This window comes from Hemibagrus wyckioides, linkage group LG11, assembly GCF_019097595.1.
Source record: "Hemibagrus wyckioides isolate EC202008001 linkage group LG11, SWU_Hwy_1.0, whole genome shotgun sequence".
Classification (NCBI taxonomy): domain Eukaryota; kingdom Metazoa; phylum Chordata; class Actinopteri; order Siluriformes; family Bagridae; genus Hemibagrus; species Hemibagrus wyckioides.
In genome coordinates this window covers 32,253,567-32,325,655 of record NC_080720.1, presented here as the reverse complement: position 1 = coordinate 32,325,655, position 72,089 = coordinate 32,253,567, and the positions used below count along the sequence as shown (strand labels likewise).

The 72,089-nt window shown below is 42.0% G+C and overlaps 2 protein-coding genes across 10 annotated transcripts in view; both read left to right on the top strand.

The window, feature by feature from the left end:
- Positions 1-10,927, top strand: part of bmpr2a (bone morphogenetic protein receptor, type II a (serine/threonine kinase)) — a 15,954-nt gene extending 5,027 nt beyond the window's left edge. For 2 of the 5 annotated variants that reach the window (XM_058403050.1, XM_058403047.1), the window contains 12 exons: positions 808-987; positions 1,550-1,735; positions 1,970-2,077; positions 2,171-2,262; positions 2,781-3,008; positions 4,052-4,166; positions 5,068-5,228; positions 6,241-6,388; positions 6,480-6,616; positions 6,745-6,914; positions 7,230-8,386; positions 8,563-10,927. In XM_058403050.1, coding sequence (XP_058259033.1) covers positions 808-987; positions 1,550-1,735; positions 1,970-2,077; positions 2,171-2,262; positions 2,781-3,008; positions 4,052-4,166; positions 5,068-5,228; positions 6,241-6,388; positions 6,480-6,616; positions 6,745-6,914; positions 7,230-8,386; positions 8,563-8,828 — 2,948 coding nt within the window. In that variant the 3' untranslated portion in view covers positions 8,829-10,927. The remainder of the gene's footprint in view (positions 1-807; positions 988-1,549; positions 1,736-1,969; positions 2,078-2,170; positions 2,263-2,780; positions 3,009-4,051; positions 4,167-5,067; positions 5,229-6,240; positions 6,389-6,479; positions 6,617-6,744; positions 6,915-7,229; positions 8,387-8,562) is intronic. The other 3 variants (XM_058403051.1, XM_058403049.1, XM_058403048.1) reach the window with 3 other exon arrangements.
- A 15,159-nt stretch (positions 10,928-26,086) lies between these two features.
- On the top strand, positions 26,087-70,804 carry dock9b (dedicator of cytokinesis 9b). Of its 5 annotated transcripts, none has more exons than XM_058402130.1 (53): positions 26,094-26,417; positions 32,354-32,470; positions 32,799-32,888; positions 35,098-35,180; positions 35,451-35,520; positions 36,098-36,193; positions 37,689-37,823; positions 38,301-38,475; positions 39,307-39,362; positions 39,469-39,543; positions 39,621-39,761; positions 39,968-40,171; positions 40,682-40,804; positions 41,614-41,696; positions 41,775-41,897; positions 41,994-42,073; positions 42,620-42,804; positions 44,431-44,496; positions 44,600-44,692; positions 44,955-45,066; positions 46,248-46,366; positions 46,458-46,544; positions 47,174-47,266; positions 47,382-47,497; positions 47,643-47,712; positions 47,797-47,922; positions 48,701-48,772; positions 48,865-49,011; positions 49,115-49,198; positions 49,455-49,566; positions 50,387-50,565; positions 50,645-50,743; positions 51,261-51,360; positions 51,520-51,650; positions 52,246-52,354; positions 52,440-52,506; positions 52,627-52,674; positions 54,617-54,753; positions 55,877-55,983; positions 56,147-56,284; positions 56,371-56,553; positions 57,387-57,500; positions 57,766-57,981; positions 58,131-58,188; positions 59,564-59,670; positions 62,197-62,319; positions 63,013-63,126; positions 65,496-65,642; positions 66,933-67,143; positions 69,030-69,220; positions 69,292-69,392; positions 69,541-69,679; positions 70,189-70,804. In XM_058402130.1, the coding sequence occupies exons 1-53, from the start codon at positions 26,250-26,252 to the stop codon at positions 70,312-70,314; spliced, it is 6,246 nt and encodes a 2,081-aa protein (XP_058258113.1). In that variant the 5' UTR covers positions 26,094-26,249; the 3' UTR covers positions 70,315-70,804. The 5 variants fall into 5 exon arrangements, with proteins under 5 accessions (XP_058258115.1, XP_058258116.1, XP_058258113.1 ...); XM_058402129.1 differs by having other exon boundaries at positions 46,455-46,544; XM_058402131.1 differs by lacking the exon at positions 26,094-26,417 and adding an exon at positions 29,780-30,139 and having other exon boundaries at positions 46,455-46,544.
- Positions 70,805-72,089: the final 1,285 nt, after the last annotated feature.

Genomic DNA, 72,089 nt, shown 5'->3' with positions numbered 1-72,089 from the left:
AAGAGAGAGAGAGAGAGAGATGGGGGGAATAGAGTAAGAGGGAGGGAGGGAGAGAGAGAAACAGAGAGAGACAGAAGGGGGGTGAGAGAGACAGACAGAGAGAGAGAGAAACAGAGAGAGAGACAAAGGGGGGTGGGACAGACAGAGAGAGGCGGGGGGCAGAGAGAGAGAGAGAGAGACAGGGGTGGGAGAGACAGAGAGAGACAGGGACAGAGACGGAGAGAGAGAGAGAGAGACAGAGAGACGGGGGTGGGAGAGACAGAGAGAGACAGGGACAGAGAGAGAGAGAGAGAGAGAGAGAGAGACAGGGGTGGGAGAGACAGAGAGAGACAGGGACAGAGACGGAGAGAGAGAGAGACAGAGAGACGGGGGTGGGAGAGACAGAGAGAGACAGGGACAGAGAGAGAGAGAGAGAGAGAGAATGATAACAGGGTAGATGATGATGATATTCCTGCCTCACACAGGCAAGACAAGGCTGTACTTATAGATTAATCTACAACACAGCTGTTGGAGCCTTCCACAGTAATAGATGTAACTAGAAATTGATAAAATATCAATTCTGATTGGTCATTCACATAAGATAAATATTCACTTCACTTCCTGAGCTGTTCTTCAGGATGGAACGAGTGACTCCTCTTGGTCACAGCCATCCTGTCATTATTATTTTCCCATAACTCTTTTATGTTTGACATTTTCTCATTCGGTTACGCTGACCGTAAACGAGTCTGTGTGTCGGTCAGGGGAAACGAAAATGAAAGCAACCCGTCTGTGAGAAAGGTGAATCCGTATCCGTCTGTTCCTCGGCAGCCGCTCAGAGCGAGGAGAGGGAGTGCGCGTACGCCGAACAGCAGGATCTGTCCAAGCGCATCGATGGAGGAGGAGAGGGGCGTGTCTTCCTGGAAAACAACACCATTCGCTGCAGCCAGGGTGGGCGGTGCTACGGCTTGTGGGAGAAGAAGCACAACGGCGTGCATCTGGTCAAACAAGGTCCGAGTGTAAACATGCCTCATGTCATAAACATTCATTTGGAACGTTTTTGAACTGGACAATTCTGAGCTTACAACTAAAACCTACTGTTACCATAGCAACCAGAATGGTTGAGAGTCCTAAATCTGCACAATTCTATATAAATTAAAAAATATATTTTTCAAAACATTATTTCATGCACATACTATTACCGATTTTTTTACTGTATTACTGTATCGATCAATTAATTATAATATAAATATAACCTTTTTAATTTAATTATTTTCAATTCTAATAAAATTGCTTTTTATTTCTATGATCAATTTGATCTTTAAACTTAATTATTAGATTTATTTTTAAATAAATGTTAACAATTTAAATAAATTAAAAAAAATAAATTCATGAAATATATTTCAAAATAAAAATGTATTTTTCAATTCTAAAATAATTTGATATGCATTGCATGAGGTAACATTTTTTATGAAGTTTTTATCTGGAAAGGAATTTTAAAAAAAAAGTTTTAAGACCTCAGTGCTTTTTTGTTTTGTTGATTTTTTTTATTTTTTATTTTTTTTTGTCGCAGGTTGCTGGGGGTCCCAGGGTGACCAGCGGATGTGCCATGACGACCGCTGCCAGGTGACGGAGCCCCCCTCCCAGATCCAAAATGGCACCTACCGCTTCTGCTGTTGTAGCAAAGACATGTGCAACCTGAACTTCACCGAGGACTTTCCTCCACCCAGATCCACCCCCACACCGCCAGTTCGTGAGTGTGCGTATGCATGTGTGTGTGTGTGTGTGTGAGGGGGACTGAATAATGTTTCAGCAACCTGAGAAATAAATAGAAACTGTTAGTCAGAGATTTCATGCTGGTGTGGGATGATTATAAATAACCTAGTGTCCTACAAGAAAGGGTGACGAATAAGTCTTTACATTAACACACACACACACACACGTGTCCAGACATGAAGGTCAACCCTCACTTCCTCCATCTCTCTTTGTCCAGCAGCTCACCATCTCGACAGAGAGGTGGCCATCTTGATTGCCTTGGCAACTGTCTCCATGGTAGCTGTCCTGGTTGTGCTGGTCTTTTTTTGCCTCCGTGTACTGAGAGGTGAGTGGCCATAGTGATATGAGCGCTCAGCATCACCGAGAAACATGTAGTGTACACTCTGTAATTGTGTGTGTGTGTGTGTTGATGATACAGGACGTGGTAAACAGAGTCTCCATAACCTGAACATGCTGGAGGCGGCTTTCTCTCCGCCGTCGCTGGACCTGGACAGTCTGAAGCTCCTGGAGGTGAGCCTTTCCTTCCATCTTCCATCTTCGATGGATTTCAGGAATAATTGAATCAACGCATTTATCTGCACTTAAGTAACGTGATCTTCGGAAAACTCCCAGTTTACATGGAGGCAGTCAATAATCCCGTGTCTTTCTTTATACATGATGTCACACTTCAACACGCTTCCACTTCACAACTCCAAGAAGAAGAAGAATAAGAAGTGTGTAAATTCACATCATTTAAAATCCTAATTCAATCAATAATCACAGTTTTCTTTAATACGGTTAAAGCAAAATTCTGGATCCCGATTGGTCAGAAGGCGTTGATGACCACCAACCGTTGATCTGGCAAAGAGACACTTATTTAACATTTAAGGAAGGAGTCTCCAGTTTCAGCTAACATCTTCAGGAGCTTTTTACAGTCAGGATAATAAGCTGCGTTTTGTTTATCTTTAAATGAGAAAAAAAAGTTTAAATGTACGGAAGTATAAAGAGATAAACATGTCCGATTTTAATAACCTGTGTTTTTCTGGCAGCTGATTGGGCGTGGCCGGTACGGCTCGGTATACCGCGGCTCCCTGGACGAGCGTTCCGTGGCGGTTAAAGTGTTCAGCAGCGCCAACCGGCAGCAATTTGTTAACGAGCGCTCCGTCTACCGCCTCCTGCTGGACCACGACAACATCACACACTTCCTCGAGACAGAGGAACGAGTTGGAAGCGACGGAGAGCCAGAGTACCTGCTCATCATGGACTTCTACCCACACGTGAGCATCTCTGACATCACATTTTGTGGGCGTGGCTAATTGTATACTAGCTGCACTGTGAATGCTGTTAGAGAGACAGAGAGATACAGAAAGAGAGAGAGACAGAAAGAGAGAGAGAGAGAGTGAAAAAGAGAGAGACAGAGAGAGAGAGAGTGTGAAAGAGAAAGAGAAAGAGTGACAGAGAGAGAGTGTTATGATCTGAACGTCAGCAGTGTTGAAGGTACTCTGGTGATGCTGCTCTCCGTCTCTCTCATCTTGGCTTGCTTTATAAGAGTGAGTCACTAAATGAGATTAAATTGGTGCTGGTTATATTTGGAAGAATCTATGTGAGGGATCTGGTGTCATGTCGGATTTTTCCACAGAGCCACTTCCTGAGGAGGAAGAGTTCAGATTGCTGCTCTTGCATTTATATATTTATATATTTATCCCTGTGATTGAACATCTGAAAGCCTCTCTGTTTTCTCCACTCATCTCTCTCTCTTTCTCTCCCGGTCTCTTATATCTCTCTGCCTCTCTTTCTGTGTCTCTTATATCTCTCTGCCGTTTTCTCCAATTTTCTCTCTCTGTCTATATCTGTCTCTCACTTTCTCTGTATCTCTCTCTCACCCGGTCTCTTATATCTCTCTGCCTCTCTCTCTCATATCTTCTCTCTTTTCCATTCTCGCTTTCCTAGCTTCCTCTTCCTGGTGAGATAATGTCTGCTCTAACAAATTTGTGTGCAGTCTCAGTCTCCTCAGTCTCTACACACACACACACACAAATATGGAGGACATACACACACACACAAATATGGAGGAAGTGGTATGATGCTGTATGAGCTGCAAAGTTTTTAATTATTCACTGCTTTGGGCTCCTCGCTCCATCGGCCTATGTTTACCGCAGCTTGGCGGCAACTGTGTTGCCATAGCGATGAGATCCCATCATCAGGGTGGTTCCTAAAGGGCTTTTCAGGCCACCATGAGAAAGTGTCTGTCTGTCTCTCTCTCTATGTCCTTCGTGTTGTATTGAGCTCCATCTTCCTTCTCCGTCTCTGTGTTCCTCAGGGTTCTCTCTGCACGTACCTGAGCACCAGGACGGTGGACTGGTTGAGCTGCTGCCGTCTGGTCGTCTCCATCACCAGAGGACTGGCTTACCTTCACACAGAACTGGTGAGAGGAGGTGAGCTACAGGAGGAATAATGCTTAACATGATGCTACCACCATCATGCTACACTATGAGGAATGGTTTGGTGTTCTCAGGGTGATGCATGCATTTTAGATTTAATTTCAGAAAAATGAACAAATGGGTATTTATTCAGAGCTGTTTAGAAAAAAAAAACAGTTTAAGAAATATGTGTTGTGTTTCACTCATAAAGCTTTAAATAATGGTTGCTGGGAGTCTGAAACTCTTGGTCTTTGGTTCCTGGAAAGGTTTTTAAGAAGTCTCCTAGTCATTTAAAAGGTTCCTGAAATGCTTATGTTTCCTGACCAATTCACAGGCTTTCTGGAGAAGTTTCTTGGTTCATGAAGAGGTTTCTTGAAAAGGTTCCTGGAAAGGTTTCTTGGTTCCTGTGAATGTTTCATATTTTTTATGAATGTTTCTCTCCTGGTAAGGGAAATGTGTTCTTGAGGTCTGATTGGTGAAATTAGTTCCAGGTTCTGTACGTTTCTGTTTACATCAGGGATCTTCTTTGGATCTCTGAGGTCATGTTAGCTTGCAGTGGAGGATGCGGTGGTAGAGACGTGGTGAGATTCTCTCTTTTCCCTCTCCTCCGTTAGGGAGCCTCAGTGAGCAATAAAGATTTTCCTTTCCGTCAGTGCGGTCTTCCTGCAGCAGCAGAGTCCCATGGGCCCTGATCCGGCATATCCTTCCTCCCTCCCTCCTTCACACACACACACACACAATGTCAGATCCTGCAGTGTTCTTTAGCTGAAACACTGATATTCATCTCTCTGTCTCTCTCCCCGGTCTTTTATATCACTTTGTCTCTGTCTCTCTTTCTCTCTCTCTCTCCCGGTGTTCTCTCTCTCTCTCTCTCTCCTGGTCTTTTATCTCTCTCTCTCTGTGTTTTCTCTTATAGACGTGTACAAGCCTGCCGTCTCCCACAGGGACCTGAACAGCAGGAACGTGTTGGTGAAACCAGACGGCTGCTGTGTCATCAGTGATTTCGGCCTGTCCATGGCTCTGACGGGAAAGAGACAGTCGGGTCAGGTGGAGGAGGACAACACAGCCCTCAGTGAGGTCAGTGCTACCTGCATTTCCTGGATGAGTTACTGAAAATGATCCTGGGTTCCTGAAAAGGTTCCTGGGTTCCTGAAAAGGTTCCTGGGTTGATAAAAAACAATGTGTGAAAAGTTTGCTGTGATAAAAGTCATCTCCCAAATTATTCTTTATTATTATTATAATAATAATAATTATTATTATTATTACATAACATTCGAATAATGCTTTCCTTTATTTTATGTCCTAGAGGTTTTAGTTAACGACTTGATTCAGTAACACAGGTTGATTCAGTAATTTAGATTGACTGAATCATTCAGGAGCACAATTTGATTCATTTCATCTGATTCAGTTTTAGTGGCTCAGTTTGATACAGCCTGAATCGCTGATTCTTTTTGAGTAATTCCGTACGATTCATTGATTCAGACTGATTGATTCATTCATTAATACAGCTTGATTCAGTGGTTTGGTTTGATCGTATCATTTCGGTAGTTCAGTTTGATTCATGTAATCAGATTGTTTTAACGGTCCAACTTGATTCAGTGATTTACTTCGACCAAGCAATTCAGACAGAAATAACTTGATTCAGTGATACAGCATAGTTCAGTTCATTTGTCTTGTCCGAGTGATTCAGCTGGTTAAGTGATTCAGTATGATTCACTGATTCAGACTGATTCAGTCATTCATGAATACAGCTTGATTCAGTGGTTTGGTTTGATCGTGTCATTCGGTAGTTCAGTTTGATTCATTAATTCTGCTTGATACAGTGATTCAACATGATTCAGTGAGCCAGCTTGATTCAGTGATTCAGTTCGACTGAGCAGTTCAGACTGAAATAGCTTGGCTCAGTGATACAGCATACTTCAGTTCCTTTGTCTGGGTCGAGTGATTCAGTATGATTCATTTGTTCAGTGAATCAATATGATTCAGTGATTCTGCAGGATTCTGTGTTCTATATTGAGAAGATATACTGTATAAGGAGATATAAAAGACTGATTGATTTTATGAATACAGTGTGTGTGTGTGTTGGTAGGTGGGCACTGTGCGGTACATGGCTCCGGAGGTGCTGGAGGGAGCTGTGAATCTGCGAGACTGTGAGGCTGCACTAAAGCAAGTGGATGTTTATGCTCTCGGTCTGCTGTACTGGGAATGCTTCATGCGCTGCACTGATCTCTTCCCAGGTGCTGTTCTTATAAAAGCGGCTAATGATATTTGATAAAATTCCCCGTCTTAAACATTCCAGCATCCATAAATCTGCTCCTACTGTTTTAGGTGAATCTGTGCCCACGTTCCAGCTGGCCTTCCAGGCTGAAGCAGGGAATCGTCCAACCACAGAGGAAATGCAGACACTGGTTTCTCGCCATAAACAGAGACCTAAATTTCCTGAAGCCTGGAAGGAGAACAGTCTGGTAAAACACTCACACACACACACATTAATTTCATATTTTAATATACAAGCACACTCATAACATAACTTCTGTTGTTAAATTAGATTGCGCTAGATAGATATTTTGTGTGTGTGTGTGTGTGTGTGTAGGCAGTACGCTCTCTGAAGGAGACGATGGAGGACTGCTGGGATCAGGACGCAGAGGCTCGGCTCACAGCTCAGTGTGTGGAGGAGCGTCTGGCTGAACTGCTCGTCCTCTGGGAACGAGAAAAATCCACGAGTCCTGCTGTGAACGTCAGCACAGCCCTGCACAATCACAGGTATAACTGACCAGGACCTTGTAGGAACACGACCACTTGACTGCAGCGTGTCTAGAACACTCCACTGAGTGGGCGTGGCCTTTCTCCTAGCAAAAAATCTAAAATTCAGCACTAAAGTTTTTAATAAGGAAAAATATCTGGAAGCAGCAAAATATTGTCAATAAATCGATAAAATATTCAATAATTTAAAAATAAATGGTCCTACAAGCAAAAACAAAAATTTAGAAGCGATATAGTTTCAGGAATCAATAAAATATTCTATAAGCAAAAACTTGGGACTCCATATGTATCATTATAAATATGTTTTGACCTCAGGAATTTATCACATGGACATCAAGCACCAAAGACTGGCACCTACCCAGAAACCTCGTCTTCAGCTACTGTTGAGGAGAGAGAGGGCGGAGCTAAACCTCCTCACAGTGATGCGTCTTCAGAACCCGTGCTGATGGGAGGAGCTGCAGAAAAGAACAGGAACTGCATCAACTATGAGCGTCAACAGGCCCAATCTGGCGTGTCAGGGGCTGACGGTGCCACGCCCACCCCGCTCTCTAAACCCATGGCGGTGAAGGGCGGTGGTCGTCCCCTTCATGCTCAGCTCACCCAGGAGGACCTGGAGACCCCTAAACTGGACCTGAACGAGGTGCAGCGGAACCTGCGTGAGAGCTCCGACGAGAGCCTAATGGAGCACTCGCAAAAACAGTTCAGCTCTGGTGAAACGGCGAGCTCACAAAGTCCATTCTACCCGCTCGCGGATGCGGCCGCCAACATCACAGGGTCACAAGTTTCCACGCCTACGTCCGTCCTGCCCAAGCAGCAAAACGTCCCGAAGAGACCCAGCAGTCTGAGCCTGCACACTAAACCTGCTGCGGCTTCGTCTCTCAGGATGAAGTTCGGCAAGTTGAGCAAAAGCAATCTGAAGAAAGCCGATGTGGGCGTGGCCAGAACTAAACCTGCTCCTGAGCCACGCCCAGTTAAGGTAATCTCCAACAGCGCAGTCTCCTCAATAATGGCGAATTTAAGCACGCAGGTGCCACCAGGGAGTGCTGCGAGCGCCGCTGAATCTCAGGGCAAAGACGGTGCGAGCTCAGAGGAGATGAGCTTCGGAATTCTGACCGCCAGTCCGGACGAGCAGGAGCCCCTGCTGAGGAGAGACACACAACTGGAAAACAACACCAACAACAACAACAGCAATAACAATGGTGGTGACGGCGAGGGTGATGGAGAGGGTGAGAGCGGAGACGGAGGAGGAGAGACCGGAGAGAGTGCCGCTCCAGTCGGAGAGACTTCCTCCTCATCTGTAACAGAGCCTCCTGTACCGCCTCCTCCATGCCCACCTGAACCGCCCATGACCACGCCCCAGCCGACACCGGCGGCGCTGACGCAGGGGGAGGCGCTGCTCAGGCAGAACCGTGGAAGAAGACCCGAGAGACCGAACTCACTGGACCTGTCCATCACTACGCTGCCCTTACTGGGTGAGATAAACTTACAGAGAATTATTAACAGTTATAATAATTGAATGAATGAATGAATAATAATTTATTCATCATTATTCAGGGGAAAAAATAACAATTCCATAAGCACACTAATTTATGTTTCTCTCTCTCTCTTTCTCTATCTCTCTCGCACTCTTTCTTTCTCCTTCTCACAGGAGGCCACTCAGACTGTGACGGGAAAGAGGGATCAGGAGACAAGATTAAAAAACGAGTGAAGACCCCCTATGCTCTGAAAAAGTGGCGTCCGGCAACTTGGGTCATCACTACAGACACTCTGGACGCTGAAGTGAACAACAACAAGTGTCCCGGAGGTCAGAACGCTGGACCTAGCAGAGCCAAATCGACCTCTGCGGTTTACCTGAGGGGACGAGGGGGCGTGGCCTCTGGCTTCACGTCCGACCCCAGCGACTGCACCTTTTAAAAAGCTCAGAAACCTGCTTAGACACTTTTGAGAGATCCGTGCTGGATCCAGGGGCATTCCAAAACATGAAGCTTGTATCCGGTGGACAATTATCTGATGCACTGGGAGGAAATCTCTGAATAAGCACAGCCAGTTATACCTGTACCAGTTCAGCGTTACTCTGACGTCATAGGTCATATCTCTGAAGTTTTTGTTTTGTTCTGTTGTTTTTGGTTGTTGTTTCTGTGTGTCTGTGTATCGCACTGAACGCGAGGGCTGATTTATGCTTCTGCATCTGAAATCATATTTACGTGTAATGCAGACGTGTACACTAGGGGGCAGTGTTGCGTTGTAGAAACTCAGAACGTGGTGCAGTGGAGAGAACAGAGCTGAGAGAAATCGAGAGAATCACACGAAGAGGTGCCAATATTTACGGTTCAGAAATCATAGATATTGAACTAATAATTCTTTAAACAGAGAGAGAGAGAGAGAGAGAGAGAGAGCTGTGGAAAATAAGTGGGTATCTTTGTTGTATTAGAATCTGTGAACCAATCAAAAACAAGTGGACGGGGCTTGTAGCTCTATTTCGTCTCTACAAAATGGAGGAGCTGCTTATTATTATTATTATTAGCATGTAACAATGAACTAGACTTTTCTTAACATTTTCTTCTTGGAACAAAACAATTCATGCTCATGTTTTATGGCCAAATTCTGTTCTATTTTTCCCCCTCTTTGGCTTCTTGTTGCTGATATTAGCAGTTTCTCACCTAGCGAAGATCCTCCACTTTGTTGTAGCGCCTCCATGTTGTTGTAGCATACAGTAACCTGGTTTTTTGCATTTATTGTTACAAGAACCACTCCGGAAAAAACCTTCTGCTTATGTTCCATAATCCACTTTATGTGCTTTAGATACTTGCAGAAGTATAAATCAGCCCCTGACGCTCGTTACCTCTGGATTCTGTTTTGACTATAATCTAATGACTTTCCCTAAACGCAAAGGAACGGCGGACAGACGAGAGCTTGCTGTAAGTTTTCTAAATATTGTAACCCGAAATATTATAAAGAGCACATCGTGGTATATAAAAGCGTGCACACGATTTCTGTAAGATGGTATATTCAGGAGCAGCTGGTGTAGATGTGTTAGCAGTGTGAAGCCCCGCCCCCTTTTTTGAACCGTCTCGTTTTCAGCACCCCCGTCAGATTATTTGCTCTTAACAAAACCCTTAAATTTGTGCACTCGATGCTGCGGCTGATTTCTTTCCATCTCAGACTGTAGACTCCCGCAAGCCAATCAGTGACAGCCGTGTCAAGCGTTTATACAGACTGACACGCCCCCTATTATCTTTCGTTTAATCGCAGCATCATATTCCTCCATGTTAAACGCGCAAACATCCATAAAGCTTGTTAGCATATCAGCTGGCACATATGTTTGTTTTTTTGTTTGCATGCATTTTAATTTTAATACACACCATTTTTAGCATTAAAAAAGGGGGAGACATTTACCCATCTGCTGCATTCATTTGCTTTGTATGGATGGAAAGTTGCAATTGAATAACATGATGATGTACCTGCTGAAGTGTGTGTGTGTGTGTGTGTGTGTGAGAGTCAGATTATATGTCCATCTGTCTTACTGTAAGTGTGCGTGTGAATCATTTTCGTCCTGCATGTCTATATCTATGTGTTTTGTGTACACGTGAACGTCCGCGTCGAAGGACAAAAAGTGTCCGAGGTCAGAGGTCAAATCAATCTCTATGCACAAATACACACCCTGAAGCCGCTCTGATCTCCCACCGGTCGCTGACGCAGCTCATGGACACTCCTCTCTTCTTTTCTGACTGCTGCATGGACGAAGTGCATTTTTTTTCAGGAGCACAAAATTACCATCGACTTCGAGAAGGCCGTGTGTGTGTGTGGGTGTGTGTGTGTAGGTTTTTCTCTGTATGTTCTGTCGTCACGTGTGCGTCGTTTTCAGTGTCGTTTCAGACTGTCGTTCGATCGGTCAGCTCCTCACGCCTGTGATGCCGGTGCCACCTCGGTGTACACTTTGGAATTTGTGATTTCTATTGGATTGCAAAACTGTATCGTTGCTGCATTTTAATAAATAATGCTTTGCAGTCGCACTTCTTTGGTGTCTGGAAACGTTGAATATATACGGACAGGAAATTAGCCGACGCTGACGTGGACACCGTATCCAGAGGTGACTGTAAGACAATACAATAGACATGTATGGTGTGATGAAGTTACACATCTGTAACTGTAACACACTTTAAGAGCCACTGAGGATTGTGGGTTCAGACATCATAGAATTCCACAGGAAGTCATTACATTTTGCAAAATTAAGCTTAAGCACAAATTCCAACTTTTAGTAAATCAGGGCCACTGATTGGACTGATATCAGATTACTGAAGTAAGTACACACACACACACTTGGTAAATATTACCAAAATCTGATTTCTTACCCTTACAAGGAATACAGTTAACAACAATTCACAGACTGCACCTTTAATGCAGACTTTTTGACGCCAATCATACTACAACATAAGTCACAACGTGCGTCAAACTACACTAGCCAAACGTTTTGGGACGTCTGCCTTTACATGCACATGAATGTAATATGGAGTTGTCCCGCCCTTTGCAGCTATAACAGCTTCAACTCTTCTGGGAAGGCTTTCCGCAAGGTTTAGGAGTGTGTTTATAGGAATTTTTGACCGTTCCACTAGAAGCACATTTGTGAGGTCAGGGACTGATGTTGGATGAGAAGGCCTGGCTCACAGTCTCTGTTGTAATTCACCCCAAAGGTGTTCTATGGTGTTGAGGTCAGGACTCTGTGAAGTTCCTCCACACCAAACTCACTCATCCATGTCTTTACGGACCTTGCTTTGGTCACTGGTGTGCAGTCATGTTGGAACAGGAAGGGATCATCCCCAAACTGTTCCCACAAAGTTGGGAGCATGAAATTGTCCAAAATGTCTTGGTATGAAGCTGAAGCATTAAGAGTTCCTTTCACTGGAACTAAGGGGCCGAGCCCAACCCCTGAAAAACAACACCTGAATTCAATGATTTGGAGGGGTGTCCCAATACTTTTGGCAGTATAGTGTATCTCTGCACCGTGCAGACATTCGTGTGTGATGAAGTGAAGATGCATGATCACACGGGCTGAGGCAGAAGTGTGTCACAAATTCTCCGGAGAGAAGCGACAGTAACGGCGCACCGGGAGCGCAGATCTCCGGCAGCCAAAACAAACACTAACGCGCGCACCCGAACACACCTAGGCGTCCTATAGTGGAAAGGAGGAGCAGTGATGAAATCGCCTCACGTGCGGTGATGCCGTCGTGTTGAAGGACAGCTGAGTACAGCGCGGTGAGCTGAGGTGGAAACGCTCGCGCATGGCGTCGCCGCTCCAGCACGAGACACGGAAGTTCACGCGCGGGCTGAGTAAACCGGGCACCGCCGCCGAGCTCCGCCAGAGCGTCTCCGAGGTCGTCAGGACCTCAGTGCTCGTGGTAAGGACGTCATTATTATTAATAATACTATTATTTTGACACGGATGGATATTTACGCAAGGTTTTAACCCCTTGCGTGCGCATGTGATGCGTCACCGGTACTGATTCTGTTCAAATGTCACTTTATATCACTATTATAAAGTAAAGGGAGTGTACATGAGTAAAAATCTTTCAGTGTTTAAGCATCAGGTCTTAATTATGTCACGTTGAAGAGCAAAAATAGAAAGAACACAGTTTAGAATACCAAGTAACTAGTAACTCTTAATAACTAGTATCTCACTAAAGCATGTGTATATATATATATATATATATATATATATATATATATATATATATATATATATATATCATGTCTGTTTGACTGCTTTATTATATTTTTATCATATTATCCCTGATCCTCTATTAAAATCTAAATGTAGGTGGAGCTAATTCCCTGTGTACTAGTCTGCGTCAGTATTTCTACATCCATCATAAACTCTACATCAGTGCCATCGTGATTAATCTGTGTAGAAACAAAGACGTTTTTATTGTATTTAGAACTAAAACCTAAAGACATCGCTGCACATTTACCGTCATTAAAAATGCCACTCGTATGAATATGCATGATTATACCGGGGGGCTTGTGTAAATTGGTGGAAATGGGGCGGGGTTAGTGAGTGAAAAATATTCATTCGAATCACGGTATCAGATGTGTCTTTATCTTAGGTTTTCATTTATGAGCTGAAGACAGTTTAAGTTAGCTAGTTAGGTTAGTTTAGCATGCAGTTTTCAGGAGCTTGGACAGAATCAGGTTTTTTTACAGGTAGGAAATCTAAATAATCCACTGAAATCTAAATGATCAGAACTAATGTATAAAAAGGAGGTAAGCCTTTTAAACATCACTAGAAATTTTTCATATTCAAAGATAACATCCACCAAACAGAGTAATTCACACAATGCTCGTTATCACACGTTTTCAGTAACGATGCCGTCTGCTCACTGATCACTTTCCCCTTAATTAGACGTTTTCGCCTTGTGACTTGTATTTTCTCCCTTTATAATCGACCCAGTCACAATCCAGAGAGTTCCTTTAGAATGGATTTGATCACAGATCCAAAATTTGTAACTGAGACCAAGACGACTGTGTGTGTGTGTGTGTGTGTGTGCTGGAATCAGTTAAAAATGGAAACTGGAGCATTTCGCTACCCTCTGGTGAAGTAATCGTACGAATCCCTGCGCTTCATCTCTGAGATCCGAGGAAATGGAGATGTGGAATCTCTGATGTCTCTTCATCACTGCTGTTATTTCACCTGACAGACTGCCAGATAAACAGTGGGAAAGTTTCATCCTGAAGGAAATTGTTTATCGTTAAACACTCAGAAGCGGTCTGAGAATCAGGATAGAACTTTGCTTTGCTCCTCATGAAGAAGAAGTTTCTGTTGAATTGATCTTGTCTTCAGAATGCACCATTATCTGTTAGTTTCCTCTGGCCGTGAGCCGTGTTCCAGCGACCCTGTGCATGCCGATCGGTCCAGTGTTCATTCAAAAAGCTCTAGCTGTCTAATTAAGGATACTACGATTTAATGAAGGATTTCATTTTGACATAATTAGGCATGTCCTTCTGCCCCAGATTTGTCCCTCCACATATCCACACTCCCTGATTTCCAGCTCTCAGTCTTTGAATAGAAAAATCCACACACTAGCTTTATTTTTTTAAGAGTGTTTAATGTAAAACCAAGCCCTACAGCTCTGCATAATAAAATATATCAGGACTAATGAATATGCATAAATATGCAAATGAAAACACTTGTCCATATTTCCTATAATTTGAAGTGTTGCTTTCCTTTACACTAGCCAGATCTTTTGAAATAGTCCACAACTTCTTCCTTCTGTTATTATTTTATCCTAATTAACCCAAGGCTACTGAAATGCACTGAAGTAAGCTACTGAAATTTACATTTCAAGAAAAATAACTTCCATAACTTTATTTCTGAGATTTTCCAAAAGCTGAAGAATATTTACCTAATCCCAAGTGGAGTAAATAACTTGAAAATGAATGAAATTAACAAAATTCTACACTATATTGCCAAAAGTATTGGGACACCCCTCCAAATCATTGAATTCAGGTGTTGTTTTTTAGGGGTTGGACTCGGCCCCTTAGTTCCAGTGAAAGGAACTCTTAATGCTTCAGCTTCATACCAAGACATTTTGGACAATTTCATGCTCTTTGTGGGAACAGTTTGGGGATGACCGCTTCCTCTTCCAACATGACTGCACACCAGTGACCAAAGCAAGGTCCATAAAGACATGGATGAGTGAGTTTGGTGTGGAGGAACTTGACTGTCCTGCACAGAGTCCTGACCTCAACCCCATAGAACACCTTTGGGATGAATTAGAGCGGAGACTGTGAGCCAGACCTTCTCATCCAACATCAGTGCCTGACCTCACAAATACACTTCTTCTAGAGGAATGGTCAAAAATTCCCATAAACACACTCCTAAACCTTGTGGAAAGCCTTCCCAGAAGAGCTGAAGCTGTTATAGCTGTAAAGGGTGGGACAACTCCATATTACATTCATGTGCATGTAAAGGCAGATGTCCCAAAACTTTTGGCAATATAGTGTATATAATACCATAATAACTGCTACGGTGCTTGGACCCCTGTGGTCACTGCTTATAGCTAAATTTTTGATATAAATGTATGAGTGATTATAAAGACCTGTAGATGTTTAGATACATGGATTTGATCGTATGCTGGAGTCAGTGTGGTTGTTTGCAGGTCACTGAGTTTATACAGTGTGTGTGTGTGTGTTATCTGTCTGTCTGTTTGTCTGTCTCAGTTCCTTCACTGTAACACATATTAAAAAACCTTTGCATGAGTTTCAGTTACGTTCCCAGATGGAGAGTTCGATCCAGGACTGATACGTTCACCATCCTGCACTTTAACTAATAGCTTATACACACAGACACACACACACACACACACGCTGTCCGACACGTGATCCCTCTGCAGCCTCTTCCACCCGGTAACGGAAATTTAAGAGCACTTTCGAAAACCCCGGACCTTAAAAAGGGAAAGTCGGAGAAAACAAGATCAGATCAGTAAACATTAGTGAAGTAAAAATCATTAAATATTAGTAATTAGCTATTAAAAAGTCACACACATTTTAAAAAAATAAAAAAAAGCCCTACATGCAGCTGAGTGCAAAAGTTTGCACGCCTCATAGTTTCTGGGTTTCTTGGAAAAGTCGTAATTTCTTAGGGAAACGTATTCTCCCTTGTCTCAGATTCTATTTTTTGCCGCAGCTTTAAAACCTTTCTAATTTTTTCTTTTTCTTTTTGTCATACAGTTTAATAACCTTTGTAAGAAAGTCAGGAATTTAAAAAAAAAAAATTGAAGTCTTTGGAGAGGTTTGTATTTTTAACAAGCAATTTTTCCTCCTTAGGACAAAATTAAGAAGATAGAAATGCATAAAATACTAAAAAAACATATAATTATGTAATTAGTAAGTACAATAATGGTTAAAAAATTGCTGAAAGGTGGACATCTTGGATTTTGTCTTTGTAATTTTGTCTCTCTGAACATCTTTCGAATCCTTTGAGCAGCTTTAACAATCCTTTTAATTCTTTCTCTCTTTCTTTTTCCTGACATATTTGTGCTAAATCTCAGCTAGATTTGCAGTGATATCTGTTTTGGTATTTCTCACATTTTTTATCCGTAGCTAAATGTTGTTGTTGTCATTCTTTTGGCTGCTTCCCGTTTGGGGTGACCACAGCGGATTATATGGTCCGGTCAAGTCAGGTCAGGAAGCTTTTATTGTCTGTTGAACCACATATAGCTGACGCAGTACACAGTGAAATGAGACAACGTTTCTCCAGGACCCTGGTGCTACATAAACAGCCAAGGTCCTGGAGAAACCTTCATTTGGTTAGAATCATTTTATCTGGGCTTGGGACCGGCACTGAGAGTTCTGAACTCTTCAGAGGCTAGGTTTAGTGCCCTGCCCGGGAATCAGACCCAGACCACAGCCGCTGGACCACCAGGAGGCAACTAAATTACAAATAAACATGTAAAAATCTGTTTGTCTGAAATAAAAATGGCACTCGTCTCTGTAAAGATCTGTACAGGATAAATTCCACGATGTGGAGGTTTCTACAGATCAGATCTTTATCCTTTGTTGTTGCTGATGACTTTAGCACTTGAGCGGTGTGGATACAGGAGCTTCAGGTTTAGAGCTCAGGAGACGCCTGCTGATTAGGTTTCTGTATCCATTCATTATAGATGAGCGTGGATCATCATGTGTCGGCTCTATTTTTAAACCCAGCTTTGTCCTGTGGGAGGGATGAAGGCCCTGGGACAAAGGTGCAAAGGCAAACCCTTAGAGGATGACTCTGTATTAGGATGGAGCTAGTGGATTTTTTTTTTTATAATTTCTTCAGAGTGATCTGATTGGCTGGATTCTTTCAGAGAGCCACTGGAAGTGATATCAATACTATTCAGATGGGATTAGGTTTTCTGGAAATATCTGTTAAGTAGAAGGTAGAGTAGAAATATCTGTTAAGTAGAAGGTTTAGAATATGCGATTTCTGAATAAATCACAGAGATGAAGATCACGACTAAATGTGTGTGTGTGTGTATGTGTGTGTGTGTATGTACGGTTCTGCTTAGTGTCTAACATCATTACAGTGAAGCCAGGCAGGGATAGTAAGCTGCATCAGTCTTCGTTAGCTCTCTTCTTCCTGCTCCTGTTCTCAATTAGACGTTAGATCGGACGGCGCTGATGATGTTCGCGATGCCGCACGGATGAGACGAGCCTGAGATCTAGCGGGACGTTCACCGAAGCGCCTCAGGCAGATCGTGCTAAATTAAGGCTTAAAGAGGACAGCTAGAAAGGAAGTAAGTCACTGACTGCTTGGGGAAAAAGGTGCACAGGTTTGAAAATAAAAAACAGAAAGACACTGAGCTATCCAAGATTAGATAATTCATTCATTCATTAAACAGTAATGGCTTTCTTCAGTTTTATACATTTTACATGAAATAGAAATATTAATTAGATCTAAAGACTACGGAGTGAAAAAAAAGCATGTTGCTGTATTCCCCATTTAGCTCCACAGAGTTATTATTATTATTATTATTATTATTATCCTTCTTCTTTTTCTTATTATTATTAATGCCTCTAATGGTTAAAAACAGGAAGTGCAGTAAGTTCTACTATTGATTCACTCTGCCTCATGCTCATGGAAGGAGCAGCAGACAGGACGGTTAATGACAGGGTTGCCAGCGTAGTGTTTTTTACGCATAATTCGACATCAAGATATTTCCTACTTATTTCCTCACTTCTCATAAAAAACTCCTACAAACCCCTCACCATAGTAACAATCTGGGCCAAGCTCATTAATCCTGAAGTACAAGATCTCTTCTCTGATCAAGACTGAGAGACATCTGCATTATCCTTAAAAAACTCCCAAACCATCAGGATTTATCTCACCTTCCTAAAACAGATTTATTCACGTTCATCACACTGCACTCATCCTCTTCTAGTCCCATTCTGCTCAGGACTTATCATCATACATGAGCTTCTCTCCTAAACTTCACAGCAAAGACCTTTTTGCAAAGATAGGATAGTCTCTGGAAATCTCCGTACACACGGAGCAGTCTTGTATGGATCTTATCTCTACTGGATATCATTTCCATCAACAGCTGGTGTACATGGGGCAAGATCACAGATGTTAGAGGCTTCGAGTGTTGCATTATAGAGGTTATATATCACATTGTATGTTCTCTTTGTACTGTACTGAGTATTTAATTTAGAAAAGAACACAATTGTTTGTTAACACAGCTGGAAATTGTGTTAAACCTGGCAACTGGATATTAATGATGTTTATCATCCAGAAACACACCTTCTACAGTAGGTCAAACACATTCAACAAAAATACAACTAAAAGAGATGAAAATACGATGCTACAACACGTGATGTGATAACTGCTAACAAGGTGTAGCGCTTTAACCTCCTTAACATTTTACGTGATAGTTCATACACCTGTTATAACCATAATACATGTGCTGTAAGACTAACAACACTCACTTATTCCACTTGACTTAAATAAAAGCTGTAGATTGTCCGAACATTTTCATCACCAGTGGCAGATCTCTTTGCCAGTGTGTGTGTGTGTGTGTGTGTGTGTGTGGCGTAGGATGATGTGCTTTATTAAAGGACTCCTTCAACCAGAAATGCTAACAGCTTTAATAATGAATGAAAGCTAGTAGGAGTATCGTGTAACACCATGTGAATGAGATCATGCTAAACGCACATCCTGTTATTCCACTGTAAGCCTCGTTTGCATTTTTTGTATAATAACAACAACGACAACAACAACAAAAAACAGGGACTTGTCTCTTTTTTAACTTCAGATATCTTGCATGAGCCAGTGACACTTCAGTGTGTGGAGGTTTGGCGTTAGATCAGTCGAGATGAATCGACATCACTGGTCCTTTTCTCTGTCCGGTTCTTCTTTTTAATCTAAAGTAGTTTTATTTGGGTTTAAGACAATGAGATATTTATGAGGATGAAGCCCGTCACATCCTTCCCTTTGACAAGCGAATCAGCTCCTAATGGATAAAGTGTGATATAAACAGTGATGTTTTACTTTGAAATACGTCACACACTGCTGGACCAGAACGTGCTCAGATATCCGTTTCACCATCTCTACTATAAATCTCTGGCACAAAGCCAGGAATGTTTATCTACAAAGCCCAATACACCATTAAATATACGAGTTTTCATGCATTATAAAGCAATTAATCGATTACCCGAGGACTTCAGAGTCCAAATATGAGCTGAGTTCCAACCTGTAATGATGTGACCTTTAATGTAAATCAGTGTATACTGTACCTGTGTGTGTGTGTGTGTGTGTGTGAGAGAGAGAGAGAGAGAGAGAGAGAGACATATATATATATATATATATATATATATACACACACACTATATTGCCAAAAGTATTCGCTCACCCATCCAAATAATCAGAATCAGGTGTTCCAATCACTTCCATGGCCACAGATGTATAAAATCAAGCACCTAGGCATGCAGACTGTTTTTACAAACATTTGTGAAAGAATGGGTCGCTCTCAGGAGCTCAGTGAATTCCAGCGTGGAACTGTGATAGGATGCCACCTGTGCAACAAATCCAGTCGTGAAATTTCCTCGCTCCTAAATGTTCCACAGTCAACTGTCAGCTGTATTATAAGAACGTGGAAGTGTTTGGGAACGACAGCAACTCAGCCACGAAGTGGTAGGCCACGTAAACTGACGGAGCGGGGTCAGCGGATGCTGAGGCGCATAGTGTGAAGAGGTCGCCAGCTTTCTGCAGAGTGAATCGCTACAGACCTCCAAACTTCATGTGGCCTTCAGATTAGCTCAAGAACAGTGCGCAGAGAGCTTCATGGAATGGGTTTCCATGGCCGAGCAGCTGCATCCAAGCCATACATCACCAAGTGCAATGCAAAGCGTCGGATGCAGTGGTGTAAAGAACGCAGCCACTGGACTCTAGAGCAGTGAATCTCTCTGGAGTGACGAATCGCGCTTCTCCATCTGGCAATCTGATGGACGAGTCTGGGTTTGGCGGTTGCCAGGAGAACGGTACTTGTCTGACTGCATTGTGCCAAGTGTAAAGTTTGGTGGAGGGGGGATTATGGTGTGGGGTTGTTTTTCAGGAGCTGGGCTTGGCCCCTTAGTTCCAGTGAAAGGAACTCTGAATGCTTCAGCATACCAAGACATTTTGGACAATTCCATGCTCCCAACTTTGTGGGAACAGTTTGGAGCTGGCCCCTTCCTCTTCCAACATGACTGTGCACCAGTGACCAAAGCAAGGTCCATAAAGACATGGATGACAGAGTCTGGTGTGGATGAACTTGACTGGCCTGCACAGAGTCCTGACCTCAACCCGATAGAACACCTTTGGGATGAATTAGAGCGGAGACTGAGAGCCAGGCCTTCTCGTCCAACATCAGTGTGTGACCTCACAAATGCGCTTCTGGAAGAATGGTCAAAAATTCCCATAAACACACTCCTAAACCTTGTGGACAGCCTTCCCAGAAGAGTAGAAGCTGTTATAGCTGCAAAGGGTGGACCGACGTCATATTGAACCCTATGGATTAGGAATGGGATGTCACTTAAGTTCATATGTGAGTCAAGGCAGGTGAGCGAATACTTTTGGCAATATAGTGTATATATATATATATATATATATATATATACAGAGAGAGAGAGGGCGAGAGAGAGAAAGCTAAACAAGTGAAAAGGATTTAGAAGAAAAATAGAAACTCAAATCCAACCGAAATTAAAATCTCATCTCTCACTCCCTCTCTAATCCACATTAAGAGTGTCAGGATGGAAGTCAGACAAAATTTCCACCATAAAAAATGTGGATTTAATGGAATTTCCAGCCCCAGGTTTTGTCTCAAAGTCTGTCTTGGAGCTGCAAGTTTTCCAAAAGAAGCTCAATAAAATAATCAAACGAAGACATCAGACGATCATCTGCTTAAAACACATGAAGCTGGAGTCTAGAGGTTGATGGTCATCCAGATTCCAATTTTTTTCCCCCTAAGGTTGAAGGTGGTAAAAGGTGGAAAAATTCCTAGTGGAGAGAGACAGGTTCCAGATCCAAGCTGTGAAGTTATTAATGCAGTAATTGGCAACCGCTGTAGGATTTTGGAAACTGAGCCATGGAAACAAAACTCCAGGCCCATGACATCACTCCTGCTGATACATAAAAGGCCAGAGACAAAAATATCCTTACTGCTGGCACTTTAAAAGTCCTGACCGGTGGGGTACAACAGACTAAATAAAGAATAATGGAATATATTTAACGCTGTAAATCTTAAAAATTGCTGCATTCCTCTCCCTCATGACTGATAATCCGTGTAATTAGTATTTAAATGATTCCTACCGTATCGTATGTACAGTATTAGTGCACTATTGTAACTAGAAATAGAGCACAAAACTGTATTTCTGCAAGCTTTATATTTGATTTTTATCATTTAATACGGAGTAAACAATCAAAAGTGACCATAAAAAACTGAGAAATTGCACAGACATACAAACAGATAGAGTACAAACTAAAAAGCTCTATTAGTTATGTATGTAAAAGCTCAGCTTAGCTACGTAGCCTTTAGCTTTACCTCAGGTAAACGTGCTGCCCTTCTGTCTCACATGATGCCTTTAAAAGCATCAAAAATCCTGATTATGAATAAATCCGATCATTTATCCTACATAAGAACAAACAGAAGATGTCCAATTCCATCATATCTCATATGCTAAATAAAAAAAAGTAAACAAACAAGCCCTACAATCAAAACAGCTAACATTGGCTTAGGTAAAGTTTTAGCACTTAGCCTGCTTCGCTAGATTAATTGAAGATATTTTTCCATAATCAAAACACGGGAAGATAAAATAATAAAATAATCATTCGATGCTGTAGTTAAATATTTCAGTGGTTAGTTTTACAGTAAAGTCTGTGGATATTACCGTAACACTACATCAGTGTTAGCTAGAGGAGAAATGTGATCTTCATCACTTCATGTTTGGGTTTATTCTTTCTTTAAATGTACCAACTATCCAGTCATTTTAATATCATTTTATTCCCCTGATCACTATCCTGCACTCAGGAGAGAGAGAGAGAGAGAGAGAGAGAGAAAGTGAGATTGATAGAGCGAGAGAGAGAGAAAGCTAGAGTGATAGTTAGAGTGATAGATAGATAGATAGATAGATAGATAGATAGATAGATAGATAGATAGATAGATAGATAGATAGATAGATAGATAGATAGATAGATAGATAGATAGATAGATAGATCTCAAACTGATTTAATGGCTCAGCTCGAGTATTATTTATCTGTAATATTTCTGGTTGTAAAAACATAAAGCTACGCATTCTCTCATTTTATTCCTTCTGGATTTCATTTCCTCAGACTCTTTCTCATGTTTTTGTGTGCTCTTGAGGAGACATTTCTGCTCCACGTGCCAGAATGTCTTCATTAGTCAATGCTAAGCTAATTAGCTGATTAGCATGCTATATTTCAGGTGTTTGGTGTATATATAAAAATATAACCGGTTAAAGCAAAACTCTCCAGTTGACTGGTGGATCAGTGTGGAATAAACCCAATCTTTGGAATGCAGTCGTTGCAATTTGGTTCATTTTATGAGGAAAGAAAAAAAATATATGCACGCTAGCATTCGGCTAATGAGATATTTTTATGAGCCGTTTTCGGAAAAATTCCTCAGAGGAAAGCGGAAAGTTAATGTAAAGGTATCAGGGAATCCGGAGTATGAAGGGAAATCAATGAAATATCACGATTTAAATCATCTTTGTAATAAATATTCACAACAAATGCAATAAAAACACATAAGATAGAGATATACAGTGAATAATTTTGATATTGTGAAACTTTAAATCCTGCGTGTTAAATAAAATCAGTGAGTGGAGGTGGAGAAGGAATATTGAGGAGTTCTCTTCTTCACCTATAGGTGGCGGCAAAGCTCAATTTGTTTTTAACACCGATCAGCCATAACATTATGACCACCTGCCTAATATTGTGTTGGTCCCCCTTTTGCTGCCAAACAGCCCTGACCTGTCGAGGCATGGACTCCGCCAGATCCCTGAAGGTGTGCTGTGGGATCTAGCACCAAGATGTTAGCAGCAGATCCTTTAAGTACTGTAAGTTGCGAGGTGGGGCCTCCATGGATCAGACTGGTTTGTCCAGCATTGCTCCATGGTCCAGTTCTGATGCTCACATGCCCATTGTTGGTACTTTCAGCAGTGCACAGGGGTCTGCATGGGCACACTGACTGGTCTGCAGCTATGCAGCCCCTTATGCAACAAACTGTGATGCACTGTGTATTCTGACCAGTTTCTATCAGAACCAGCATTAACTTCTTCAGCAGTTTGAGCAACAGTAGCTCATCTGTTGGATCGGATCACACGGGCCAGCCTTCACTCCCCACATCCATCAATGAGCCTCGGCCGTCCATGACCCTGTCGCCGGTTCACCACTGTTCCTTCCTTGGACCACTTTTGATAGATACTGACCACTGCAGACCGGGAACACCCCACAAGAGCTGCAGTTTTGGAGATGCTCTGATCCAGTCGTCTATCCGCCATCACAATTTGGCCCTTTTGGTCAAACTCGCTCAAATCCTTATGCTTGTCCATTTTTCCTGCTTCTAACATCAACTTTGAGGACAAAATGTTGACTTGCTGCCTAATATATCCCACCCACTAACAGGTGCCATGATGAGGAGATCATCAGTCTTATTCACTTCACCTCTCACTGGTCATAATGTTATGCCTGATCTGTGTGTGTGTGTATATATATATATATATATAAATATGGCTTTGTGCTGACGTTAATAAGGATTATAGAAAAAGGATTTGATATAAATTTCAATAAAATACAGTGTGCTCCATAAGTATTGGCACCCTTCTTTAAAATAAGGGATATTAATAAGTGAGTTTTATTAACAATGATTAGTTAATTTTTTCTTTTTAAAGTATAAAACCAAAATTATTTTTTTTAAACTCTAAAATATTTTTGTCAGTCTTTTTTATTTATTTTATTCTCTCTCAGTCTTTTTTTTTTATTTTTATGTTTGTTACAGTGTATTATTTTTCATTTTGTTCAGTCTTATTGTGTTGGAAATTGTGTTGCTACTGAACGCACACTGATCATCAGACCAAACACAAAATAAACCGAAATAAACTGTTAGAGCTTAATTCTAATTTTCTGATAATTATCTACACACCTACACACCAGCGTTTCATATTTTCAAAAAACTTTAGTAAAATATCTATTTTTCTGCCTTTCATGCTAGCTAAAACGATTATTTCCCACTTCACCCTAGGTACCTGACACCTAATAGCACAGCATGGTAGGCGGAGTAAAACTTCAACTTAGTGTCATTGTTCATAATAAATTGAAAATATTTAAAAATGATTCAGAGTTGAATTTATTATAACATATAAATAAACAATAAACTTAATAAAAAAGAAAACATGGGGGTTAGGGGGGGATTATATCTTCTTCCTTTTCGATCTTCTTACCTTTAAATGTGGCTCCTGAAATTGTGTGTCTGTGTGTGTGTGTGTGTGGTGCTAATGCACTCAGTGGTCACTCTGTAAGGAAATAAATGCCCTTCACCCCGGGGTTACCGCAGTCTTGCTTACACACTACAGCTTTCACTTCAGCGGTTTGTGGAAAGGAATAAGTCACAAAAGTGTCTTCTGTTTTCTAGGAAAGTAATCAACAACAGGGGTTTGTGATGAGTTACTGTTGTCCCCTTAAAGATTATATTTCTCTAACAGCATGTCCTGTTACAGCGTTTTATTCCTTTTACACCTCAGCACTTTGCCAACGATTACACGGTTATATTTATTATAGATATATGAGCTGTTGTACTTTTTATCCATTTAGAGTTACATGTGGAGACAGTCACTCACAGAAAAGCCTCTGCTGAGAGAGAGAGAGAGAGAGAGAGAGAGAGAGAGAGACAAAGGTAGAGAGGCAGAGGGTGAGAGACAATGACAGAAAATGTAACAGATAGGCAGACAGACAAAGGGAGAGAGGCAGGCAGGCAGACAGACAGACAGAGAATGAGACAAACAGACAGACAAAGGAAGGGAGAGAGAGAGAGACATACAGGCAGACAGAAGGAGACAGACAGAAATAGAGACAGAGAACAAGACAGACAGACTGACAGAGGGAGAGAGAGACAGCCAGATAGACAGAGACAGCAGACAGAGAGAAACAGCCAGAGACAGAAGATGAGACAAACAGAGGAAGAGAGAGACAGAGAATGAAACAGACAGGCAGTCAGACAAAGAGAGAGAGAGAGCGAGAGAGAGAGAGAATGACACAGACAAAAGGAAGAGAGAGAGAGAGACAAACAGAGAGACAGACAGAGAATGAGACAAACAAACAACAGACAAAGGAAGGGAGAGAGAGACAGTCAGACAGAGAGGCAGACAGAAGGAGAGAGACAGAAAGATAGAAACACATAGAGAGAGACAGAGAACAAGACAGACAGACAGGGGGAGAGAGAGAAAGACAGGTAGAGAATAAGACAGGCAGGCAAACAGACAGACAGAGAGAGAGAGAGAGAGAGAGAGAGAGAGAGAACCAGGCAGACAGACAGATAGAAGGAGGCAGCAGACATAGAGAAAGAGAGAGAGACACAAAGACAGAGAATGAAACAGACAGGCAGACAGACAAAGGAAGAGAGAGAGAGAGAATGAAACAGACAGGCAGACAGACAAAGAAAGAGAAAAAGAGAGCGAACGAGAGAGAGAGAGAGAGAGACAGACAGACAGACAGGCAGACAGACAAAGAAAGAGAAAAAGAGAGCGAACGAGAGAGAGAGAGAGAGAGAGAGACAGACAGACAGACAGACAGACAGACAAAGAATAGAGAAAGAGACAGATGGTGACTGAGAGATAAAAACAATTTTGTTAGACAGGCAAACAGACAGGGAGAGAGAGAGAGAGAGAGAACCAGACAGACTGACAGAAGGAGACACCAGACAGAGAGAAACAGACAGAGACAGAGGACAAGAGAGAGAGAGAGAGAGAGAGAGAGAGAGCGGACTCCATTCAATAACTGAGGAAGCAGCTCATCAGTGCATCACTCTTTCTCTCTCGTCCCTGGACTCGTGATCGATCTCTCTTCCGGAAGGAGTGTATGCAAGAGCATAACTCTCTCTCTCTCTCATACACACACACACACACACACACATTCAGACCAGCAGGCAGCAGTTCAAATATACTTTGTGAATACTCGTTCATCCTCTGTTTCCTGATTTCACTTTAAAAAACTTCCCAATGGCACACAGTGGTCCAGGACAGAGAGATTCTGACCGGAGCTGGCTCTCTGAGACGGACGTGTGTTTGTGTGTGTGTTTGTAAGTCTGGGCAATGGGGTGTTCGGCAAGTGTGTTCCTGTGGAGGAGCATGCAGAGTTTGCTGGGCAGAAACTACAACCGTGTGTGTAAAGCCGAGGAGGAGATAACGGAGTTTATAGAAGATCCAGACACGGAAAGCTGCAGGGATTCGCTGACACTAGCACCGGCAGCAGGAGCACTGGTAATGTGTGTGTGTGTGTATGTGTGTGTGTGTGTGTGTGTGTGTGTGTGGTACATGCTGTTTGAGGAATACGAGCCATTAAAACAACAGCAGATGTCGGTTCAAGTATTACTCAGCATCCTGAGTCTTAAAGAGGTGGCCTGCTGAGTGGTCCCGGTGTGTGTGTGTCTGTGTGTGTGTGTGTGTGTGTGTGTGTCTGTGTGTGTGTGGTGTAGTGTACAGACAGAACAGTCCATAAGAAAGTTACTGTAAGATTGTATGTGGTTGTATATCGTACAATTTCCGAAAGGTTCATAAGATAATATGTTCTTTTTATCCCATTATAGTTACATGGTGGACGTTAGCTCCGGTTCTCACGTGTTGTAGCGCCAAAAAAACGTACAAAAACGTGGAAAGACTCACAGTCACAGCTTATAAAGCGATGACACTGGAGACTTCATCTATACATGAAAACCTCACTATATCAACTAAACGGATTTCTGTGTTAGTCTCTGTGCATCAGCTGTTACTATAGCAACAATTAAGTATCAATGTGAGCCTACTATAATTTAAATAGAATTTAATTAATAAATAAATAATAATAATAAGAAGAAGAAGAAATTTTATATCTTTTGCACATTTAACAGACAAAAAAAACCCAAAAAATTAATTACGAAAAAAATAAGCAAATAATACTAATGATATCAGTGTTTGAAAAAAGAAATTTTAAGAAAATATAAGAAAAATATGTATATGTAAAATAATGTAAAATAAAGATAGAATAATAGTAGAATTAACGTAAAAGTAATGTGTGAAAAGTTAAAGTGAATTTTTTCGAGCAATTGGTGATGTAACATTTACACGGTTTTGTAGATCTTAAAAAAGAAATAAAAATAAGGTGCACTCATTAGGAGAGAGGAAGAGAGAGATGGAGAGAGAGAGACAGATAGAGAGTGAGAGGCAGAGAGAGAGAGATAAAGAGAGCGACAAATAGAGAGAGAAAGGGAGAGAGAGAGACAGATAGAGAGAGAGAGAGAGAGAGAGAGAAACACACAGAGAGTGAGAGGCAGAGTGAGAGATAAAGAGAGCGACAGAGAGAGAGAGAGAGATGGAGGGAGGTGAATGAGGATATCTCTGTACATTCAGCAGTATCAGATGGAGCAGTGCTGTAAGAGGAAGTGGATATGAGAGTAAAGGCCGTATTAATGACGCTGCTCTCTCTCCCTCACTGCACTCACTGTGGAAATTACACTGACTAATCCCTCACACTCTCATCTGTCTCTTTCATTTCCTCTCCCTTTAAATAACACACTTATTTATAACTACAGCATATAAAACCTTTTTCTGGATGTTAAGGCATCGTCATTCATCCGTCCATCCATCCATCCTTCTGTCCATCTATCTATCTGTCAATCCATCCTTCCATCCATCTGTCTGTCTATCAGCCCGTCCATCCATCCATCCATCCATCTGTCCGTCCATTCGTCTGTCCATCCGTTTATCCATCCATCCGTCCGTCCATCTATCCATCCATCTAACCATTCATCCGCCCATCCATCCATCCATCCATCCATCCTTCTGTCCATCTATCTATCTGTCCATCCATCCGTCCATCCTTCCATCCATCTGTCTATCAGCCCGTCCATCTGTCCGTCCATCCATCCGTCCATCCTTCTGTCCATCTATCTATCTGTCCATCCATCCGTCCATCCTTCCATCCATCTGTCTATCAGCCCGTCCATCCATCCATCCATCCGTCTATCCATCCATCCTTCCATCCATCCGTCTGTCCATCTGCCTGCCCATCCATCCGTCCATCCATTCGTCTGTCCATCCATCTATCCATCCATCCGTCCATCCATCTATCCATCCATCTAACTGTTCATCCGCCCATCCATCTGTCCATCCATCCGTCCGTCCATCCATCCATCCATCCATCCGTCCATCCAGCTGTCTGTCCATCCATCTGTCCATCCATTCATATATTTTCTCTAGCTCTTATCCTACACAGCATCACGGGGAACCTGGAATCTATCCCAGGGCACAGATTTGACACATTTCTACTACTTTATATTATTTATAGACACATTTATGATGACTTTTATTTATTTATTTATGATAATATTTTGCGTATCGTTCGTTTGTTTGTAAGAGAATCATGAGACATGAAAGGTTTTCTCCAGTCTCAGTCTCCTTTCTTTTTGCAGCGTCCTTCTCCAGAGATGTCCATCATTTTTTTTTATTTCATGTAAGCAGCTGTGTCTCAGAGCCCTGGGGCCGGGCGTGAAGCTCCCCATGTGGGCTGTGTGTGTTTGTGTGTGTGTGTGTGTGTGTGTGTGTACAGGGTCGTGGATGTTTTGCTTGAGTTTCGTGAGCCCCACCCTGGCGTTCGGCCAACGGGCCCCTCGTGAGCCTCCATGATCATTACGTCACCTTGCGTGATTATGCAACTGGGCGGAGGGGGATACAGTGTGTGTGTGTGTGTGTGTGTGTGTGTGTGTGGACAGACATCTGGTTTGCACTTGCTTTACCCTCACTCTTCCTCATGCGGTGTTGTTTGCATGTACACACTAATTTTGGAGAAACGGATGTGATTTGCTTGTGACCTTTGAACCCGTACATGGAGCTTGTGTGTGTGTTTGTGTGTGTGTGTGTGTGTGTGTAAATACCATCTTGTGCATTTGTCTGTAAAATCGAGACAGGTTTAATGGAACCGAAACGTCTGATTGTCTCATGACCTTTTGGGGATATGACACGGTACAGGACACTAGCGTACAGTGTGTGTGTGTGTGTGTGTGTGGGTGGGTGGGTGTGTGTGTGTGGGTTGTGTGAGAGAGAGATTTATATCACTGGAATTTTGCCACTGTCACTGGAGACTCCTTCCGTAAATGTGAACGAAACTTCACCATGTCAACCGTTTTCCCTTTTAATGCGGTTACTATGGAAACTGCAATCGTCAAAGCCGCAGTTCTTGAAAAACAACCGTCCAATCAGAGCACGGAATCCGACGTGCAATATGTTTAGCGTTCATCGGTGCGCAGTGTAATATGATTAGCTCATGGTTGTGTCACTGCTCTGGCAGGATTCAGTCGCACTGTACAGACCAGAGGACGGGACTTTCCGTTGTTTTCATCTTCTTTCTTATTGCAGTCAGAAAAGTTTTGGCACCCCACACGAGTCCCTTTCACTATTCCATGGTGTGAGACGTGAGACATAGATCTGTATAAGATAAGAGCAGGGTGTGGGGGGAAAAAAAAAAGCACACACACTCACATTAGAACAGCTGTATGAAGGAGTGGTTAGAGCGAAAGGGGGAGTGTGTGTGTGTGTGAGTGAGTGTGTGTGTGTGTTTAGTATAAAGACAACAGATTCACAGAAGTCCGCATATTGAGCCTCTGAGACCGAAGGCAGAGAGCGCGAGAAGGAAGGAAGGAAGGAAGTGGGCTGTAAAATTCAGAGAAAAAGAAGCGTGTGTGTGGTGTGTGCGGTACAGAAGGCAGTGTGTGTGAGTTTGTGAGAAAGTGTGTGTCTGTGTGGACAGCATCACTGCTAGAAATATGACCCAGGCATCTGGAGCTCTCTAGCTCATTCTGATTCACACGACACGTGCCGCGTCGGACCCGGACCGGACCATGCAGTCCAGGGGGGGTCGGGGCTGCCATAACGCGCCCGAGTGTGAGTTGCCGCAGCAACAGCAGCAGAGCAGGAGTGTGGGGGAGATGGAGGTGGAAGGTGAAGCAGGGGTAAGTGGCTGTGAACTTACAGGAAACTCATGTTACTGCTAACACGCTAACGTTGATTGTTTTTCTTTAGCCGTGAGTCCTGACGTGTGTGATTAGTGATTCTTCTGAATTTCAGCAGTTTGGTCAACGTCTTTGTTTTCATCACTTACCTTAGAGCAGCTACAAGAGTCAGCTAGAGTCGTTCCTTTACCGTCATCTCATCGCTGTCTTCGCTCATGATGTTGTGATGCTAACAAGACAACACACAGAGGACAAGAGAGGGAGAGAGACAGAGCGAGAGAGACAGACAGCTAGATGAAAAGACAGAGAGAGGGAGAGAGATGAAGAGATAGAGGGAGAGAGAGAGAGACAGATGAAGAGGCAGACAGAGAGAGAGGAGAGAGAGACAGACAGATGAAGAGATGGGACAGACAGAGGAAGAGAGAGGGAGAGAAAGACAGATGAAGAGGCGGAGAGAGAGAGAAAGAGAGAGACAGACAGATGGACAGACAGACAGATGAAGAGACAGACAAAGGGAGAGAGACAGACAGAAAGATGAAAGATTGCTGTCTTGCTCATCATGTTGTGATGCTAACGAGACAACGCGCACACACACACACACAAACACACACACACACAAACACACACACACACACACAGCTTATCACATTTTTGAGAAGTTGCAGCTTGATGGTTAGGAAGTGCTGACACTGGAGACTCCTTCCTTCAGCGTTGAGGATGGCTTTTTGTAAACGGTGCGCCATGATGATGGGAAGCGTGAGTTCTGTCTGTGAGGAGTCAGTGAGGACGCGATGTCAGATACCGCGACAGTTTATAATGCTAACTGTTAACAGGTATACCATCGTTATATTCGTGATATAAGCACGGATTGTGAGAAACCGTAGTTTCCTTTTATAGCAAAACAGCAGGCATTCTTTTTAAAAACACTTTGGGTACTTGTGTGTGTGTGTGTGTGTGTGTCACAGTTTAGTGGACTTCAGAGTGTCTGACTTCAAAGGAGCTTTATATTTGTTTAAATACAGTACCTAGGAAGTGTCTTTACATCTGTGTGAGTGTGTGTGTGACAGACAGAGAGATAGACAGACAGACAGATAGATAGACACGTGTTGGAACACACCACAACCAACCACACCGCACATCTGCACATTGCAGGGCTGAAATACACAACTCATAAAAACATAAAACAAATAAGTTGTACATTTCAGCTCCTGTTTATACATAAAGAGGACTTGTGCACACCTGGACTTTAAAGATGGACAATACCACTGCTGCTCATCATCTCATTTCACTCCATGACCATCCTGTACTGCTGCTGTCTGCACATTTCACACACTTTACATAGTTTTCCTATTTATTACAGTTGTTTACATTTTACATTTTTATACATATTCTATATTCTATTCTATGCCATACCTTATTCTATTTATATTTTCTTTATATTTTATTTGACCTACTGTAAAAATTGTAGTTTTTATATTTTATATTTTGTATTTTATATTTTAGATTTTATCCTGTTTTTTCTGTCCCTATTCCAGCATTTCACTGCGTATCATACAGTGTACGATTATGTAGGTGACAAATAAAAATTGAATTTGAATTTCAGATAGATAGATAGATAGATAGATAGATAGATAGATAGATAGATAGATAGATGATTGTGGACAAACAGTACTGTGTGTGTGTGTGTGTGTGTGTGTGTGCCATGAGACCGTCATCTTCCCTGAAATGTATACAGTATTGACTCTGAGTTTAGTGTCTCATCAGTGTGAGGTCACTGTAAGGCTTCCTTCGCTTCTATTGGCTCACAGAGGGAGCCGCAGAGGGGCTGTAGCCAATCAGAGAGCTTGTGAGCTCATGGTGCCTGGTACAGTTAAACACAATACTCATTCAGAATTATCTGCCTCAGCATCTCACACACACACGTACGCACGCACACACACACACACACACACACACACACATGATTAACTAAACGTTTGGTTCTGTGCCTAATTAATTAATTAAGTCTTCCACAATTAAAAAATTTACAAAGTGTTCTTAATTGTAAACATGTAAAAAAAAATGTGTATATGTGTGTCTAAGTGTGTGTGTGTGTGTGTGTGTGTGTGTGAGAGACAAGGTCAGGGTCAGTAGCAGGTCTGTACTGATGGGTGATCCTGTGTAGGGTAATGTATAAGTGTATAAGTGTGTGTGTGTGTGTGTGTGTTTTATCAGGTGAAGCCAAAGCTGATTGAGCCGCTGGACTATGAGAGCGTCCTGGTTCAGAGGAAGACTCAGATCCTCAATGATGTCCTCCGGGACATGCTGCAGTTCCCCATCGATGACTTTCAGGTAACATGTCCTGAGTGATGAAGACCTCTCCTGAGTGATGAAGACCTTTCCTGAGTGATGAAGACCTCTCATTTTGATTCGTCCTGTAGCTAGTAGAGTTTAGTGAAGAGCTGTGTTATAGCAAAAGTCTGATCCAGAGGCTGAAATTAGATTAGATTGGATTTTCCAACAGTGTGAGAAGAAATGATCTTCAAATAGCATTGACTTCAATCTACCTACTAAATCCCCTGAGGAACCTGAGAGATGGATGGAGAAAAACAGGACTGATGACCGTTACTCTGTCTGACACTTTTGTGCCCTGTGTGTGTGTGTGTCTGTGTGTGTGTAGATGTGCTGTGTGAAGCGTCAGGGCAGGACTCTATACCCCACCATCCCCGAGGGAGCGGAGAAAAGCGCCAGCAGTCTGTTTGTCCAGGAGGTGAGAGAAGTCCAGTCTTACACTGAGATAAAAAAAAACATCAAACACAGAGCTGAGAGAGAGAGAGAGAGAGAGAGAGAGAGAGAAAGAGAGAGAAAGAGAGGAGAGGAGAGACAAACAGGCAGATGAAGAGGGAGACAGAGGGAGAGAGAGAGAGAGAGAGAGAGAGAGAGAGAGAGACAGAGACAGGCAGATGAAGAGGCAGACAGAGGGAGAGAGACAGAGGGAGAGAGACAGACAGACAGATGAAGTGGCAGACAGAGGGAGAGAGAGACAGACAGACAGACAGACAGACAAAGAGACAGACAGAGGGAGAAAGACAAACAGATGAAGTGACAGACAAAGGAAGAGAGGGAAATAGACAGACAGAGGGAGGGAGAAAGATAGACAGGCAGGGAGACAGACAGACAGAAGGGGAGAGACAGACAGACTGATGAAGAGAGACAGAGGGAGAGAGACAAACAGACTGATGAAGAGACAGACAGAGGGAAAGGGAGAGAGATGAAGAGACAAACAGAGGGAGAGAGAGAGAGAGAGAGAGAGAGAGAGATGAAGAGACAGACAGAGGGAGAGAAGACAGACAGATGAAGAGACAGACAGAGGGAGAGAGACAAACAGACTGATGAAGAGACAGGGAGAGGGAGAGAGAGATAGATGAAGAGACAGACAGAGGGAGAGAAGACAGACAGATGAAGAGACAGACAGAGGGAGAGAGACAAACAGACTGATGAAGAGACAGGGAGAGGGAGAGAGAGATAGATGAAGAGACAGACAGAGGGAGAGAAGACAGACAGATGAAGAGACAGACAGAGGGAGAGAGACAGACAGACTGATGAAGAGACAGGGAGAGGGAGAGGGAGAGAGAGATAGATGAAGAGACAGACAGAGGGAGAGAAGACAGACAGATGAAGAGACAGACAGAGGGAGAGAGACAAACAGACTGATGAAGAGACAGGGAGAGAGAGAGGGAGATAGATAGATGAAGAGACAGACAGAGGGAGAGAAGACAGACAGATGAAGAGACAGACAGAGGGAGAGAAGACAGACAGATGAAGAGACAGACAGAGGGAGAGAGACAGACAGACAGAAGGAGAAAGGACTGAGGACAGAGAAAGAGAGATGCAAAGAGATACAGAAATGCAGAGAGAGATAAAGAGAGAGAGAAAGACAGACAGGGAAATAGAGAAAAAAGAGACAGACAGACAGACAGACAGAGTAAGAAAGTAGATGTGAAGTGAGACTGATAAGATCAGTGTGAGGAGCTGCCTGATCACTGGTCCAGCACCAGACACTTCACCGGCTTCCACCAGTCCAAAAACATGGACATGTGTTTCTAATAAATCGTCCCTCTGAGCACTGAGCAGCTCATTGGGCTGGTTTGGAGAGCTGAATGAACACTAAATTTTAACACCATGTTTACTCTGAAGGCGAGTCGTCGTCTGGGAGTCCCACAAATAAATCCAGACAGGAATCAAAGCTGATTAAAGAAATAAAAATCACTCACAGTTCATTAGTGAGATTATTTTCCTTTAACTCCCTGATCACTTCAGCTGTTAGCCACACAGAGTCACCAAAGCTCAGTTACTAACACCAGGCTAACTCTTATATTATATAACCCAGTACCTAGTGGTGTTAGTAAGCTAGCTTCCATTAAGCTCACTAACCAATATCAAGCTAGCTCATATAAAGCTAAATATCCCATTGTTTAAATCAGTAACCTATATTGCTAGCCAGATAGCAGTATCATATCATGTAAACCAATAGCTAATATATATTAGCAACCAAACATCTGGCAAATTATTATTTTGTGTAAACCAGTAGCAAATGTGAGCTAATATTAGACTTATATATTATGTAAACAATTAGCAAATGGGACTGGGTACCAAGCTAGCTAGCATTTCATCAAATATAATGGACTGTAAAAGATTAGCTAAAGTTGATAGCAGGTTGGCTAAAATAGAAGAAAAGCCACTTGAGCCTGAGGTCATTTTTTAAAAATGTTCACTTCAAAGAGTGCTGAATGCTAATAATAATAATAATAATAATAATAATAATTCATGAATATCATTAACCGTGCTAATTAGCTTTATCAGTGATTAGCTTTAGTAATTACTGCAGAATAACATGCTTAAATGTTACGCTAAACAGATTGTGTGTGTGTGTGTGTGTGTGTGTAAAACATCTATTAATTTTTGCATTTTCACAACAGTGCATCAAAACGTACAACTCAGACTGGCATGTGATTAACTACAAACATGAGGACTATTCTGGAGACTTCCGCCAGCTGCCCAAGTGAGACCTATCTATCTATCTATCTATCTATCTATCTATCTATCTATCTATCTATCTGTCTATCTGTCTATCTACATGTCTGTCTGTTTGTCTATCTATCTATCTATCTATCTATCTATCTATCTATCTATCTATCTATCTATCTATCTATCTATCTATCTATCTATCTGTCTGTCTGTCTGTCTGTCTATCTATCTATCTATCATAGACTCTGTACACACACATCCTCCACAGGTTCTTCCTCTGATCTCTGTGCTTTTTGACCCACAGTAAAGTTCTTCGGCCAGAGAAACTTCCCACTCATGTGTTTGAGGTTGACGAGGATGCAGACAAGGATGAGGTACTTTAAACCTAATAGGCAAAAAACATGCTGAGAAAGAAAAGTAGCATAGTGCTGCGGGTGTGTGTGTGTATGTTTGTGTGTGTGCGCGTGTGTGTCTGTGCGTGTATGTGTGTGTGTGTGTGTGTGTGTGTGTGTAAGACCTCAGAGACCAGCACTTCCTGTTTAATGTTCAGTTGAAAACATTAAGCAGACATGAGAGATATAAATATAGACTGTTTTAAAAACGGTTGTTAATCATTAATTCATGATTATTCATGACGTTTATATTTGTGTGTTTTTTAGTTATAAAGAGATCTATAAAGACTTAATGCTGCTTTACATTAAGCTTCCATTAACTGAGTCTATACACAACTCTTTATAGCTGGAAGTGAGAACAGGAGCTTGGTTTGTTTAATGGATGTTTCTATAATATTACATGTAAATATAAATAGATCAAAATATGCAGTGGTGTAAGAGGAAGTGGTATTTGATTCTATCAGCAGGATTAATTGAAAGCCAGATTAATCAGCTGATTAATAACGTGGACGATGAAGAGCGAGTCGTTACTGAACATCTGACTTTTTGTCTTTTTAAGGATACATCATCTCTGAGCTCTCTGAGGGGTGGCGTGTCCAAACATGGCTGGCTTTATAAAGGCAATATGAACAGTGCTATTAGTGTCACGATGAGGGTGAGTAATCACACACACACACACACACACACACACGTACTGTAATGACACCAAAATAACCATCATGATTAAACATACCACAGTATTATTCCAACATGTGACACCAGACATTTTATTACATTTTATTTGACCTTAGGGGCATCATAGAGGGCACTTTATAACATTTGATCTACTTTGGAGGCATCCTAAAGGGCACTTTATAACATTGTATCTGCCTTAGGGACGTCCTAGAGGGCACTTTATAACGTTGTATCTACCTTAGGGGTGTCCTAGAGGGCACTTTATTACATTTTATCTTCCTTAGGGACATCCTAGAGGGCACTTTATAACATTTTATCTAACTTAGGGGCATACTAGAGGGCACTTTGTAACATTTCATCTACCATAGGGCATTCCAGAGGGCACTTTATTACATTTTATCTTCCTTAGGGGCGTCCTAGAGGGCACTTTATAACATTTTATCTTCCTTAGGGGCATCCTAGAGGGCACTTTATTACATTATATCTACCTTAGGGGCATACTAGAGGGCACTTTTTAACATTGTATCTACCTTAGGGGCATACTAGAGGGCACTTTATTACATTTTATCTTCCTTAGGGGCATCCTAGAGGGCACTTTATAACATTTTATCTATATTTTACCATATTGGCATCCTAAACGGCACTTAATTAGATTTTATCTACTGTATTATCAGCCTACAGGGCACTTTATCACATCTTAAATACTGTAGCTTTAACCTAAAGGGCATTTTGTTACATTTTATCAAGCATATTGGAACCCTAGAGGGCACTTTATGACATTTTATTTACCTTAGGGGTACTTTATCTACTATATTAGCAGCATACAGGGCACTTTATAACATTTTATATACTGACAGTTTACCCTAAAGGGCACTTTATCATGTCTTATCTACCGTATTGGCATCCTACAGAGCAATTCATCATATTTTATCTAGTGTATTATCAGCCTACAGAGCATTTTATCACATCTTATATACTGTAGCTTTAACTTATAGAGCCTTTTATTACTTTTTTCCGAACATACTGGAACCCTAAAGGCACTTCATCACATTTTATCTACTATATTAGCAACCTATGGGGCACTTTAACACTTTACCAGAAAGGGCACTTTATCATGTCTTATCTATCATATTATCTCATTTTATCTATCGTGGGAGCATCCTAGAGGGCAGCTTATTGTTTTTTATCTAGCATATTGTTAACCTATGGGGCACTTTATAATGTATTATCTACTCTTTTGGCACCCTAGAGGGCACGTTCACCATTTTTTTTTACTACGGACCCACAGGGAGGGACATCCTCATTCTGAGTTCCCCAGTGCCTAACGCTGACCTTGTCGTGAAGCCCTGAAGACTTCCTGCTCTTAGTTCACTTTCCCACGCTCTGAGAACTTTTTTAGACAAGCCGTCTCATGTTATTTGTATGTAACACACTCGAAGTTCTCCTTGATTATCCCTCCTTCATCTTTTCTCCAGTCTTTTAAGAGGAGATATTTCCAGCTGGCGCAGCAGGGGGACGGATCCTACAATCTGAACTTCTACAAGGATGAGAAAATCTCCAAAGAGCCCAAAGGGACCATCTTTCTCGACTCATGCATGGGGGTGGTCCAGGTACGAAGACCACTGTACACACATTGAACATGAATAGATACGGCAAAGTTGGGGCAAAAGTAATGGCACCCGATAAAAGTATAAAGAGCTGTATGATTGTCTATAGTAGCTGATGCACTGCATCGGCTGAGCTGCATTATTGGGGGATTTAGTGCACTAGTTGCATTAGACCTTGAATAAAATTTTTTTTAAATCACTTCTATCTTTGGGAATGAATGTAAAGGAAGTGATGTACCCTCCGAGGGCGGGGGGGGGGGGGGCAAAGTGAATAAAACACTTCTTGTTGTGCTGTTATGGGCAAATAATCAACCACCTGGCAAACAAGCTGTTACTATAGAAACAATAACATACAAGAAGGAGCTGCTGCTCTAAAAACCTACTTAATAATCTTTTGACCAATCAAAAGTCCAGTTCTGTGATTGTGATGTCAGTATGTTTAATGTTTATTGAAGTTTCAATTTGTGTGTGTGTGTGTAGAACAGTAAAGTGCGGCGTTTTGCCTTCGAGCTGAAGATGCAGGATAAAAGCACGTACCTGCTGGCCGCTGACAGCGAGACTGAGATGGACGACTGGATCAACGTCCTTAACAAAATCCTACACAGCTGTTTCGAGCTGGCCATGCAGGAACCGCGGAACGGAGAGCTGCACGATGGTGTGTGTGGGTGTGTGTGTGTGTGTGTGTGGTCAGCATTTCCTAGCATCATTATTCTTTACACTAGAGAACCATTGCACTGTCCAGGGAGTTCAGAACAAGCTGACTGCATGTTAAAGACATTTATTTATTACAGCATGGAGCTGAAATGTTCTCAGAAGCCAAAAAATGGAGTTTTCTCCTGATTTTTTCGTGTCCATGTTGATGATTGAGCATCTTGGTCATGTTCCACTCCACAGTGGAGGTTCATATGAAGCTCATATGAAAGTGGACACTCAGGACTTACTAGGGGTGATATATTCATAGAAAAGTTCCAAAAAACAGTTATTTTTCTCCACACAAATGTTCTTATCATCACCGTCTCATAATTCCATTAAGCCTGTTTACTGGGCGAAAAAAAGAGTTAAAATTCAACCTTTAAAATCTTAGATGCGTTTATTATATTGAATTGGTGTCTTAGTGGTGTAGTGTCTTGGCTGTTGGGCTGCTGCAACAACACTGTGCACTGTTATTTTTAAATAAATTAATTACAATAATAATATTTATAATAATTAATATTATTGTTATTTTATTTTATTTTATTTATTTATTTATTTATTTATTTTAATTGATTTTATTTTTTAACTGTATGTGATTTATGTCATTAACATGTTGTGAATTATCTATCTATCTATCTATCTATCTATCTATCTATCTATCTATCTATCTATCTATCTATCTATTTTATTTATTTTATTTTTTTACTGTATGTGATTTATGTAATTATCACAGTATGGATTATTTATTGTTTTTCTGTTTAATTTAATGTTTTTTTTTCCTCCTGTGTTGCAGATGATGAGCCGGGAAAGTCTGATATCTCATCAGAGAACGTTCAGGACGGATTTCAGGTTAGCGTGCTCTGTATTAATCTGACGTAATAACAACTTCTCAAAAAAAAACCCAACTTATGATCATTAGGACTTTATCAAAACCAATATTTATTGTTTTATAAAGAGTGCCCGAGACGTCGAGCCGAAGATTTGCAACGAAACACAACTCAAGCTTTTCACCTTGGATCCGGACACACAGGTGAACTCAGAGGCACTAACGATGGAGACTGCTTCCTGTTATGATGCTTATAATAACGTGTGTGTGTGTGTTCACAGAGGCTGGATCTGTCAGGCATCGAGCCGGATGTAAAGCAGTTTGAGGAGAAGTTTGGGAAGAGGATTCTGGTCAGCTGTAATGATCTGTCCTTTAACTTACAGAGCTGTGTGACAGAGAGCGAGGACGGACCTACGACTAACGTACGATAAACTTCACACCATCACCATAACACTCACAACCACCGTCGTTAAATATTACACTCTAATCATGTTAAACTCACGTCACTCACACACTGGCTAATCACGTGTCACTGAGCCTTCCGAATGCATTACAGGTCTAGCTGTAATTACAATCCGAGCCACTAGAGGGTGCTGAAAGTAATCTGATACGTTTTTTCTCGTGGCAGGTGGAGCCGTTCTTCGTGACTCTCTCGCTGTTTGACGTACAAAACAGCCGAAAGATCTCCGCCGATTTCCACATGGACCTCAATCACCCGCTGGTGCGCGCCCTGATCTCACCACCATGCTCCGTGATTAACGGACATGCGGAAGAGACAGATGTCCAGTTGATAGATGGGCTGACCGAGGGGGCGCTGCAGTACCCCACCCAGGTGACCACTCGGGCCACTCTACATCTGCTTTCACACACACACACACACACACACAGTTTTTAACACTGCTGGATTTCTTCAGTTGCTGTACTATATTGTCGTCAGTAGGCTTTTCTCTTCTAATACTGGTTGCCATAGTAACAGCGGGCGGCGTTCCACTTGACACCAAGTTAGTTTTCGGCGTTTTTTTGTATAAAATTCAGCAGTGTTTAGAAGCTTTAGATCAGAGGAGACGCAGCGTGCACCATATTTGCAAAGTTCGAGTTTTCTCAGCTTTGTCGCGTCGTTGGACACGCCCACATTTAATCACAATAAACGGTTGAAAATGGACAATCCCTGGTCACTGTGTGTGTGTGTGTGTGTTTGTGTGTGTTTGTGTGTGTGTGTGTGTGTTTGTGTGAAAGCAGCATTGGTTTTATGATGTAGAGCATCCAGCTGCCATAAATAGTATATGTGTGATTACAGTGTGTGTGTGTGTGTGTGTGTGTATATATGTGTGTGTGTGGTCAGGGTGTGTTCTCTGTGACATGTCCACACCCAGACATCTTCCTGGTGGCGAGAATAGAGAAGGTGCTACAAGGGGGAATTACACACTGCGCCGAGCCATACATGAAGAACTCAGACTCGGCTAAGGTACTCACACACACACACACACACACACACCCTTTCATACTTGATCCAAAGCACCTGTAGTGAAAGTGTCGTTACTCACAGACAATAAATTAAACGAATTAAAAGAAAAAAAAAATTAAAATGTAAGTTTAAGTTCATTTAAACTTCATTTCAACATTTTTGTTTATTTTCAGTCAAAACAATGTTTAAAAAATCCAGCTGTAAATTTGTGTAGAATTTTTTTATTTAAAGAGATGGACTGAAAAATCTGGGAATTTTACACATTCTGGAAAGTCAAATAAAAATTTTAATTTTTTTTAAAAAGCTTCAGTAAATAAAATGTTTTTTTTCTTCAACTAGAAATAAAAACATTAAATATCCAGAAGATTTTTTAAAAATCCCTGAATGAGAAATACACTTTATTTAATTTTTATTTATCATATTTTTTTATAAAATATTATTTTTAAAAAATAAAGATCATGGTTTTATTTTTTTTTATTTTTAAATAATTATTTTTTTTATTATTATTTTATTAAAAAATAAAATAAAAATTTATTAAAATAAATTTATTAAATTTATTAAAAATAATATTTAATAAAAAATATATATAATAAATAAATATTAAATTTATTTAAAAAATTCACATAGCTGTTGTGTAAGAGGAATAAAACACACCAGGATGTGCAGATATCGGAAAATCATCAACGTCACTGAGATGAAGGTGACTCTTTTCCATTAGACGTTGATTATTTTCCTGTAACAGCACGACACTGAGTGTTTTGTTGGTTCTGGTCTGACTTTGAGAGAATTGAATGAGTTGTGTTGCTCAGGTGGCTCAGAAGGTGCTGAAGAACGCCCGGGTGGCCTGCAGCCGGCTGGGACAGTACCGGATGCCGTTCGCCTGGACCGCCAGGTCAGACACTGCCGTGCTTGGATCTGTGAGAGAGCGTGAATTCATTTTAATGTATTTCTGTATTCTGTGTATTTTCAGACCCGTGTTTAAAGACGCCTCAGGGACTCTGGATAAAAACGCTCGCTTCTCCGCCCTCTACAGGCAGGAAAGCAGTAAACTATCAGACGAGGATCTCTTCAAACTGCTGGCTGATTTCAGGAAGTTAGTGGTCATTATTAGCGTCACCCTTAAAGACTTAACGAGTGTTAAATTGACTTGTGACCTGTTTGCACATAACGAGCGTGTGTTTGTGTTCAGACCTGAGAAGATGGCCAAGCTTCCTGTCATTCTGGGAAACCTGGACGTCAGTGTGGACAGCGTCCCTCCTGATGTGATCAGTAAGGTTTCGTTTCACCGCTTCCTGTTTCTGGCTTTCAGCATTTGATCATTTTATCTGACTTTTCATTTGCAGCCTGTTCATTTAGTCATTTAGCACTCTCCAGAATTAAAGGGGCGGTTAGTCATTTTTTATTTTTATTTTTTTAAGTTTTGACCTGAAAAAAAATAATACAGTGTTTGTTATTGTTGTCTCAGGGTGGATATTTATAGCTTCTTTAAAATTAAAGCACTTGGGAAAACTTTTCTGGCCCTGAAATGAGCCCCGCCCCTAGTTAGAATAGAGCTGTTTATCTGTTGCACTACAAAAACGCTGATTGGTGTTTTTATCGCAATTTCAGTTCAGGTCACAGCCAGCAGAGGGCCTTAAAAGTGACAAACTGCTGCTTTAAGCAATCTTTCTGAGCTCAGTCTGAGCTCCTGATTAGTATGTGACTCTCTCTCTCCATCTCTCTCTCTCTCTCACTCTCTGTCTCTCCTTCTCTCTCTCTCTCTCTCTCTCTCTCTCTCTCTCTCTCTCTCTCTCTCTCTCTCTCTCCATTAATCAGATTGTGTCACTTCCTCCTACATCCCTGTGCGCCCCTTTGAAGGCAGTGAGCGTGGGCCTCTGTTAGAGGTGGAGGAATTCATCCCCAGCATTGCTAAGTGCTCTCAGCCCTTCACCACCTACAACAATCACCTTTACGTCTATCCCAAACACCTCAAATATGACAACCAGAAGTCCTTCGCGAAGGTAAATAACATCATAGTCTGGATTAGTGTGCTGGATTAGAGCTGGATTACAGCTGAACACTGCACTCAGCTTTAATCTGGATTACATCAAACTCTGTTCATATCATAGTACCAACATTTTAATCCCAAGTCAAGATTTTAATCCCAGTTTTTAATTTTAGGACAGTGTCTTAATCCTTAAGGTTTTAATCTAGTTTTTAATCCCATCAAGTGAAGATTTTAAACCCAACTAAAGTGTTTCATTTTAGGATAAGATTTTAATCTCTATTATGTTTTTAAAGTCATGTAGAGGTTTTAATCTCTGATCATGGTCTCAACCTCAGATCAAGATTTTAATTCCATCAAGAATTTAATCCTAGGTTAAGGCTGTAATCTGAGGTCAAGGTTTTAATCCCAGGTGAAGATTTTAATCCTATGTTAAGGTTTCAATCTCATGTCAAGATTTTAATCTCAGGTCAAGGTTTTAATCCCAGTTTAAGGTTTTAATTCCAGGTCAAGGTTTTAATCCCAGGTGAAGATTTTAATTCCAGGACAAGTTTTAAATCTGAGCTCAAGGTTTCAATCCCATGTCAAGGTTTTAATTCCAGGTCAAGCTTTTAATCCCAGGTGAAGATTTTAATCCCAGTTCAAGTTTTTAATCTCAACTCAAGGTTTCAATCCCATGTCAAGGTTTTTATCAAAGGTCAAGGTTTTAATCTCAGGTGAAGATTTTAATCCCAGTTCAAGTTTTTAATCTCAACTCAAGGTTTCAATCCCATGTCAAGGTTTTAATTCCAGGTCAAGATTTTAATCCCAGGTGAAGATTTTAATCCCAGTTCAAGTTTTTAATCTCAACTCAAGGTTTCAATCCCATGTCAAGGTTTTTATCAAAGGTCAAGGTTTTAATCTCAGGTGAAGATTTTAATCCCAGTTCAAGTTTTTAATCTCAACTCAAGGTTTCAATCCCATGTCAAGGTTTTTATCAAAGGTCAAGGTTTTAATCTCAGGTGAAGATTTTAATCCCAGTTCAAGTTTTTAATCTCAACTCAAGGTTTCAATCCCATGTCAAGGTTTTAATTCCAGGTCAAGATTTTAATCCCATGTCAAGGTTTTAATTCCAGGTCAGAATTTTAATCCCATGTCAAGATCTTAATCTCAGGTCAAGGGTTTAATCCCTGGTCAATTTTTTAAATTCAAGTAGAGGTTTTAATCCCTGATTATGGTTTTAAACATAGGTTTTTAATACCAAATGAATGTTAATCCTGTTTTAAGGCTGTAATCTGAGGTTCAGGTTTTAATCCCAGGTCAGGTTTTTAATCTCAGAATCTAAACCTCAGAGACCAATAAGTCAGAGTTTTCACCTAAGATTAAAGCTTTTAATCCCAAATCAAGGCTTTGATCTTAGAAGGTTTTAATTCCAGATGAAGATGAGGTCAAGAACAAAGTTTCCATCCTAGGTCAAGGTTTTAATCTATTATTTATCAATGATCTGAATTATTTTTATAAACACTGCTCTTTTTGTGGCTGAGTGAATGCTGAAGTCAGAGCCGCTAGTCAGAGCGATTAGCCAGGAGTGGCGCTTCTGCACTATCGATTTGTTCTGCCTGAGATTTCAGCGTGTAAGGAGATCTGACTCGGTGTGTTTCAGGCGAGGAACATCGCAGTGTGTGTGGAGTTCAGGGATTCTGATGAGAACGATGCAAAGCCACTTAAGGTGTAACCACACACACTTACCCACCTGCATCAAATTCCACCTTGATTTATTTATGCCATTATATACAATGTGTGTGTGTGTGTGTGTGTGTGTGTGTGTGTAGTGTATCTATGCTCGTCCAGGAGGCCCTCTGTTCAGCACACACGCCTATGCAGCAGTGTTGCATCACCAGCAGAACCCAGAGTTCTATGACGAGGTGAGAGGTTTGTGTCATTAAAGCTGCAGTATGTAACATTGAATCGTCATGCTAAGAGCTTAAGCCTGAGTTCAAGCACTAATTTTAAAGGAAATGTCTAAAAACATGTTAGATACATGAAAGTGACTCCATCTAAAAGTTACATACTGCCGCTTTAATGATTACAGTGGTTTCTGCATTCTAAAATAATTGTGTATAATATTTTTTTTAAATAATTTGATAATTCTCCCTTTATGATGATATTTTTCATTCTTTGCATCAGATTAAGATCGAGCTTCCAACTCAGCTCCATGAGAAACACCATCTGCTCTTCACGTTCTACCACATCAGCTGTGACAGTGGCGCAAAGAAGCGGGACGTGGTGGAGACACCAGGTACCTCACCACCATATCCACCACCACCTCAACCACTACTTCCACCATCACCGCCTCTACCTCCTCCTTCTTCAACTCCACTATCCCCATCACCTCTACTACCTCCATTACCACCACCATCTCCACCTTCATGATCACCACCACCACCTCCACAAACACCACCATCACCACAAAATCCACCATCTCTACTTCCACCTCCTTCACCTCCACTATCCCCATCTCCATCATCACTACCATGACCACCACCATCACCACTACCACCACCTTCACCATCACCATCATCACAAAATCCACCACCACCATCACCACCTCTACTTCCACCTCCTTCACCTCCACTACCACCATCACCACCAAATCCACCACCTTAACCTCCACCACTTTCACCATCACCACCTTAACCTCCACCACTTTCACCATCACCACCAAATCCACCACCTTAACCTCCACCACTTTCACCATCACCACCAAATCCACCACCTCAACCTCCACCACCTTCACCATCACCACCAAATCCACCACCTCAACCTCCACCACCTTCACCATCACCACCAAATCCACCACCTCAACCTCCACCACCTTCACCATCACCACCAAATCCACCACCTCAACCTCCACCACCTTCACCATCACCACCAAATCCACCACCTCAACCTCCACCACCTTCACCATCACCACCAAATCCACCACCTCAACCTCCACCACCTTCACCATCACCACCAAATCCACCACCTCAACCTCCACCACCTTCACCATCACCACCAAATCCACCACCTCAACCTCCACCACCTTCACCATCACCACCAAATCCACCACCTCAACCTCCACCACCTTCACCATTACCACCATCACCACCTCTACTTCCACCTTCTTCACCTTCACTACCTCCCTCACCACCACCATCACCACATCCACCACTACCACATCCACCAGCACCATCACCGCCAACTCCACCACCATTACCACCACCTCTACCTCCACCTCTTTCACCTCAACCACCTCCACCACCGCCACCTTCACCATCACCACCACCACCTCTACTTCCACCTCCTTCACCTACACTACCTCCATCACCACCACCATCACCACCACCTCAACCACCTCAAGCTCCACCATCTCCACCTGTACCATCACCACCACAACACCAACAAAGATGTTCCTCTGTGTTCCTCTGTGCGTCTCAGTGGGTTCTGCGTGGCTGCCTCTGCTGAAGGACGGCCGAGTGATCGTGAGCGATCAGCACATCTCAGTGGCCTCGAGCCTACCTCCAGGATACCTGAGCAGCCTCGAGGGCACTAACAAGGTAACGAGCTCATTATGACGGCTCATTAGTGTGGATTATTAATTTATATATTTTTACATGTTGCCATAATTGTGTGATGTTTGTACAGCAGCAGTCTGGTGTGGAGGTGAAGTGGGTGGATGGAGGACGTCTTCTCTTCCGAGTGTCCACACACCTGGTCTCCACTGTCTACACCCAGGTAAGAAAGAAAGAAATCATTCTCTTCTTCTTCTTCTTCTTCTTCTTCTTTGTCTTCTTCTTCATCTTCTTCTTCTTGCTTCTTTATCTTGTCATAGCACCATAAAGTAAACACTACTGCTACTCTTAAGCATAGAGATCATGGAAATGTGATTATATCAATAATTAACCCACTGACAATGATTTTAATTTCTAATACTTACTCTGATCTTTTTTTCCCCAGGGTTGCCAGATATTTTTCTCATTTTTCTCAGATCCTTAGTTTTCCTAGTTTAGGCATTAATATGATATTTACAAAAAAAATTTCATATCCTAAAAGTTTGTTCCCAAATTAAAGAAAAGAAAAGAAAAGAAATAAAACCTATTTTAAATTTTTGAAGCTTTGCAGTGACAAAAAAATTGTTTTTTTAAGTGGTTCCTTATAAACATGTAAATCTCAGCTTTGTTTGATTTTCTCAGAAACATACATTTTCTCCTTTTTTTCTGTTTAGCAGATTTGAACTATTTGAGAGTCGATATATAAGTGGAACAAATTATTATTTTTTTTTATTTAAATTCATTATTTTATTTATAACTTAGCAAAGATGCTGGAGCTCCGCCCACTTTAACCATTTGTCGTTCTCCATTTAGGATCAACATCTTCATAACTTTTTCTATCACTGCCAGAAGATGGAGTCTGGATCATCTCAGGCCACAGAAGGAGATTTGGTCAAGTACCTCAAGGTGAGAGATGTTTTTCTGGTGAAGTCGTTACAGTCCTTTTCCATTTTATTGGAATGAGCTAGGATTTTAAAAAACATAATCATTCCCTGAGAACATTTCTTTCACGCTTTGTCAGAGTCTCCATGCCATGGAGGGTCACGTGATGATTAAGTTCCTGCCGACCATCCTGAATCAGCTGGTGCGTGTCCTGACCACCACGAGTCACGAGGAAGTAGTGATGAACACCACCAGGTGGGAGATCCATTACATGACAGGAAGTCACTCCACAGTTTGTGCTAACAATTTATTGCTGGTTAATTTTATATATGTTTTAAATATATACAGTATGTGTGTGTGTGCATGTTAAGTGTGTGTGTTTTTGTGTGTGTGCCTGCAGGGTGATGGTGCACATCGTAGCTCAGTGTCATGAGGAAGGTCTCGAACACTACCTCAGATCTTATGTCAAGGTAAAAGTGTGTTCTGAAGAATCCAGTCCAGTATTTGATAACACGCTGGATTTCTCAGCAGTATGTGTGATTTTGTTTGTTCAGTATGTGTTTAAAACAGAAACTTTCTCAGCGTTACACGGGAAGACGATACACGAGGAACTGGCCCGAGCCATGACGTCCATCTTAAAGCCTTCAACTGATTTCCTCACCAGCAACAAACTCCTCAAGGTGTCCTCCGTTCATCACATGTACACGAGTGCTAATGATGACATGTTCTAATGCTGTCATCAACCTTTCTCTCACAGTCTAGTTATGAAAAGAGTTACAGACCACAGAATCTGCCCTATAACCATACCCATACCCATCTCTAATTATAACCCCTCCCCTAACCCTCCACATAACTCTGCCCATCTTTAATTATAACCCCTCCTGTAACCCTCCACATAACTTCACTTATCTCTAATTATAACCCCACCCCTAACTCTACCTGTAGCCCGCCCAACTCTACATATAACCCTCCCCTAAACCTAACCATAACTCCACCCATCTCTAATTATAACCTCTCCTCATCCCTACCCATAACCTTGCCCATCTATAATTATAACCACTCCCCTAACCCTACACATAACCCCGCCCATCTATAATTACAACCACTCCCCAACCCTACACATAACTCTACCCATCTGTAATTATAACCCCTCCCATAACCCTACACATAACTTCACCCAACTCTAATTATAACTCCTTCCCCTAACCCCGCACATAACTCTACCTATCTCTAATTATAACTCCTACCATAACCCTACACATAACTCTCCCTATAGCTAACAAAAACCACACCCCATCCCTACCCATAAAACCCCGCCCCTAACTCTACCCATAACTCTGCCTCATCCTTGACATTAACCTTTTGTAATTGGAAGATTTTTGAAATGGGAAACTACAAACTAAAGTTTGATTTGTGAGTCAGATTTATATGTGTTGTGTGTGTGTGTGTGTGTTTCAGTACTCCTGGTACTTCTTTGAGGTCTTAGTGAAGTCCATGGCCCAGCATTTAATAGAAACCGGCAAAGTGAAAGTGAGTGTTCTGTCCAGTTCCCTCATTACAAATTCCCAGTTTTAATTCCTTTTATCTCTGTGGTACTACATTGTGTATCTGGTGTTCCTCAGCTGTCGAGGAACCAGCGCTTCACTGCATCCTTCCACCATGCTGTCGAGACTCTGGTCAACATGCTAATGCCTCACATCACTCAGAAGTACAAAGACAATCTGGACGCTGCCCGCAACGCCAACCACAGCCTGGCCGTCTTCATCAAGGTGCTAAAACACTGTGGTTTAGATGTTTGATCTTAGTGGACAAGGTGACTGAAACCCATTTCTCTCATATATTTGACTTTTTTTATTATTATTTATTAAACAGCGCTGTTTCACGTTTATGGATCGCGGATTCGTCTTCAAGCAGATCAACAACTATGTCAACTGCTTCATGCCTGGAGATCCCAAGGTACAGTATAAATAGATATACACTAATATAATGATAATACAGCATCATAATACAGGAATAAACCCTGTGTTATGCTGTTATAGGAAACTAATCAGCATCCTGATGACACCGGGTTATTGTTACCATGGCAACATGTTTATTTCTCTGTAGTCAACTGTAGGGATTTATTGTAATGCTATACCATAGCAATTGATTGCAATTTTTTTAGCTCTGTTGTTGTTTTTTGGACTTAATTTGTCCCGTGTGTCTCCTGCAGACGCTGTACGAGTTTAAGTTTGCGTTTCTCAGGGTGGTGTGTAACCACGAGCACTTCATCCCTCTCAACCTGCCCATGCCGTTTGGAAAGGGAAGGCTCATGCGCTTTCAAGGTATCATGCGCTTCAGGGTTTGAACGCTTTGACTCTAATATCAGAGGATCACTCTAAAGCCCTCAGTTTGCTGAGACGGTAATCGGATTTCTGAGGTTAGATTAGATTATCCTCAAAGCCAGTTCCTTTCTGTCTGCCTCCATGCCTCTGTCTTGTACTGTAAAGACACTTAGGGCAAAAATATAATGTCTGTATAATGTCCAGTCTATAATTACACTATATTGGCAAAAGTTTTGGGACACACCTCCAAATCATTGAATCATCAGCTTCATACCAAGACATTTTGGACAATTTCATGCTCTTTGTGGGAACAGTTTGGGGATGACCCCTTCCTGTTCCAACATGACTACACACCAGTGACCAAAGCAAGGTCCATAAAGACATGGATGAGTGAGTTTGGTGTGGAGGAACTTCACAGAATCCTGACCTCAACCCCATAGAACACCTTTGGGATGAATTAGAGCGGAGACTGAGAGCCAGACCTTCTCATCCAGCATCAGTGCCTGACCTCACAAATGCGCTTCTTTTAAAGGAATGGTCAAAAATTCCCATAAACACACTCCTAAACCTTGTGGAAAGCCTTCCCAGAAGAGTTGAAGCTGTTATAGCTGCAAAGGGGCGGGACAACTCCATATTACATTCATGTGCATGTAAAGGCAGACGTCCCAAAACTTTTGGCAATATAGTGTAGTTCAATTTCCTATTTCTTGCAGTGTGGAAAAAACATTATCCTCAATCTAGAAAATTCTAGACGTTTTACTTCAAAATACATTAGATTGACTTAATTAAATCAGACACACTCTCGTTCGTCTCCTCGCAGACCTGCAGCTCGACTACTCGCTGACCGATGACTTCTGCAGGAATCACTTCCTGGTTGGACTTCTGCTGCGGGAGGTCAGCGGAGCCGTGCAGGAGTTTCGAGAGATCCAGCAGATCGCCATAAATGTTCTGAAGAGTCTGATGATCAAACACACCTTTGACGATCGCTATGCCTCAAAGGTTGGATTGCTGAACCTCACTGACCTGACAGAGCTGATGTATGATATTATACAGCTTGACCTCTGTGTGTGTGTTTCAGTGTCAGCAGTCCAGGCTAGCCACCCTCTACCTGCCCCTGTTTGGAATCCTTCAGGAGAACGTTCACAGACTGAATGTCAGGGAGATGTGGACCAGTCAGGTGTGTTATCACAGTTTGATCTAACATTAGATCAAACACTTTGGAACGGCCATCCATGAGTGAGGAGGATTGGTCAGATTATCTACATGAGTGAGCAGGATTGGTCAGATTATTTACATGAATGAGCAGGATTGGTCAGATTATCTTCTAGATCAAGCAGCATTGGTCAGATTATCTTCAGGAATGAGCAGGATTAGTCAGATTATCTATAGAAGTGAACAGGATTGGTCAGATTAGCTTCTAAATCAAGCAGGATTGGTCAGAATATTTTCTGGAGTGAGCAGGATTGATCAGATTATCTACAGAAGTGAACAGGATTGGTCAGGTTTTCATCAGGATTTGGCAGAATTGGTCAGATTATCTACATGAATGAGCCAGATTGGTCAGATTAGCTTTGTGGAGTGAGTAGGATCTACAGAGGTTAGCAGGATTGGTCAGATTATCCTCAGGAGTGAGCAGGATTGACCAAATTCTTTTAAGCGTGTTCCCTTTTTTAAAACTGCATTCCTCCTTCCAGAGCATGAAGGAGGATCCTCTGTCCATCATCCCCACTGCATCCTCTTATAAACTTGACAGCAGTCTTCATAAGGATGTGTTTGGGGTCATTTCAGGAACCGGTGAGTGAATTATCACTTCCTGCACCACGTCAGACCTAAAGAGCGGGTCAGTTATCTGATACTTGGGCTGGTCAGAGCGTTGTTATGGTTTAGGTGAAATAAACCAGCCATGACTCCAGAAAAGCGATACGATGTCTGAGAAGTCGTCTCTCTCCACAGCCACACCCCACACCTCCACCCCCAACATCAATGCCGTGCGTCATGCCGACTCACGCGGCTCTCTGCTCAGCACTGACTCTGGAAGCAGCTTCACCGAGAAGAACAGCGAGAAGATCGGCTCTGGGGAGAAGGTACGTCTCGGTTCTCCCTCACGTTCCTTCTTCCTTTCAGAGTCAGTTTTAATTTACACCACATTTACACCTAATGCTGCCGCTCGTCTGAACTCTGAACAATCAGCAGAGGGAGAGGTTCACTCGTAGACACACCCTCATGGTGCTGCCCCTCCCTCTGGAGCCGGAAGACTCCGCCCCCAATTGCAGAGCAGCCAAACGCTTCACCATGGATTTTTCGCTTCTATCGACTTCCAGTGTCTTTGACAGCAACACACACATCACTGACCAATCCATACAAGTAGATCTTACTGAGTGTCCCCTTCTGGGGAGTGTGTGTGTGTGTGTGTGTGTGTGTGTGTTGCCTGAACATTGGTTTTTATCTTGAAATCACTTTCTAAACTATGATGTAATGAGGTGAGCATTCAGGTGGCATTAAATAGGTTGTAATTGTGTGTGTGTGTGTGTGTGTGTGTTGCCTGGGCATTTGTTTTGCAGTGGTTTTTGTAGTGAAATCACTTCCTGAACTAATGAGGTGAGCTTTCAGGTGGCATTAAAATAGATTTTAATTGTGTGTGTGTGTGTGTGTGTGTGTGTGTATTTTTAATTGACCCAGTCAGGGGCTGGTCTTGGGAGCTCGGTTCTGCGAGGTGACAAACTGGACCGAGAGGAAATCAGGAATCTGCTGATGTGTTTTTTGCATGTACTGAAGAGCATGTCTGAGGGTAAGAACACACACACACACACAGATCTGAATACTGTTTTTTTTTTTTGAAATGCTGTGTTTAACGTCTCCTTCTTCTTCCTCAGATGCGTTATTCACATACTGGAACAAGGCGACTCCGTCTGAGCTGATGGACTTCTTCACTCTGATCGAGTGAGTCAGAGTCGAGCGCTCAGAAACTTTTCTCTTTTCTGTCTCAGAGTGTGTAATGACGTCATGACACGAGCGATGAAACATGACTGAAGTGTGTTGTTTTTCTCTTTTCTGTCTCAGAGTGTGTCTCCATCAGTTCAGATACATGGGCAAGAGGTTTATAAGCAGGTACGCTCTGTATAGTGTATATAAACACAGCACATACACACCTATACACATGTACACACACACACATCTATACACACACTTACACACACCTATACACACTTATACACGTTTACACACACCCATAAACACACCTATACACACCCATACACACACCTATTAACACACATACACACACCTATACGCACTTACACACATTTACACTTACACACACCTATACACACTTACACACATTTACACACACCTATATACATTTACACACACCGATACACATTTACACACACACATACGCACACCTATATACATTTACACACATGTACACACACCTATACACACTTACACACATGTACACTTACAGACATGTACACACACCTATACACACTCACACACACTTATATACACTTACACACATGTATACATACCTATACACACTTACACACACCTATACACACTTACACACATTTACACACAACTATATACATTTACACACACACATACGCACACCTATACACACTTACACTCATGTACACTTACACACACGTACACACACATACACACTCACACACACTTATATACACTTACACACGTACACACACCTATACACATTTACACACACACACATACGCACACCTATACAACACTTACACTCATGTACACTTACACACATGTACACACACCTATACACACTCATACACTTACATACACTTACACACATGTATACATACCTATACACACTTACACACACATGTACACACACCTATACACACTTACACACGTATACACATACCCATGCTTATAGACACCTATACACACTTGAACACACTTACACACTTATACACACTTATAAACCTTACACACACTTATATACACTCACACACTTATATACACTTATACACACTTACACACACTTACACATCCCTATACAAACTCACACAGACTTATAGACATTAGCATTGCTGAGTGACACTTTGACACACCTGAATGACTCTATCACTGTGTGTGTGTGTGTGTATGTGTGTGTTCTTGGCTGGCGAGAACAAAGTTAGTCATAGCTGCCTGTAACCTCCTGGTGTCCCTGCATGGGGTAAGAGCTGAGTGTTGCTGCACGTTAACCCGCCATTTACCATCAAACACACCGTTTAAAGCCTCACAACTGCTGCGTTGTGTGTGTGTGTGTGTGTGTGTGTGTGTGTGTGTGTGTGTGTGTGTGTGTGTGTGGTTTCTCTTCACTTCATTGTGCTCACTCTTGGTTTTTAACCCTGACATCCTCACTCTGGTGTTTTCTGCTTTCCAGGAGTCCAAATTAGAGTGAAATTTAATTCACTAATTAATTAAACAATCTTAAAATTAAACAAACCAAAACTCGTTAAGTGTGAAAGTGAGGGTCATTAAGGGCTGAAAACGACCTTCTGATTCTTATTCGTTCATCGGTCAGCAGTCCAGGGAGCAGAACGTTTTTGTGTGTTTGTTTTTGTTGGTTTGTTGTCAGTCCAAATCATTTGAAGAAATCCCGTGTCTTCAGCACTACAGCTCTGTACTTTAGCTCAGATTAGTGGCTCATGTCTACAGAAAAGCCTGAAACACTTCCTTCACACACACACACACACACACACACCTTTACACACACACACTTATACACACATACACACCTATATACCCATATATACACCTATACACAATTATACACACTTCCACACACATAGAGACGTGTACACACACCTATACACACATACACACACAAACACACATATACACAGCTATGTTGAGAGTAGTTTAGTTAACGTTGAGACGTGTCTCCGAGTGTCCTGCTGTGTGTGTGCCACCGGTGGATCTAATCAAAAACATGTGAAATTGTAGTGGTGTGTGTGTGTGTGTGTTTCGAGTGCTGTGTCATTCAGTCTTTTCACAAACTTTTCTCAGTGTATTTTAATTTTCTGTTTTCTAGGAACCAGGAGGGCGTGGTGTTTATGACTCCAGAGAGGAGGTCACTGACCCTTCCTGTGTCTCGTAACAGAGCAGGGATCTTACACTCGCGCCTGCACCAGCTCAGCACCACGGAGAGCGCACACACCTTTAACCACAGTAAGAGGACATCTTGAAAAAAAAACACAATTGTACACACTACATGAGTGTGAGCAGTGGCGCGATGGTTCACACTTACACACACCTACACACACCTATACACACACCTACACATACCTACACACACTTACACACACCTATACACACTTACACACACTTACACACACCTACACACACTTACACACACCTACACACACCTATACACACTTACACACACCTACACACCTATACACACTTACACACACTTACACACACTTACACACACCTACACACACCTACACACCTATACACACTTACACACACTTACACACACCTATACACACTTACACACACTTACACACACCTACACACACCTATACACACTTACACACACTTACACACACCTATACACACTTACACACACCTATACACACTTACACACACCTATACACACTTACACACACTTACACACACCTATACACACTTACACACATCTACACACACCTACACATACCTACACACACTTACACACACTTACACACACCTATACACACTTACACACACCTACACACACCTATACACACTTACACACACCTATACACACTTACACACACCTATACACACTTACACACACATACACACACCTATACACACTTACACACACTTACACACACCTATACACACTTACACACACTTACACACACTTACACACACCTATACACACTTACACACACATACACACACCTATACACACTTACACACACCTATACACACTTACACACACTTATACACACTTACACACACATACACATACCTACACACACTTACACACACCTACACACACCTATACACACTTACACACACCTATACACACTTACACACACTTACACACACTTACACACACATACACATACCTACACACACTTACACACACACACACACACCTATACACACTTACACACACCTATACACACTTACACACACCTATACACACTTACACACACTTACACACACTTACACACACATACACATACCTACACACACTTACACACACACACCTATACACACTTACACACACCTACACACACCTATACACACTTACACACATACACACACATATCACATTCTGTGATTTCTTCCACAGCGTATGGACATGTTGATAATGACGCGTGTTTGTTGGAGGCCAACATTTCCACTGAAGTGTGTCTGACCGTACTGGACACTCTCAGCATCTTCATCATGGGCTTTAAGGTACAACCTTTAGATAATTATATACTAATGCTAATTATAGTGTACATAATGCTAATTAGTATATGTACATGTACTAATTAGAATGTACATGATGTTAATTATATACTGTACCAGGTGATGCAGTGTGAAGTCTCTGTATTAAAAAGTCTCTGCTTGTGTCCAGACGCAGCTCTGTGCTGATTTGGGACACAACCCGCTGATGAAGAAGGTGTTCCAGGTCCACTTGTGCTTCCTGCAGATCCCTCAGTCGGAGATGGCTCTGAAGCACATCTTCACCTCACTGCGTGCCTTCATACACAAGGTGTGTTATAATAAATAAACCTCATACATCAGTGTTTCTCACTTCCTGCCACGCCCTCGAACCCATCTCCTTCCTCTTCCTCCCAGTTCCCGAGTACGTTCTTTGATGGCCGGGCCGACCTGTGCGCCTGGCTCTGTTACGAGATCCTGAAGTGCTGTAACTCCAAGCTGAGTTCGATCCGGAGCGACGCGGCGCACCTGCTCTACTTCCTCATGAAGAGCAACTTTGACTACACAGAAAGGAAGTCCTTCGTCCGCACGCACCTACAGGCAAGAGGCGGGAACACGCAATAGTAGTATCAGTATAAATCAGAATAAGCCACGCCCACAGGAGAAACGTCATTAGGTGGCGCTTGGTAGCTGTAACTGGTCATAAGATGCTATACGCTATTATAACATTTCATATCGAATGTCATTATATAAAGACAGTTAATTACGAAACCTATACACACTTACACACATTTACATACATCTACACACACCTATACACAACTATACACACTTACACACATCTAAACATACCTATACACTCTTACACACATTTACATACATCTACACACATCTACACACACCTATACACAACTATACACACTTACACACATCTAAACATACCTATACACTCTTACACACATTTACATACATCTACACACATCTACACACACCTATACACAACTATACACACTTACACACATCTAAACATACCTATACACTCTTACACACATTTACATACATCTACACACATCTACACACACCTATACACAACTATACACACACACATCTAAACACACCTATACACACTTACACACATTTACATACATCTACACACATCTACACACACCTATACACAAGTATACACACTTACACACACCTATACACACCTCTACACACACCTATACACACCTTTACACACCTTTTCACACTTACACACTTATACACACACTTACACACATTTGCACATTATGTCAGCTTTAATTACCTTAACCTTCACAAACCGTGGTCATGTCTGGAATCCTCCATGCCGGTGACGTGTTTACGACAGGTTATGTCAGTCTTATAGTGCACACTGTCATCCCTTCGTAACCCTTCTTCACTGTGTCCTGCAGGTGGTTATAGCGGTCAGTCAGCTGATAGCAGACGTGGTTGGGATCGGAGGGACTCGATTCCAGCAGTCGCTGTCTGTTATTAACAACTGCGCCAACAGTGACAAGAACATGAAGGTGAATAAAGAACTTATGAGGCATTATAACCATTCATCATTCCAAATAAAACAAGGTGTTTTTTTTCTAGTCTGTTATAAATAGAGATTTAAGAGTGTTTCGATCGTCCCTTAATGGGATAATAATGTGAGTGCAAAAGTTTGTGCCCCCCCCCCTTCAGATTTATCTATTAGATTTATGAGAAATGTTTTTATCACATATATTATATTATATCTGGGTATATGACACCTCTCTCTCTCTCTCTCTCTCACTCTCTCTCTCTCAGCACACAGCATTCCCGTCTGACGTGAAGGACCTGACTAAGCGGATCCGGACGGTTCTGATGGCCACGGAGCAGATGAAGGAGCACGAGAAGGATCCGGAGATGTTGGTGGACCTGCAGTACAGTCTAGCCAAGTCCTACACCAGCACACCGGAGCTGCGCAAGACCTGGCTGGACAGCATGGCCAAAATCCACGTGAAGAACGGAGACCTGTCCGAGGTCACACACACACACACACACACACACACACACCTATTTTTTACATCTATAATAATCCAACTGCTATATTACTGCTGATGATCTTTCTGTTCATCAGTGAGCACTGCTTATTCGTTTGTTTGTTTGTTTGTTTGTTTGTTTGTTTGCAGGCGGCGATGTGTTACGTGCATGTCGCTGCACTGGTGGCTGAGTACCTGAAGAGGAAAGGTGAGTGCTTTAGTCAGAATTTTTTTCCTAAATTGATGCAAGGGAAATTTTTGATGTCTGTTTTTTTTTTACTCTATTATTATTATTATTATTATTATTATTATTATTATTAGTAGTAGTAGTAGTAGTAGTATTATTGTTGTTGTTGTTCTTGTTCTTGTTGTTGTCATTTGTATTATTCCTTGAATAATACATTAAAGAGCATTAAAAATAAGACTAACTTTACTTTATAATGTATAAAAATTAAGAAAGGATCAACCGCTTCGATGATTCATCACACACACACACACACAGTCTCTCTCTCTCTCTCTCTCTCTCTCTCTCTCTATGGTAATAAACATGAATGGGACGTTGATAAGACTCAGACTTTGGGGAGTTTGATTGGAGTTATAAAACAGTGACAGTAAATCAGATCAATTATTTACTGGAATTATTATTAAGTATACGACTTTATGGAATGTTCTGGAAACAATATATCAAGTCTTATTGTTTGATTAATTATTAAAATATTTATTTCTTTTTTTGTAATCATTTAAATATTTTCAAGATATAAAATAAGTTAAATAAATGTAAATAGTTTGTTTTTTATTTAAATTTTAATTATTATTATTAGAATTATTTTCTTTTATTTAATCACATATGAAGTAATGTAATATGTTTTTAATCATTAACATAAATGATGGCAAAAGATAAGAAAATGATTGTAAATACATTCCTCTCTCTCTCTCTCTCTCTCTCTCTCATTCTCTCTCTCATTCTCTCTCTGTCTTGTTTTCTCCCCCCTCTCTATTTCTACCCCCCCCCTCTTCCTCACCTTCTCTCTCTCTTTCTCACCTTCTCTCTCTCTCTCTCTCTCTCTCTCTCTCTCACTCACTCACTCTCTCTCTCTCTCTCTGTTTATCTTATCTCTCACTTTCTCTCTCTCATTTTCTCTCCTCTCTCTCTCTCTCTCTCTCTCTCTCTCTCACACACACACACTTTCTCATGTACAAGGGTCGTCTCCAGACATCAATGTGGAATTCTGCAAAATCTTCTGATAAGACGTGCGATTTATGTCAGGCTGATAGCAGATCTAATGGACATACGTGCCCCCCCCACACACACGTGCACACACACACACGTGCACACACACACACGAACATTATGTTGTCGTCCTGAAAGGACACTTCTAAGTGTTTTCTCCTGTAAAGTTGTCTTCATATCTAACGTGTGTGTGTGTGTGTGTGTTTTCAATAGCCCTGTTATTAAACATGATCATAAAAACTCTGATAGCGCTCATGAAACCTGATATACATTTTTTATAACTCACTTAAGATTGCTTTGGAGATTTTATTTTCAAGCATGTGATTGTCCTCTGATCGACTTTTCATCTCAGGAATGTTCCATGAGGGCTGCTCGGCGTTCAGCATCATCACCCCCAACATCAGTGAGGAGGCGGCCATGTTGGAGGACGTGGGGATGCAGGACGTGCACTTTAACGAGGTCAAGGGTCTGGCCGGGGGAGGGGCTGGGGGGCGTGTCCGTGACTCCTATTCACAGCTCTGTGAAGAATTATTGAGACGAGATTAATTAATGGTGGTTTAGGGGATGCAGGACTTGCGGTCAGGGGTCTGGCTGGTCTGGCTAGGGGGGCGTGCCCGAGACACTGAAGTGTTATTGAGATGAGATTAATTAACGACTCGGCGGTTTAATCCTCGATCGCTTCATAGGAAATGTTCCCTGAGGTTTCTTATCTTATCTCTGCGAACATTCAAGGCCTTTAACTCTGACGGAGGAGGAGAAATGCAGCACTGATGACGCAGCATGTAGATGTGAGCTTATCTTATCCTGCACTTCGCCTTCACACAAACGTTCGTCTTCTTGTTATTTTCATTCAAGTCACGTTTAATTGATCGATCCGCACCGTGACGTGGCACGTGATCTGAAATCTGCTGTTAAGTCTTTATTTGTCACATATACATTACTGCACAGTGAACATTCTTTCTTCACATATCCCATCCTGGAGGATCCTTGGGGTCAGAGCACAGGGTCAGCCATGATACAGCGCCCCTGGAGCAGGGTGGGTTTAGGGTTTAGGGGTCAGAGCACAGGGTCAGCCATGATACAGCGCCCCTGGAGCAGGGTGGGTTTAGGGGTCAGAGCACAGGGTCAGCCATGATACAGCGCCCCTGGAGCAGGGTGGGTTTAGGGTTTAGGGGTCAGAGCACAGGGTCAGCCATGATACAGCGCCCCTGGAGCAGGGTGGGTTTAGGGTTTAGGGGTCAGAGCACAGGGTCAGCCATGATACAGCGCCCCTGGAGCAGGGTGGGTTTAGGGTTTAGGGGTCAGAGCACAGGGTCAGAGCACAGGGTCAGCTCAAGGGCCCAACAGTGGCAGCTTGGCAGTGCTTTCCAGATCTTCTGGTCAATGGCTCAGAGTCTTAACCACTTGAGCTATCACCGCCCTGTCGATTTATGAAACTTGAGAGACTTTAGATCAACACTGAGCTCTAAACAGTGCTGGTTCATATGAAGCTCATATAAAAGTAGACACTCGGGAGTTTTTCAGGACCTTATAGTGTTTCAGATGTACTTCTGTTCTTAGACTACGTAGAAAAGTTCTTGTTCAGTGCTGGTTCATCTAAAAACCAGCTCAGATTTGATCTTCAAGCAGTAAAATCCAGTGGAAGGTTCTCCAACAGAGCCTGAACATCATACATCTATTTATACTGAATGAAAATGTCCCATTAAGCCTGTTTACTGGGAAGAAGAGTTGTAATGGCCCATTTAGTTTTATAAGTTAATATTATAAATAAATGTGAAAATTGTGATGAAAATGCCGTGAGCTCAGGGGGAAGTTTTACATGTCTGATAAAACCTCTTTGTTACACCATGTTACGGGTGAAACACGTTTTTGTTTACAGTTCCATACTGTCAGTCATTTTATAGACACTCTATCATAGCCCTTGACTCCGCCCCCTGCTAACACGCTAATACCGCAGCCTAGCGTGACTGTTCTCCAAAATCATCAGGATGTTGTATAACTCGCTCAATGTGATTTGCTCAGTTCTAGTACTTTCTGTGCCTCTATAGCACTTCTTATGCCTCTAAAGCACTTCTTATGCCTCGCACTTCCTGTGCCTCTATAGCACTCCTTATGCCTCTATAGCACTTGCTGTGTCTCCATAGCACTTCTTATGCCTCTATAGCACTTCCTGTGCCTTTATAGCACTTCCTGTGCCTTTATAGCACTTTCTGTGCCTCTATAGCACTTTCTGTGCCTCCATAGCACTTCTTATGCCTCTATAGCACTTCTTATGCATCTATAACACTTCTTATGCCTCCATAGCACTTGCTGTGTCTCCATAGCACTTCATATGCCTCTATAGCACTTTCTGTGCCTCCATAGCACTTCCTGTGCCTCCATAGCACTTCTTATGCCTCTATAGCACTTTCTGTGCCTCTATAGCACTTTCTGTGCCTCTATAGCACTTCCTGTGCCTTTATAGCACTTCTTATGCCTCTATAGCACTTTCTGTGCCTCTATAGCACTTTCTGTGCCTCTATAGCACTTCCTGTGCCTCCATAGCACTTCTTATGCCTCTATAGCACTTCTTATGCGTCTATAACACTTCTTATGCCTCCATAGCACTTGCTGTGTCTCCATAGCACTTCATATGCCTCTATAGCACTTCCTGTGCCTCCATAGCACTTCTTATGCCTCTATAGCACTTGCTGTGTCTCCAGAGCACTTCTTATGTGTCTATAACACTTCTTATGCCTCCATAGCACTTGCTGTGTCTCCATAGCACTTCATATGCCTCTATAGCACTTTCTGTGTCTCCATAACACTACCTGCTAGTATAAATAACTGTCTTTCCCTACTATTCACCAAATGATGATGAGATGCTGATGATGATGATGATGAGAGCTCAGTGTTCCTCTCATCCTCCCACATCCCTAGTGAATGTTGCACTTTTGACATTAGCGCTGCTGAAAGGTCGGGATGTTTGTGTGCATTGATTTTCAGGAGGTTTTGATGGAGTTGTTAGAGGAGTGTGCTGAAGGCTTGTGGAAAGCCGAACGCTACGAGCTCATCTCCGACATCTACAAACTCATCATCCCTATTTACGAACAGCGCAGGGATTTTGAGGTGAACACACACACACACACACCCCTCTTCACTTAAGCTCTCTGGATGTTAAAAATAATAAATTGTAATCCAAGACAATCTGAAGAACTTAGATCACGGTTAATGTGCGCATCCTGGCGTGTCTTTAAAACATATTTGACCGCATATGAACCTGACGTACATATTAACATCACCTGGGGTGGGGGGGGTCATTTCACACAAATGACCCACAAAAAGCCACTAAAATCATACACCGATCAGGCATAACATTATGACCGCTCTGAGAGGTGAAGTGAATAAGACTGATGATCTCATCATCATGGTACCTGTTAGTGGGTGGGATATATTAGGCAGCAAGTCAACATTTTGTCCTCAAAGTTGATGTTAGAAGCAGGAAAAATGGACAAGCGTAAGGATTTGAGTGAGTTTGACCATAAGGGCGAAATTGTGATGGCGAATAGACCACTGGATCAGAGCATCTCCAAAACTGCCTGATCAGTGTATAAATAATTAATATTAGTAATGAATATTTTCCTAGAAACAGCATGTGTCTTATTCCTCCTAAACCACATCACTGATACATCACTGTGATTTTTGACTGTTACAAAGCTCTAGAACTGGAGACTCCTTCCATCAACATCAGACACGTTACAGAAACACGATCACACCACCGTTAGAGCTCTGGGTTTTAATCCTCCGCTTGTCTTCCTGCAGAAACTGGCTCACCTCTACGACATGTTACACCGGGCTTACACCAAAGTCATAGAAGTGATGCATTCTGGGAAAAGGCTCCTGGGAACCTTCTTCAGAGTGGCGTTTTTTGGGCAGGTATGACATTTTTCTTAAAAAATAACTGTCTATTTGGGATGTTGTTTTAGTTTTTTAATCTAACATTAACAAGTCATGCATGAGGGAAAAAATCAGCTGCAGAAGCGCAATGTTTCATGCAGTGTTTTTTTTTAGACTTGGTTGCATGGCTGCTTGATTAAAAGCTCGTGTGAATGATCTGAAAGGTTTTGCGTGTTTTTTGGGGTTTAATCCGATAATCTTTTCTGCTTTCTCTTTTCTTTCCATAAGGCTGCGGTAAGTGGTGCTGCAGTGCTGCTGCTTCTCTGTGTGTGTGTGTGTGTGTGTGTGTGACCATTCAGTGCTAATAAGAGCAGCTAATCTTTGTGCACTTTATTTAATAATATTAATCAATAACGCTTCTCATTGTGCTGATGTCTTTCATAGCTCATGATGCCAGCTGACTCGTTTGTATTTCCAGTTGTCTCGACTTTAAAAAACAGGAAAAAACTCTCTCCCCTTTAGCATGTGCGCTCTCCCGCCCAGGAGGTAATAATGCTTTATGTTTTATGATCCATGAAATCACTCAGCTGCCGTCAGTCGAGTCCAGAGCGGTTATGTATATAGCGAAAGTGCCCTCTTTAATCCCCATTAGTGCTTCTGAAAGCTCGGCACGGTGCATAATGCAGGACGGAGAGACAGAAGCGCGAGGTCGGTGCGACCCGCTGCACACGCAGCCCACCATAAACCAGACGCTTTTCCGGGAACGTGGCGAGAACCTGTGGGTGGTGCTGGGAAACCAACAAGTGTTAGATCAAACAATTCAAGATGGGTTGTACATCAATTTCATGATGATCTCGAGCGGAGTTTTATTTTAAACCCCTGAAAATTCATTCTACAGCCTGAAATGTTCCTGGAAAACGAATCCATGTAATATGACATCACAAAAGCATCTGATGATGTCACAGTCATTCGAGTACAACAAGTCTGAAAATACTTCTGTTTTTATTTTTTTTTTAGCATAGATGTTTTTATTAGAAATGATGTCAACAGCAGCTGCTTACGGAAAATATTTACATGGATTTTACACAAGCGTCTTACGAGCGTTTTAGCATCTTGTCATTGAAACTGTGCGACTATACGGAATACAGTAGAACCTCAGAGTGCAAAAGTCCGAAGACTGATCATATCTACTCTGTTGTATATTTTTATTCTATATTTCTCATTTTTTATATATATTGTATAATTGATTTGATATATTTTATGTTATACTTTGTATTATATTACTTTATTTATAATTGATATTCTTTTAATTTTAGATTCTTCTTTTTTTTCTGGTGTATTTCTCATATTTTTAGATTCTAGTTTTACATTTTATTTAAATTTTATTTCATATATTTTATATTATAGTTTTATATTTTTATTTAAATGTTATTTTTTATATTTTATATCATAGTTTTTATTTTTATTTAAATTATTTCTTATATTTTATATTATAGTTTTACATTTTATTTAAATTATTTCTTATATTTTATATTATAGTTTTACATATTTATTTAAATTTTACTTTTTATATTTTATATTACACTTTTACATTTTATTTAAATTATTTCTTATATCATAGATTTTTCTCCGAAAGATGGTCGTACGTCGGAGCAAATTGTTTTAACGTAACCTAATTTGTATGTACTTGGAGATGTTCGTGTCCAGAGGTTCTACTGTGTCAAATTTTTATGATGTTTGCACATTTTCCTTTAGGTTTTTCTATTAAACTTCCAGTTCACAAAACTAAACCTCAGATTTTCCCTGCGCTCTCAGACTTCAATTCAATTCCAATCAATTTCAATCCGTTTTTTCTTTGCAAAGCCGATATACAGAAACATTTAAATGCAGGATATAAATTATACAATTCTAAACAAGCTGGAGGTGAGGGTGGTGAGGAAAACTCCCTGAGAAGACATAAGGGAGAAACCTTAAGAGGAACCTGACTCGAAAGGAAGAGTTTAAAGTCACAGAAGAACATTTTATTCTAGGTCAGGATGATGAAATTTTAGTCGGAGTTCAGTCTGATTTCTTCTTTAACCCACAGCTCGAGCAGAAAGATCTCCGCTGTTCGTTTCCGTGTTTTAATGTGAACGAACTCAGCTTTCAGCATGTCCATGTGCAGACTTGCTTGGATTTTGATGTGTAAGAGCTCTGACACACCACGCCGACGCTTTAGCCGATCTCACACCAGATGGTTACATCAAAAAAACTCATCTGTGATAAAAAAACATCCAAAAAACCTCAAACTAGATATCATCCACAGTTTGGTCTGATTAGTTAAGTTCCTCAGCTTCGGCTTGGCGTGTCACGGCTCTGATCCAGCTGCAGAGCCACTGACCAAACCCCAGTCAAACCTTCATGTCTAGGGTTTCTTTGAGGACGAAGATGGGAAGGAGTATATCTATAAGGAACCCAAGTTCACGCCTCTGTCTGAGATCTCGCAGCGTCTGCTCAAGCTCTACTCCGACAAGTTCGGCCCGGAGAACGTCAAAATGATCCAGGACTCCGGCAAGGTGAGATCGGACACCGGTAGCGTGTGAAGCCGTGAGATTTATCCATAATCACGTTCAGTACATCCTTTAAAACTTCAAGATAGTTCCTGCAAATATTACACTTTCTTTTTCTTTTAAGATCCATGTTATTTACTGTCGATATTTAAATTTCAGTCAAATCCAGAATAGTTTTGATGGATAGCAGAACTGACCAGTGTCATGACCACTGTGTGTGTCATGCTGCTGTAGGAAAATGATCACCAGTTGTACTGTGACCTCACCGAAGTTCATCAATCGTCCCTTAAAATCATGCGCTGAACTTTTTTATTCCACATCAATTCACCTCTTATTACTGCGTTTTACTTTATTAAAGTACGGTGGCCAAGAAGTTCACAACAAACACAATAACAAATCAGAGAGAGAGAGAGAGAGAGAGAGACAGAGACAGATGAGGAGAGAGAGACAGACAGAAGGTGAGGGAGAGACATATGGTGAAGAAAGACAGACAGACAGACAGATGAGGAGAGAAAGAGAGATAGTGAAGAAAGACAGACAGAAGGAGGGAGAGAGACAGAGAGAGAGAGATGAGGAGAGAGAGACAGATGATGAAAAAAGACAGACAGACAGAAGGAGAGAGAGAGAGAGACAGAAGGTGAGGGAGAGACATATGGTGAAGAAAGACAGACAGACAGACAGAAAGGGAGAGAGAAACAATAGGTAGGGGAAAGAGAGAGAGGGAAAGAGTGAGAGAGACAGATGGTGCTGCTGCAGCCTGCTGGACTTCCTGTATATCCTGAGTGACAGATGTCTCATCCAATCAGATGGAAGAATTCAATTCACAAACTATACCTACCTTTTCCACTTTGTCTGATTTCTCCTTGTGTTTTCAGAGTTGTTATTGTTTTCCCTCACCTTCTGCCTCTCTCTAATTCTGTCTGTCTGTCTGTCTTTCTTCACCATCTCTCTCTCTCTCTACCTCTGTCTCTCTCTCTCCTTCTGTCTGTCTGTCTTTCTTCACCATCTGTCTGTCTCTCTTCTCATCTCTCTCTCTCTCTCTGTTTTCTGATGTGTTATTTTGTTTTTCACTTCTCAGCCACCGTACAAGAGACTAAAATTGCTTATTCAAGTCGTTTTCCACAAAAAAGCAAACAAAAAGCACAAAACCCTCAACTAAGCTGCATCACAAATATATATATATATATATATATAAATCCTAATCGACCCCCACAGTGGCCTTATCCTTTTATACGTTTTATCTGATTTATTCTGAGAGGAATAAATCTAGCTATAAGGTTTACTTTTGTCGCTCAGGTGAATCCTAAAGACCTGGAGGCCAAGTTTGCCTACATCCAGGTGACCCACGTGACCCCATATCTAGAGGACAAGGAGCTGGAGGAGAGACGCACCGACTTTGAGAGGAACCACAACATCCGGCGTTTTGTCTTCGAGACGCCGTTCACCGAGTGCGGCAAGAGACACGGCGGCGTGGACGAGCAGTGCAAGCGCAGGACCGTCCTCACCAGTGAGATTTATTTACTCATCGCTCGTAAAACCCAGACCTTTCAGGATCCATTCGGTTCTCCAGTGTAACCCCCTGCCAGGGTCCTACTTGCACTCGCTCAGAGTGTGTCTCAAACCCGGGTCTCTGACATGGGAGGTGGGTGCTCTAACAAGGTGGCTAAAGACTGTAGGCACTAGCGTCAGGTGCTAGTTTGCCTCTTGAGATCAGGGAGTGGGGTTTACCTGCAAAGCACCTACTCCTGACCTCCGTTACACTCACCCCCCTAAACCTCACACCCATCCGGGTCACGGCACCAACGTAACCCTACATTCAACTGCTCCAAGCGGGTCTCGAACCCGGGTCTCCAGCATGGGAGGTGGGTGCTCTAACAAGGCGGCTAAAGGCTGCAGCCACTAGCGTCAGCCTCTTGAGTTCAGGGGAGTGAGGTTTACCTGCACAGCACCTACCCCTGGCCACCAGCATTTCGGACCAAACGCACTCACTTAGTGTGTCGTAGAAAGGGTTAAAACGTTTTTTTTTGTGATCCATCCCTTTCTTTTTTATATTTCATTTCATCAGATTACTTTCTTTCAACGTCCCTGAACTTTTCTCTGGGTATCACATGTGCTGATAACTAATCACACACTTAATCAGCTGGCGGTGCTTCCAGCTGTGCTTATCTCTGAGGATTAGGACACGATGATTGTGTATAGACGTGTAGCATGGACGTCAGCGTCATCACGCTAAAAATATCTGAGCAAAATGAGTTCTACAGAGAGAAGATCGCTGCATTCGTCATGTTTATTTATTTATTTTGATTATTATTATTAAAATGTGAACACAGGTTGGTTTAAATCGGACTGTTTATGTCCAGCCATCATACAGATGTTATCAGCTCCTTATGTACACGTCCATACGCCTGGATTTAACCGGAAGTGCAATAGTCCAGGATGATAAGCAGCACATGGTGTACTTTATATCCCTCAGACTCTCAGGACTGCCAGGGTTTTAAAGACAGACGTCGTCACCTGAAATAACGATATCAGATTCATTCACTCCACATTCACATTTAAATGTATCCCTAATAAGTGAGCCAGAGGTGATTATTACATTATTATTACATAATAAAGTCTACTAAATATTATATAAGTGCTCTGTAAAAAAATCCTCTACAAGGCCGCGTCGATCGTTCAGACGTAAAGAGACTCGGGTTTTATGAGCAGAAGTTTGTTGGGTTTTTCAGCTTCCTGATGATTCTCATTACACAGATCTCAGGATTTTCGTCAAAACTTTTAACACATTTATTCAATTTAAATACAAAGCTTCTCAGTATTTCTGTACAGAAATGATTTAGGGGCGGGGCTACATGCAAGCTCAGTTAATGATGTCACTAAATAAGTGACACGACTTTGGACCAATCACAGCAGAGCCTGCTTTTCTAACATCTTTTTACTCCTCTCTCTCTCTCTCTCTCTCTCTCTCTCTCCTTTTGTCTCTCCATCTCCCTCATCCTCTCTCTCTCTCCTCTTCTTTTCCCACTCCTTCTCTCTCTTTCTGTCTCCTTCTCTATCCCCTTTTGTGTTTCTCCGTTTTTCTGTCTCTCTCTTCCTCCTTTATTTTTCCCTTTGTGTCATTTTTCCTCCTAATCTCTCTCTCTCCCCATCTGTCTCTCTCTCTCCTCATCTGTCTCTCATTCTCTCTTTCCTTCTGTCGTTCTCTCCACCTTCTGTGTCTCTCTCTCTTCATCTCTCTCTCTTTCCATCTTGTGTCTCTCTCTATCCTTCTGTATTTCTCTTCACCTTCTGTGTCTCTCTCTTAATCTGTCTCTCTCCCTCTTCTTCTCTCTCTCTCCACCATCTGTCTCCCTTTCTTTCTTTACTGTCTGTCTGTCTCTCTCTCTCTCTCAGCTACTCAGTGTTTCCCGTATGTGAAGAAGCGTATAGCGGTGATGTATCAGCACCACACAGATCTCAGTCCTATAGAAGTGGCCATTGATGAGATGAGTGTGAAAGTGACCGAGCTGAAAGCTCTGTGTGCGGCCGCCGAGGTGGACATGATCCGTCTACAGCTCAAACTGCAGGGCAGCGTCAGTGTGCAGGTGTGTTTTATACACACACACACACACACACACACACTGTGAAGGTACTACAGCCTCGTTTCTCTCATCAGGTAAACGCAGGACCACTTGCTTACGCGAGAGCGTTCCTCGATGACGCCTGCGCCAAAAAATACCCTGACAACAAGGTCAAGCAGCTTAAAGAGGTCTTCAGGTACAAGAGTGGACGTTGGCTTTCTTACACAACTCTGTTTAATGACCTCAGGGGTATTTTTCTCTGGAAGAGGAAAATCACCAACATGACCGAGTCACATAGTCTGCATGTAAATAATAAAGCTGTGTGTGTGTGTGTGTGTGTGTAGGCAGTTTGTGGAGGCTTGTGGTCAGGCTCTGAGCGTGAACGAGAGACTGATAAAGGAGGATCAGCAGGAGTATCACGATGAGATGAAGGCCAGCTACAGAGACCTGACCAGAGAGCTGTCGCTTATCATGCACGAGCAGGTATACACACACACACACACACACACACCAGTCCTCTCTATGATCTGGATTGTTTTATCAAGAACGTTTAAGCGCTTCAGCTCTAACTACTCACTCTGCCTTCTGTCTCTCTCTCTCTATCCTTCTCTCTCTTTCCGCCTTCTGTCTCTCTCACGCTCTCCCCATCTGTCTCCCTTTCTCTCTTAATCATCTGTCTCTCTCTCCTCATCTGTCTCTCTCACTTTCGTCTTCTGTCTGTCTGTCTCTTCTTCTCTCCCTCCCTCTTCCACCTTCTGCCTCTCTCTCTCTCTCTCTCTCTATCACACACACACACCAGTCCTCTCTATGATCTGGACTGTTCTTTATCGAGAACGTTTTTAACTTTCACTCTCTCACTTTTTTTTGCTCACCTCTGCAGATCGGATGGTAAAAATTTTTTAAAGCCTTTTGTAAGAAATAATAATAATTATTATTTTTAATCTAACAAACAAGTTCTAAACTTATCTTCGGGTCTTTTTCTTTTTTCTCAGATCTCTCCGCTGGAAGACGGTACGAAGAGCTCGCTCTCTGACTCGCTGCACATCTTTAAGGTCATTAGTGGCAGCCCCGGTGGCTCCACCCTCCACGGATTACCTAGCTCCGCCTCCTCCATGTGACCTTGAATAAGAGGATGGAGGGGCGGGGACGAGAGGAAATAACGAGCCTTAATGGTTTTGGAGAAGGAATGAAGTGAAAGAAATGTCAAATATTTGCTCCAAAATCTATTTTTCGCCTTTAAACAGCAATCAGGTTTTCCAAAATGTGGAATTTTGGGAATCTTTTACACTCGAATAAGGAATATATATATATGTATACATATAACACCGGTGTGGCGTTGATTATTTTCCCAAAACAGCATGAAGAGCGAAGCGAAGGAGTGAACGCTGATCTGTGCAATACGCCTGAATGAGTCTTATTTTAGCCTTTTATTCATAAATCTCTTGCCAAAAAGGGAGACGAGACGCGCCGCGGTCTCTTTTTATTCCTCCGTCAGGTTCAATGTCTTTTTTTTCCGCGTTTGGTTTTTGTATTGTTTTATTTAACAGTTCTGTAATATATTAATGATTTCGATGCCTTTTTCTTTTTAATAAAAATGAAATGATTCGACGACATTCGTGTCTCTCTTTATCAAATATATATATACACTATATTGCCAAAAGTATTCGCTCACCCATCCAAATAATCAGAATCAGGTGTTCCAATCACTTCCATGGCCACAGGTGTATAAAATCAAGCACCTAGGCATGCAGACTGTTTTTACAGACATTTGTGAAAGAATGGGTCGCTCTCAGGAGCTCAGTGAATTCCAGCGTGGAACTGTGATAGGATGCCACCTGTGCAACAAATCCAGTCGTGAAATTTCCTCGCTCCTAAATATTCCACAGTCAACTGTCAGCTGTATTATAAGAACGTGGAAGTGTTTGGGAACGACAGCAACTCAGCCACGTGGTAGGCCACGTAAACTGACGGAGCGGGGTCAGCGGATGCTGAGGCGCATAGTGCGAAGAGGTCACCAACTTTCTGCAGAGTGAATCGCTACAGACCTCCAAACTTCATGTGGCCTTCAGATTAGCTGAAGAACAGTGCGCAGAGAGCTTCATGGAATGGGTTTCCATGATCGAGCAGCTGCATCCAAGCCATACATCACCAAGTGCAATGCAAAGCGTCAGATGCAGTGGTGTAAAGCACGCCGCCACTGGACTCTAGAGCAGTGGAGACGCGTTCTCTGGAGTGATGAATCGCGCTTCTCCATCTGGCAATCTGATGGACGAGTCTGGGTTTGGCGGTTGCCAGGAGAACGGTACTTGTCTGACTGCATTGTGCCAAGTGTAAAGTTTGGTGGAGGGAGGATTATGGTGTGGGGTTGTTTTTCAGGAGCTGGGCTTGGCCCCTTAGTTCCAGTGAAAGGAACTCTGAATGCTTCAGCATACCAAGACATTTTGGACAATTCCATGCTCCCAACTTTGTGGGAACAGTGTGGAGCTGGCCCCTTCCTCTTCCAACATGACTGTGCACCAGTGACCAAAGCAAGGTCCATAAAGACATGGATGACAGAGTCTGGTGTGGATGAACTTGACTGGCCTGCACAGAGTCCTGACCTCAACCCGATAGAACACCTTTGGGATGAATTAGAGCGGAGACTGAGAGCCAGGCCTTCTCGTCCAACATCAGTGTGTGACCTCACAAATGCGCTTCTGGAAGAATGGTCAAAAATTCCCATAAACACACTCCTAAACCTTGTGGACAGCCTTCCCAGAAGAGTTGAAGCTGTTATAGCTGCAAAGGGTGGACCGATGTCATATTGAACCCTATGGATTAGGAATGGGATGTCACTTAAGTTCATATGCGAGTCAAGGCAGGTGAGCAAATACTTTTGGCAATATAGTGTATA

What these genes read in the sequence shown, in the direction of transcription:
- dock9b (XM_058402129.1), top strand. Translation starts at nt 26,250, where the DNA reads ATGGGGTGTTCGGCAAGTGTGTTCCTGTGGAGGAGCATGCAGAGTTTG. An exon ending in ACCCAGAGTTCTATGACGAG is followed by an intron (nt 44,693 to 44,954) that starts GTGAGAGGTTTG and finishes TCTTTGCATCAG; the next exon opens with ATTAAGATCGAGCTTCCAAC. An exon ending in GGACGTGGTGGAGACACCAG is followed by an intron (nt 45,067 to 46,247) that starts GTACCTCACCAC and finishes TGTGCGTCTCAG; the next exon opens with TGGGTTCTGCGTGGCTGCCT.